This window comes from Battus philenor, unplaced genomic scaffold (assembly GCF_028537555.1).
Source record: "Battus philenor isolate CCGP_79_NKW_IND1 unplaced genomic scaffold, ilBatPhil1.0.hap1 SCAF_5, whole genome shotgun sequence".
Lineage (NCBI taxonomy): Eukaryota > Metazoa > Arthropoda > Insecta > Lepidoptera > Papilionidae > Battus > Battus philenor.
The window spans coordinates 1-72,089 of NW_027181715.1; the positions used below are offsets into that span (position 1 = coordinate 1).

Here is a 72,089-nt window from a genome sequence, read left to right on the forward strand (position 1 = left end):
CCTACCTACCTACCTACCTACCTACCTACCTACCTACCTACCTACCTACCTACCTACCTACCTACCTACCTACCTACCTACCTACCTACCTACCTACCTACCTACCTACCTACCTACCTACCTACCTACCTACCTACCTACCTACCTACCTACCTACCTACCTACCTACCTACCTACCTACCTACCTACCTACCTACCTACCTACCTACCTACCTACCTACCTACCTACCTACCTACCTACCTACCTACCTACCTACCTACCTACCTACCTACCTACCTACCTACCTACCTACCTACCTACCTACCTACCTACCTACCTACCTACCTACCTACCTACCTACCTACCTACCTACCTACCTACCTACCTACCTACCTACCTACCTACCTACCTACCTACCTACCTACCTACCTACCTACCTACCTACCTACCTACCTACCTACCTACCTACCTACCTACCTACCTACCTACCTACCTACCTACCTACCTACCTACCTACCTACCTACCTACCTACCTACCTACCTACCTACCTACCTACCTACCTACCTACCTACCTACCTACCTACCTACCTACCTACCTACCTACCTACCTACCTACCTACCTACCTACCTACCTACCTACCTACCTACCTACCTACCTACCTACCTACCTACCTACCTACCTACCTACCTACCTACCTACCTACCTACCTACCTACCTACCTACCTACCTACCTACCTACCTACCTACCTACCTACCTACCTACCTACCTACCTACCTACCTACCTACCTACCTACCTACCTACCTACCTACCTACCTACCTACCTACCTACCTACCTACCTACCTACCTACCTACCTACCTACCTACCTACCTACCTACCTACCTACCTACCTACCTACCTACCTACCTACCTACCTACCTACCTACCTACCTACCTACCTACCTACCTACCTACCTACCTACCTACCTACCTACCTACCTACCTACCTACCTACCTACCTACCTACCTACCTACCTACCTCAATTAAAAAGAGTAGGAAGAATAAAAAAGAATAAGAAGAATTGAAAGAGTAAAAACAATAAAAACAATAAGAAGAATGAAAAGAACAAGAAGAATAAGGGCAATAAGAAGAAATCAAAGAATAAGAAGAATAAAAACAATAAGAAGAATATAAGGAATAAAAAGAATAAGAACAATAAAAAGAATAAAATAATTATAAGAATAAAAATAAAATTACAATTGACCAAAACTAATTTTTAGTTATAAATAATTAAAATATAATGAAGACTGAGAAATGATGTTGATTTTTTAAAAATCAATTTAAATTGGATAATTCAAAACAAAGTATATTAACTACATCTATCGCATATTTCTTAGATCACATATATATGAACATCCAAAACAAACTCTTTTCTTTATTGGGCTTGATACGATATTTATAAGCGCAGATAAACAATGTCGATATTCTAAAATTTTTGGCTCGGGAGCGCCGTTGTTGCATAAATATCAAAAATATTAGGTGTAAAAAAACCTAATGGATATTTGGTACTCTTAATAATTCTATATTTAAGTGTTTACACGTTGCGGCGTTCTGGAATCGTGACAATAACAACCTTTGTGGTTTTTCTTATTATTAATTCATTTAAAAAATAAACAAAACAAATAAAAAATAACAGTCAACATTTGAGTTTTCAGTAGTGTGCGTTCCCCGTCGTGATGTTGTTTTGTTACCAAAACCGCGGTGGTGGCGCTGCGAGGTCTTAAATTGTGGTGTCAAAACATGCCGACACGATAGACAATATTCTTTGAGATGATATATATACTAATTATTGATAATGTTATTCTTAAAGTTTTAATAATATCGAGTCTCGCATGTTGAAATTAATAAAACCAAATGTCGTTTTAAATGATCGTACGTTTAATACTTATTTTAATTAAAATTTGAACGTTAAATAAACTCATCAAACTTATCTTTTAAATAAAAATAGCCTGAAGTAAAAATTCCCTGTAAGAGGAGTCTTATTCATTCAAATGCTAAAATGTATAGTACAGCTATTACAGCTCTATTTAGGTTTAAATTTTTACATCTGATAACATTTTATTTTAATTATTTTAAACAAATACTCCCGTGCGGCAACTAGCATTGCACTGCAACGAAGCTGTCACTGAATAACAGAAGTTTCAGTGTTTGATGAGAATTTTTATAGAATTGTTTTGTATATGTTTGTATAAGCGATCACATGGGGATAACGGTCAAGCGTTGGGATCTACCAATAAATAATGGGCGTTAAATAGAGGGCGCGAATTGACATATCCTAACCAAATTAGATTTAAAATCCTTTATCGGAAAATAAAAATGGCGTAATTATGTAGTTTAACACGTAAAAGCAAAAAGATTAATTTATCATGATACATAGCTTTAATAAGGTTTCAAATATTACATTACGTGCATCATATACGAACACATTTATGAGTTTAAATTAAAATTAAAATAAATTTTTAGTTTCGCTGCGCAATCTCTTAAACGGAATCCTCTTCTGGACAGAAGAACAGTTAGATGCGGTTAAGAATATTTAATAGAAGCTAGTAGAAGCAAAACTAAAGTTTCACACTTAACGGTTATAATGTTATACCGATATATGTATTTGATTACACGGTTGTAAGAGTTGAATAAATATGACGTCAAAATATGTTTTAACGACAGATTTTAAACACAAGCACGGCATTATTATCACTTGGCTACAGAACTTGGTTCTTATTTTTTGTTGCCGGGTCATCACCCTTAGATCTCGGTTATTGTAAGCGTCTTTCCACAATGGACTTTGAAATTTGTTAATGTCTGTGAGGTTAGGTCGTGCAGATACATAATGTTTTTCTTTTGATTGCTTTTTAACAGCTCGAGTGGATACTAAATATGACCGATAGAATAAAAGTAAAGATGAAATATGTAACACAGGGATATTTTTTGCACTATGTTGTACGTCGCTTGATTATTTTATTTTGTCTCAATCTGGCAAGTGTGTAGGCTTTTGGTAGATGAGTAGGTGCGCACAGGGCAACCTAGTTTACAATGTTAATTAAAAAGTAAAAGCAAAAGCGCGGACGCAAATGTCTGTAGCATATAGTTTCAACTTTAAAAATACTTACCAAAACTAGTTGATCAGGTTATAATTAAAAATATATTGAAACTAATTAATAGCAACCAACACTTTCAATATATAAAACTTTTAGTGCCCACTTACTCTATTAACTTGTCTGTACAAGTCGCCACTTTTACACGTGTTCATTAATATTTCGTACCTTTAACTCGTACACAGAATGAAACACTCTCGTCGCCGAGCTTTATTCACCGCACGTAAAAAAGTTCCGATCTTTACATTTTACAAAGTCATTGCAAAGAAATGTTTTCTTATAGAGATTACTTTTAATTATGAGTTAAGGAAAAGTCTTTAATTTTTAACGCACTAAATGCACACGCAATGTTCTAACAACCACATGACCGCTTGGTATGCTTACATTTTGTCAAAAACCCGCACATGGCACGGTGCGGGGAGTCCCCGCAGCAAACGCACGTTCGTTAATAAATATGCGGATCATAGACAAGCGACAGTGGCATTGTCTGTGACGTTCAATAGCTGCGTAATTTTTTTGTGTTATATATTATTTATTAAATAGTGTTTTTTTGTATGAACGAACCGAAATATTTTAGAATTGGTGTGTTGTCTACCGGTACCAAAAATTACATACATTGTATGGAAACGTGACTCACCAACGGCACGCCAACGACATCGTAGCCAGCGCAGGGACTTTGTAACTCAGCGCGATGTTAGCAGTTCTCGATTGAGTTTGGCTACGAGTGGATTAGTATGGGCGCAATTCATTAAACTATGTTAATCTAATTCTGAGGAATAGGTCAATCGACGAATCCGAATCCGGACTTCCGGGCCTCAGTGGCAAGGGAACACGAATGAAAGTAACCGATATGGTTCAGTAGATTAACAAGTTCGAGCGGCAGTGGGCAGCTCACATAGCCTGCAGGATGACGGCCGCTGGGGCCTTCAGCTTCTGGATCGGAGGCAACGAGGCGGCAAATGCAGAGCTGCATATCCACGTGCACGGTGGACGAATGTTCTTGTCAAGGTCGTCGCAAATACTTAGACGCGGGCCCCTTGCAACCGGTGTTATTAAAAATGTATAGGCATTGTCTATTTCTAGCAGTGAACGTCTTCCCGCTGAAACGATACTAATAACTGTAAATTGTAATAAGGCACATCAAATAGGTCTATACTAAATAATAATAATTATGAAAAAAAGTTAAGTCGTTTCTGCCAATTAACTGAGCATCTAATGTCTAAAATCATCTAATGTTTTGTGCTACATGCACAATAACGAAATTAAAATCAGCTTACGTGTTTATTAAATTAACAAATAAATTTTGGTGCAGATGGCTGAACATAAGGAAGATAAATATTCAACTGCAATATAATAAATTTTGCAATAATACAATAATGTAAGTAATGCTTGTCCAATAGTGTATAAGTCGGGGGAATTTTGGCATATTTACGGAATCATTATTACTAATATATAGGACAAAGGTGTGTACTTTTATAGATGTGAAATATATAATAATCCATTCATATATTTTGTGTTAAAAACATATAAATTCTCTGTGCAGCTATGAATTGTTCTTTGAGCGTGCGCGCGTCACGCGTCGTGTCAGCCGCGACAGTGACAGGCGGCGCTCGGACGCGACGTCGTTGTTACTGAGAGATGTGAGTGTAAGCATGTGCGCGCTGGCCGTGCTCACGCTGTGCGCGCTGGCGGCGGCTGCGGCGGCCGCCAACGCGACCACTTACTGCTTCGTGCGAGAGGGGGGCGGCGGCGGGGCGGGGGCCGCAGGCGCGAGGCGGGTGTTCGGCGGCGCGGCGGCGGCGCTGCGCGACTTCCCGGCGGCCTGCGCGCTACTGGACCGCTACCTGGCGGCGCGCTGCTCGGGCGCCGTGCTGGCGCCGCACTGGGCGCTCACGGCCGCGCATTGCATCGCGCCGCTGTTGGCCTACGTCAAGTACAACACGCGCCGCCCCGCGTCCGACCGGGGCGACGTGGCCGCCGTGCACTACCTCTACCGCCACCCCGAGTGAGCACCCGCTCCGTTCATCGCTTGCGAATAATGTGCACTTCCGCAACGAGTGACGACTGCGCATTTACGCAGGTATCGAGTCCTGCAGGAGGACGAGGGCCACGGCATGGACGTGACGCTGCTGCACCACGACGTGGGGCTGGTGCGCACGCGCGACCGCATGGCGCTGGCGGGCGCAGCCCTGCCGCGCGACCCGCTCGTCGCCATGCGCCGCTACGATCCCATGAACCTCATCGATCAAGAAGTTCAAGTAATGTAAACTTATAATCATTTATTACGGGATGAATTAAATTATAACAGGCGTAATATATATATATATATATATATATATATATATATATATATATATATATATATATAGGTTTGTCTGTATGTCCTTTATAGAATAATAAACTATGCATTTGATCATATGATGAAAGTTGTAGTGCATAAGCCCATGAAGTTTTCTAAGTTGGTATGAATAATTTTCCACAGATGGCGCTACTGCCATTCAAAATAATTACTTACTAGAAACGCTGTTCGAAGTATTATTAATGTTAGTTGACGAATCCTGTTCCATAATTTTACAATTCCAATCGATCAGGTCGTGGGCACTCGTCGGAAACACTAGAATTGGAATTAACTCGCGCGTTGAAGCGGCCAAGCGGGCAGAAGATCATCATGCTAAGTTGCTAAAGTGAAATTCGGAGAAATAAATAATGTTATGGATCGCACTTAAGCTCCGGGGTTGCCCCATGCTAAGTTCCTATCCGTTACATTAGGCCAGGCCAAAGAAGATGAGCGTCCCGGTATTAAAGCCGGTGACGCAGCAAGCGCTTCCGTGCAGGTGCTGGGGTTTGGGCGCACAGAGGCGCGCATGCAGGGCGAGGAGCTGTGCGGCGCGCGGCTGCGGCTAGTGCGGTGCGCGCGCGCTGCCTGGTACCACGTGGTGTGTGGGGCGGCGGGTGCTGCGGGTGGTGCGGGAGGTGAGGGGCGCGCGGGAGGCCCGGCGGATGGCGGCGTTTGCGCTGGCGACTCGGGCGGGCCTCTGGTGTTCGCGGGCGTGCAGCTGGCCGTCACGTCGATGGGGCCGCGACGCTGCGCGCGCGGTGCTGCCGCAGAGGCGGGAGCCGTGAGCGTGTTCACTGCGCTGCGGCCGTACGTGGACGTGCTGAACGCGACGATGGCGGACACAGATGCGGCACTGCGCATGCGTATCATCTCCGCCGCGGCGCGGTCTGGCCCGCTGGTCGCCGTCGCCGCGAGCGCGCACACACTCCTCGTTTTATTGAACTCGTTTTCTTAGCAATACCAGAGTAATGCAAAAGTCTATTTCAATCTAAATGTTCGTTTACTTCGTGTTTTTGAACACTCATATTCCACGAAATCAAAACTAATTCACGAACAACTAACGGCCGCGCACGCTTAGTTGTCGCTTGACAGCGAGAAGATAAGCATTAATCGGAAGATTGGGAAGCGTCAGACAAGGCTCCGGCGCGCTTGGCTCTGGTGGGTCTAGTCTGCGGGGGTGGGCGCAAGCTGATGCTACGCGATATCCACAAAATAGCAAACAGGAGCTGTAGGAAGAAGTTCTGAGGCGGCAACGGCGATTTTTCTAAGTTGTTTAAGCAAATTTTACGTTAGCGTAGTAGAAGCAGTAATATCTGTTGAAATTTTAGATGTATGCAACTGAACACGTTTGATACTGTAATGCCACTGGCCACTCTGTACTAACCGCAAGATCAGTGGAGTATAGGGCACACAAGTACCACTCAACTCCTCTCGTGATGCTGCAGAATTAGCGCTGGGATTATCACTCCTGATTACTTTCACTTTTTTAACTTTACTTACATTAAAGGCGATTTAGTTGTTATTTCTTTTATTTTATAAAAGAGACCACTACGATCCTGTTTTATCGTGAAATACGAAAACTTGGGCTTCTGTTATTGCTAAATAATGTAGTAAACGTTCAGAATGCCTTAATGGCAGCCTCCTTCATGAACGTTAAGCGATGCAGACTTCAAGGCAATTCATATCAAATCAATTTACGGAGAATTTTGTCGATGTGTAAAGCGTTGATTAAATACAGCACACGACAAACAAGCATTTAATTCTCTCAATAAATCGCAACTAACTCACCCTACGGATGTTTAAGACGGTGGCGAGCCAGCGTGTGCAAATAGAATTTTTATGCTCTGGAGTCTTTACATCTGGCGCTATAGTTACGCTAGTTACTTGTAGATGGCGCGTATAACAATTTAACTACTTGTTACTTGTTTACTTGTGCTACTTTGGTTTTAAACAAATTGAAAACCAAAGTAGCAGAACAAGTTTCTGCACTAGCCACATTATTTGCAATGATTTTTGAGCTATAATACAATGTCAATAATAACATTTCTATGTGTTAGGCAATTAGGATTGACTTTGGCGTTTATTGCGGTGACGAGCTGCAGGCACTAAACAACAGATGGCGAAACCGAGTCAGACGGTGTCAAGTCTGACACCTACACTGATAAATAGCTTCAAATTAATTGTTCGTGATTGTTTAATTGATGCTCTGTAAATCATAGACTATTAATTTAAAAACAGCAATGGCTATTAAAAGTATTTGACTTTATAAAAAGTAACCAAAAAATTATAAATTACATAGGGAAGGATCGTTCTATTGTTTTGATAAAAATTATTGAAAAAACATTGCCATTGGTTTACATTTCGATGTTGCGCAGCTGACACGACGCGACTTTAATAACGCAACCTAAAACTTTTGAATCCGAAGTAACAGTCGTGGCGCTGTCGTCGGTCGTAACCGATCATTGGAATATTTTTAATATCACACGTGTTTGCTGCTACACATACTTTCTAGAGTTCTAAATGAGAACAAATGGATACGAAACTACAAAAAAATAGCGCCTTAGGATCTGTTACGCTGTTGACCAAGGACGTAAAACATTTCCATTTTAAGTTTAATTCAGCTAGCCGTTGACAGATAGCGTAGTGGTTTATTATGTGCTGTTCGTTTGCGTCGTGTTTAAAGAATTGATAATAAAAAAACATTATGCCTTAAACAAGGTCGGCCAAACCGTGAATTTAAAGATTCGTCGTAGTAGCCCTTCCGAATACTGACCGACTACCGACCGCCATCGGAACCGAAAGGTTCTCGAATGATAACCACCGAATGAGGAGCCGATAGACGCGGCCTGAGCGGGCCCGCCACGCGCTGAACCGATCGCATAGTTATTGCCGCGGCAAGTCGCTGGAAGGTGCAGCGCAAGACCGGTCATCGTTTTGGTGAAGGTCAATGCCCTGCAGTGGGAGTATATCGAGTGATATGATCAATATAGCAGCGTGACAGAAATTTTAAGCAACAAAAACGTAAAAGATGTTCAAAAATGATAATAATGCTGCAAGATATCAAGAGCTCACGCCGCAATGATTAGACATTTTGAGAGATTTTTAACTTATCGGGCGCACGACTCGAAGCTGCAATAATTAAACAATAAAATCTTATAGATGTAATATATATATATCTTAATTTGACTCCGCTTCCGGCATTAATTTGAGTGCAATAGAAGTAGGTCCCCAAACCTACCGCAAAACAATAGAAATCGAAAATAGGCGGTGGCGTTCGACATTACCTCGAGGAAGAAAAGCGGACTGGCTGCCGTCGCGCAGCGGGTCAAGTAGCCTCAGCAATAAAGTGCGAGAAACCCGTCCGGTGTGGATTATTGCAGAACCCGCGCGGGGCCGCCGCGCTGCCAACGACGCGGTTTGTCTCCCGCGACGAAACGATACGTGGGCCCCAACGCACCGCGGCCAGGGACCCTGGTGCCGGTCTCCCGGTAGCACCGAGGTTCCACAAGCACTAGTTTGTTCTCGAAAACAATTATGACACCGAACATAGAAGCGACGCCACGCATCCCGTAGAATGTGCGAGTCAATGATTCACAGGATAATGTGCAAATTGTTTCACAAAGAACATTAGACAGGTATTTTTTTTGTGTCTGTATGTGAAAGGATGTACTCGTATAAAGATGAAAACATTATTAAGGAGACCAAGAATACGCTCCTAAGACTTAATCCCCCCTCCCACGAGCAGCTCAAAGGCATAACAGTATTCATCCGCTACAGATTAAGCTCTAACGCCTGTTTGTATATTTTAGTGTTGTATCTCGTAACATATCGCGGAAAGGGAAATCCCCTTAATGTTTCATTGTAGACACTGCTGTAAAAGCCGAATAAAACAGAATCACTGAATATGTATGAAAGTGCGTAATGTAGTAAATAGATACTAATGGCGGGCTCGATTCCCGGCATTAAATTTGGCGCGACAGGAAAATTTATCTTTTTTTTTAAACTATGACCTATTCTTTAGATGGAAGTACAAACTAATATTAAAACTGTGCCGGGGAGAGGAATTCGTACCGCGGTTATTGAAACAACGAACTACGTAAGAGGAGGAGGATGATAATGTTTTACATGAAGCAACCAACGCCCGGCGTCAGGTGCACGGGGGGCGTCTGTTTTTCTTACATCGGAAAACTGTACTAAGATTACAATTACCATTACTTAAGATTATTCGCAGTAGACATTTGCTTAGTCGCTTCAAGCGGAAAGTAACGACGACTGCGTGGAACAAACACAGCGGGTTAGGGGGTTACTAATAATTTTGTTTTTCAAACTATTGCGTCAATAACTGTACTGTCTGTGCCTGCGCTTTTCATATCTATTATTTATTACCCTTCTACAATGTTATATGCATGACATCTTTTTACTTATAATAAGTCATACTTAGTATGTTATACTTTTTCCTTATAAAATGTTACCACCCGTCTGTATACTTATAACTATATCTTAATTCAATTTATGAGGTAAGCAATAAGGAAGTGGTCGCAAGAAACGTATTTTAATTTGGACATTTGGACACAATTGTAAATTGAACATCGTCAGGGCGTCGTGGAAATAGATTAACAGAGGTACCTTTTCACTTAAACACTGTAACGTGCTCAAAATAAATCGGAATTATTAAACATAAATGTAGAACAAAGAACGAACAAGGCACGGAGGCTGTCTGTGGAATATAGACCCTAATAATAATAATAAAATAATAATAATTCTATTAATTATGTTATTTCAATTTGTTTACACGCGTCAGTTGGCCCGTTCACGGCAGCCTCCGTGCCGGCACAGGGAACGACGGGCTGCCGTTCCTAGCGAGTGCTGGTCGCGCTGGCGCCAGTTTGCTCGTCGTATACATTGTTGGTTAAAACTAAATTTTGATCTCGGCCTCGGCAACTTCTACGGAAACCCTTGTCTCCCTCAGGCCAGAGCTCGCACCCGGACAGTCTCCGCTCTTCGACTTCTATATCTCTGCCATTAACATCTTAGAATTGTTAGTATTTTCCCAATAAGTCTTGTTTCCGATTCGGTCAAAGACTGGCTTGTGGTCCGATGAGCCTGTTTGATAAAAAAACCACACCGGATCCTGCGACCGGAACTTTCAGACGTGGGCGGTCGTGGGCAGTCGTGGGCACGCGACAGGCATCTTCACCAAAGCGGAGGCTTGTGCGCCGACACTTCTAAAGTTAACAAATTAATATTAGCAACGAGCCGCGGGGCGTCGCGGATTATTTCCCACAAAAAAGCCTTCAGCTGCGCCCCTCGCTGCTCTCATATTTTCCGTCAGAAGTTTTAAGAGATCTTTCACAAATGAGTCCGCGTGAAAAGACGTCTGTCCGTAGACCGTAATCCGGCTTATCCGCGGACATCGACTCGAATCTACCCCACCCCCGCCCCCTCCTCACTGCCGCCGCACCACACGCGCCGCCTAATGATCTCAGCGAGAATTTGATTTGTAGCAAATACTTCAGCAGTCACCTCATAAAGCCGGCAGAGCGCCGCGCGTGACGGCATCATAAGCGCACAAACGCACGGCCGCACTGCCGGCCAACTCCGAACGAATCCGATGCCTCTTCTATCGGTAGAGGAGCTAGAAGGTTGTTTGCACCGTTCGCCTAAGCGACCGTATTTTGTTTTCATCCACGTCAGCCGGCGCCCATTGCAACGCAAAGTGTTACTTTACATGTTAGCGTTCCATATGTCCAAATTAAAATTTTAACAAAAAAATATTAACACGAGAAGTTTCACATGAATTGCAATACAGTAAAAAATATTTGAACACTTGGCGGGGCACGGTACGTCTAAGGGCGTGGCATCTTAGAAGCGTACTATCGGCTCAGCGGACCTTTGTTTTTATAATAAACATTCCAATGCGCCCGCGAGCCATCCGCAGGAGTTTATGTCCATTGTCCGGAGAAGGACCCTGGCCTCCTTCGCGTTCACCTTTACGTAGGCACTCTTGCAGAAATAAGAACAGGTTATGTTGGACCTGCACCGCCCAAGCCCCCACAAGACACTTCCCTCGTCGCTGCTCGCCGGGGCCACGGAATGCTCATGCTCGCACTCGTGGTCCCGCTGGCGCGCCGTCCACGCGGACGCAGCTCCGGGAAGAACGATTGCTTTCTTCGCCTCCAAAGGAAGAAAAAAGCTATTGCTTCTCGCAATATGTGTTAAAAAATGTATTGAATGTCCAAAAAGCAACTCTGATTTTCTCGAGGAATGTGGTAATCAATGTAAATACTATAAGCAAGACATTTTTTTGTACCTAAAACGACTTTATTAAGTTAGTAAATCTTGTAATTTCTATGGGCAAAGTACACTAGTTTTTGTAAAACGACGCCAGATATCTGCTTAATTAAAAAAATAATTTTTAAAAATTTCATTGAAGATAGCACACCCTGGGAATGCTCGCTTCCATGACCACAGCAATGTTCCTTAAATATGTAAATGTTTCGTCCCGAGAAGATGCTCTCGACTGGTTTCCTCAGGTATGAGGAGTTTATTACTCGAACAGGTGATAGATTCATCTTGACTTCAGTAAGCGGCGTAATCCATCTTATGTTCTAGAAAGAATTTTTTGTTTTTGATCAAGTAAAGGATTTCCCAAAGTCTGACAACCGGACTGAGATGTTCTAGGGCACTGCTGAGAAGGCCGCCGGCGTGAAGATTGATATATGTCAATAAATTGTCACTCGAAGGCATCAATAAAACAACTGACAACTTCCAAAGTTATTTAATAACGATAAGTCGGCGCGCACGCCTGGATCTGTATTCTCCTAATATATACAAACAATTGTTTACTAAGTACCACCAGCACGTAACTGCCACTTTACAAAGTCATGGCGGGGAGCAGCGACGCGGGGCCGGCTCAGCTGAAGCGGTGCCGGAAGGAGAGCAGCCAGCGCGCGCCGGCCGCCGGGGCAGCAGGTGCGGCGGCGGGCGGCGAGCCGGGCGCCTCCGTCAGCTCCGTGAGCAGCGTGGTGGGCGGCGGCGCGGGGTAGTACACGGCTGGAGCGGGCGCGGGCGAGGAGCGGCGCGCGCGCGAGCGGCGCAGCGTGCCGTTGCGCGCCAGGCGCAGCGACACGCGCTCGGGGCACGAGCCCAGCGAGTCGTCGCGCGTGTGCTCGGGCGAGTCGCGCGCGCTCCGCGCCGCCCGCGCCCGCCGCGCGCAGAACAGCTTCAGGAACACACGCTTGAACTTCTCCCCGAAGATCACGTAGATCACGAAGTTCACGCTGCTGTTGATGGTCACCAGGAGGTTACTCGTCTTTACCAGCGGATCGAGATTGTCGAACTCGTCGCCGAGAAACACTTCGAAAGCGTTGGTGACGAGAGGCAGAATGTTGCAGAGGAAGAAGACCAATACGACGACCAGCAGCATGGTGGCCAGGCCGAGCTCTCGTCGCTGCACGCGCGAGAGACGCGCGCGCTCGGCCTGTGCGCGCCGCACCTGCCGCACGATGCACGCGTTGAGCGCGGCCAGCGCCGAAAACGGCACCGCGTACATCACCAGCAGATACATCCAGTGGATGTACACTACCACGTAGCGCTCCGTGCGGAAGCTCAGGTCAGCCTGTACGCAGTAAATGAGCTCGCCGTCGGGGTCGCCCACAGCGACCACTTCCGCTTCGAAGAACTTGGGCGCGTTGTAGGCGAGCGCGAAGGCGGCCGTGCCGAGCACGTACCAGCGCGCTCGCGACGAGGTGCACAGCGCCTTGGCACGGAAGGGATGGCACACGGCCACCCAGCGCTCCAGCGTGACAACGAGCGTGAGGTAGACCGACATGGTCTGCGCAGCGTTGGCCAGTGGGTAGGCGTAGGGCGTGAGCAGCGGACACACGCGGTAGTAGTAGTGACGCATCGCGCCCGTGTACGGGAACACGGCCGACAGTCCGAACAGCAGCACCGAGGTGAGGATGAGCAGCGTATCGCACGCCGCCAGCCCCACCAGTAGGCAGTTGACAGACGAGCGCATCTGCGGCCGCGACAGCACCAGCACGGCCAGTGCGTTGCCCAGCAGCCCAGCCGCGCCGATGCCATTCAACAGCACACCGTGCACCACGAAGCGGAACAGCTTGTCGGAGGCGGGCACGCCCGCGTCCGTCTCGCACTGCAGCGCCGTGCCGTTCATGGCGCTGCAGTCAGCGCCCGCGCCTGCTCCGCGCCGCCCGCCGCATCTGCACACGGATAGAGCATCAGTTCCTCATTCTTACACGGAAGCAGAAAAAGAAGAATGGGATGCAAGGAAGCCTACGAAACAATAAAGAATAATTTTTCTGCACACTTCTGTCTCTTTACCATAGGAGACATTCTTGCCTTTCATTGGACCATTAATGACACCTAGACTCTCACCCGATAGAATTATGTAAAGGTTAATGGGATACGCTACGCGATCAGTGCCAAATGGCGAATATCGGTGTTTGATGGGCATGATCACCATCTGGCAGTGACTGAGCTGAAAGCGAATGTAGCGATTCTTTACCAAAATTGAATCACTGGTATGGTAGTACATAGGTTATACATCGGCAAGCCCTAAAGTACTAGTACAACCCAGAAAACGCTTCCAATGGAGCGATCAATATGCTGCGTTAGTTTTTTTCTCTCTCACCGTCAATGAAGGCTAGGAATGTATAGAAATGACTACACAGAGATTGTTAAGGTTCGGAAAACCGAACTTTTACCGGAAGACTCAAAGAGGTTACTCATCATTATACCTATGTAGGATAATTTTGTTCAGGGTGGTAACGAGAGAGAAATCACTGTGCTCCGTCCGCACCGAGACGTCAATATCAATTATGATTTCAATTACAACGCTAAAACGCGAGGCCTGCTGTCGTGTGTGCAATATAATTTTGAATTCATTCCTGCCCGATGCTACCGCACCTCCAACGTATCGCTGGAGCTAATGCAACCAAACTGTACGCCCGCATCTAAACAGCCTTGCCGAGGCCGGGCTGCGCAAAGCTCGGGGTCACCAGCGCGCCGCAATTAGCCGCCTGCTGCTTGTCGCCTGCTGCTTGCCGCCTGCTGGTGCAGCGCTGCTTTACTCTGTGGCTAAGTTATATGCACTCGGGCAGCAGCCGCAGTCCGAATCCTGTGAGTTGAGCCTTGGCGTCCGTGCTAAGAGCAACTGTGCCGGAAATCATTCCAGTAAAGCCACATCAGAATTCAGAAGATTTTTTTTTTAAATTTCACGCGGAGATTTTAGATTCCTTGTTAGCTTTTGCAACAAACGTAAAAGCTAACACAACCCACCTTCAATTAAAAAAAGCAAAGCGTGTTAGCTTCTAGAAATTATGGCTTTATTCTGTTCAATGTTACGAAAGCACGTCTCCTATGTAACTAAATCGCCACCCCCGCGCCACCATTTACTAACGTTTGATCGATCTGCTTCCATAAATTTGCTTCGAAATCCGAAACCACATATTCGCGGATTCCTTTGTGCAAATCCGAGGTCAAACAAGATTAAGCGCAACTGAAACGGACGATCGGTAACTAAATAAACACACCGAGCTGAGCGCACGCAAGGAGTCGCAGAAACTGGACCATTTTGGACAGCAGTTCCAATGTAGGCAATTTGTGCACTTTTCCAAAGAGAAAAACTTCATTATTACGACCCTAAACAAACACGGAAGAGATTTAGATTAAATTGTTTACCAAAAAAGTAGTACATTTTTTTTATTTTAGCCTAAAAAAATTAAAAGATAATATTGCCTGAGAATAAATTGTTCAACTGTTGCATACAGATTATTAGTTAAAGTGATCACAAAAACCATCGGATTGTAGAGACTATTATCAGATTAGGACACATTTGAATCTCTTCGTTTTAAAGCCGAGGGGTGTCGATATACGCACAGCTCAATTTATTCTAATCCGTCAAATGCTGCTCTCCCAGCATTCTTCTCTTGACGTTCACACGCGTGACTGTGTTTGACTAAAAATGGAAAATACTTTGAAAAAAAATGGAACATTCCAACATCGAAGTTAGGCTGAGAAAGCTGGGCTGGAAATTAGTATTGAACGGGCAGAGTTAGCTTCGGTTAAAAACAGTAGGTATGCTGAGAATGCCTATTACTTATTAATTGAAACTTAAAGACAGCAAGCGCATGGGGCGAAGCCGTCTGTCTCACAGGAGGTATCAGTTCGGCACAGCGGTGCTGCCAGCCGGCCCGGTAAGATGTCGGCCAGCGCGCGTCGATCCATTCGATTATTAGGAATCAATCACAGCCATTGAACAGAAATTGAATTCATCAAGGCGCGCGTCTGCCCGCAATCGTTTCGCATCAATCAGCGCAGCGCGATACATCTCCCTCCGCGCCGCCATCCATAGCGCTCCGCCGCTCAATAGGTGAGCGATGGACGCGGCAGTCGCGATATTGTCTGCTTCGGCCTCCATTACGGTATCTACGATGGTTTTAAATTAAGAAATGGCATCTATCTGCAACCCGCAAAGCCATCGTTTTTGTTGCAACCGTGCCGACGGATGTCTCGAATAGGGGGAATATTATGAATTTAAATGAAAATATACGTCGAAAAATCAGTTCATTATAGAAGTAAGTTTACTGCAGCGTGTAGAGTAAAACACAAAGTTCCGTTATGAACAACAAAGCAAATTGACGGAAGACATTTAGATGATATACTTTTAAAAAATTAAATCTGTTTATATTCCATTGTTCGATGCTTTCATTAAAACTACGTGTCAAATTACATTTCATCAATTACATTCTTTATTTAAGCTTGAAAACACAAATCCGCTACCAGACAGCCAGATCGCACCTGTGACGTCACGGCGAGCGGTCGCCGCGCTGGGAAGGCGGCGGTGTATTTGCGGACGCAACTGGGAACTCCGACGCGAGCGACGAAGATATTTTTCAGAAACGCTCAGACAGCGAGCAATATATTCTCTACTATCGCAGAGTTTCTTGAATACCGATGGCCATTTTAAAGGTGATTTAAAGACCTTGTTATAGACGTGCAAATTATTAGAAACCCCGCGTAGTTTTTACTGCTTATATTGGATAATTTTGTTAAAATGAAAAACTTCTATCACTTGCTGGCCAATCAGTTGCCGGCTCTCGAGCCGTGCGTCCAGGCAACGTGTGTTACTCAGAAACTCGCAGATTCCCAACCCGTCCTGTCGACGGCGGAAGAAGGAATAACTCATGGCGTCGACACGGATTCTGACCTGACCTCCCCACCGTGTACGACGCTGAAGGAATAATACCGGAAAGGTCGCCCTTCCGACAGTAATCCCCGCCAATCAGCGGCCGCAGCTGCCCAGCACGCACCACGAGGTACCACGAGGCACCACGAGGCGATGATCTTACGTTACTCTCCGCAGCTGACGCAAGCCTCACCGTCATCGCTGGTAAATTTCGACCATTGATTGTTCCTATCTGCTTTGTATGAAAGCTAATTAAACAAATCGCATACAAAAGGTCACATAAAAAGCCTTAAGGACACATAAATTCAAACCAATATCTACTTGATTTATTGTTCTTTAAAGTAGTCTCCCTGACAATCGATGCATCATTGAATCTTCTAAGGTCGTTCTGAAAAGTTGTGGGCCTCTTTTTTTAAGGCTCACCCACCACGGCGTTTCCGAACACAACCAGATGCCAGATCTAATTTCGTCAGCATCTCTGAACCATAATTCTGAAGAATTTCTTTTAATTTAGGGTATATGCCGAGTGCGTTGACGCGTTGTCTTGATGAAGGGCTCTACTGTGTGAACGTTGCTACCAAACTTTTTTTTAAAAATAACATAAATAAATGATAGTACCACAGTGCTATAACTGTATTATAGTTTTGTAATAGCCTGACCTACCAAAGAATGAGGCGATCATCTTTTTCTGACGCTTCTTTCTCTCTCAACCTTTCTAGACAACTCTTCTATAGGAAACACCCGAGATGAACATTGTACCTTGGTTTAAATAACAATAAATCCGTTTCGTTACCTGTTACAATGTCAGCATTTGAGGCACCACCGTTGAATTTCAATACAACTTCACAACAGCAATCAATGCGATGGCGATTTTGAGTTTCGGTTTAAATTTGAGGTAACCTTCTAGTAAAGATCGTTCTTGTAACTTTGTTGCTGAATGAGATTGCAACAAAAAAAACAAGAAATTTGTGCAAGTAAATGAAAAAATGTCGTAGTGTAGGTGAAAACATTGGTAAAGAGTTCCATTTTTATTTATATTTGAAGTGGCCAGTTCAATGAACGAAACGTAGCGCGCGCCGGAGGCGGACAGCAGCCTCCATAACGTTTACCGAAGAGTTCGGTTATATTCAGAAGTGTATCGGAGTGTTGTCCGGCGACAGAGCTCGCAACTCCCAACCCCGGTGAGCCCACACATGACCGGCGGGCGGTCTCGCGGGACGCTGCCGAGCTATGCGCCCGATAACGCACACACCCGCCCGGCGCACGTGACCTGTCCGCTCAGCGCCGCGCGCGCGCTATCTGTACAAACAAACGGAGATAAATACTCGAAAGCTTATTTATCGTCGGGAAGTGGATCGTTCGAGTGGGGAAATAAAATTGGGCGCACCTGAAAAAGTTTGCACGCGCTTGTCCTTCGGCCCAAACTCACGAACACGAGATGCTCTCGACCGGCGCGCTTGCGAGTTGCGTCGAGCGGGCAACGCATTTTAATGAAAGTGCACACGCATTTATTTAGAGTGCTGCTAGCAAGTCGATTCGCTGCACTTGAAATTTCACGCCTTTATTGAATGTACGCGGGCGAAAGTTTTCTGCGCTCATTCAATTTTATCGGTAATCTGTCGCATCTACAAAACTTATTGATGGTGAGAGTAATAGTCGTCTATCCACCAGATCTAAAGCATCATCGTCTGTTGCCGGCCGTGGAAATATAAAGCACCTCCCGGCATCCACAACGGGTTCCTCAGGGCGTTGGCTTTGGACCCGATTTATTATGTTCCCGCCATGCATTGCAAAAGTTAAGTAATAAAGTTCACCGCTCTTACCATCCTTTGTGTATTTGTTACTCTGATCGTTGCGACGCAGTATCAACTGTTGTCAAATAAGGTAAGAATGGGGACGGCGGTACGGAACGGTAACGCCGGAATTTCAAAGTCCAAAAAACCGGAGGCATTTTCATTTGGACCTTAGCTTCCACTCACAGGCGATAATCCGCGCGTGCCCCGGTAGGATCAGTTCTCTGATCTGCACATTCATTACTTTGGAGAATCGCAAGCAGCCGGCGTTGCATGTGTCTGCTGTGCAATTCCTTCTACACGCACTAAAGCCTCATGCATAAGTGCATTTAGTTTTGGAACAAAATTAGTAGAAAATGGAAGCTGTGTTTCGGGCTTGTTCGACATCGCCGTTGGCTTGCGATCGTGCGGGCACTCGTTCTAACCAAACAGTTTCCAAACTCCGCGCCTCGCGATGTTTTGCGCGGTACACAGAGTCCGTCGGAGTGGTCGGGCGCAGACGAACGTCGACATTATTAATACTTTGGCTGTCTATTGTCGTCTATTGTCTCATGTGAAGTTTTTGCCGTCAGCCTTGCGGCTTTTACAGCTTCATCGGAAACGAGTTCACGGAACGGAGGCGTCCGTGCAATGCTATCGACGGGTCTTGGTCGTCGCGCCGGAGGTCTGGTCTGGATGATGTTACCTTAATAAAGAAGAAAATAACGACCAAAGACATCAATAACGCCTAATTTTGGACTTAAACGTTTTAAACACTCTCCCGACACTGCGCTGCGGTGCGGTGCGGCTGCCGTACAATACATGTTCGTGTGAGGTAGCCCGCAGGTAGCCGCGCTCGGAAAACGACTAAAAAACAGGACTCGGGAAGAGATCGGTCAATAATTCTTCAATAGAATTCCTTTTCTCTTTAATGCTGAGATTACGTATTTTCGCAGTCGAATAGAAAAATCTGCAGCGCGAGTGTGCGAGTACTCGGCACGCGTCGTTACGCGTTTTATGATCGCGATGTGAATGGCTCCGTATGCGCTCGCAAGACCTCGACACCTACTTATATGTAGACCTTGCCACAACGACAATACGGACCGCTTTTTTCACCAGGGTGGAGAGAATAACTCAAAATTAGAAGTCACCTAGTTTTATGATGGATGGATTGAGTGAGAACCCACAAGTAAATGTCTCTAAATGTGCGTGCAAAATGCCTGGGGAGTATTTATGAGAAAGGCCATGCAACGCGCTCCATGACCACGGCTGCTCTAGCAACAGCAAACGACTACAGACAAAAAATGAAATAGTATAATGTCAGAGTCTTAGCGGGCGCGTGTGTAAATGAAGAAGTAAAAGGATGGTCGTTACTTCAAGGAAACTCGGCTATACTCGGATGATATTTTCGTAACGATGACAGCTTCATCGATCATTATCATATACATTTAAATACTTAATGTTACATCACAAGGCAGCAAAGGCTCCGTAAGCGACGTACAGTAAGTACTACAAACAATTCCAGATAAACACCAATTTGTAGTTCAGTAGTGCACTTGTACGTGTCTTCCTCCTTCACCGGGTATGGAAGCGCTCTCTGCTTTAGGCGCCGGCCGTGATCTCCGGCTGAACATCGACAACGAAAATATTTGGTGCCCGGAAGGACGGCGAGTAAATTGGGCGCCCTGCCCCCGCACTCCTCGCGGATCCCGAACGGGTTCGATGATTTATCACACGCGACAGTAATAGCGCCGCGCCGCCATCGATCACGCGCTAATGTACGCACGAGGCCCCCGCGCCGCGCGTCCCGTGCCGGCACCCGGGGCACGGCAGCCGGCGACGACGGCTGCCGTGAGGCACTTGCGAAGTGCATGGGTGCGCTCCTCCGTAATAATGTATGCTCCCTAACCAGCGTCTTGTACCATTCATGCGATTTTGTATTGACAAGCAACGAGAAACGACCAAAATCTTCATCAAGGACATATCCACACGGCCGGGCGACAGATTATTTACGCTTCATATCGCTACGCAAGATTTACATTGTTTCCACAGCGAGCGTGGCCACGTCACGCTGCAGCTGCTGCCGGCAGAGGCGACATGCTCCGCGGCCGGCGCGGTCCGTGCGGTGACTCGCGCGGCGCGATAATAACGCGCGCCGCGCTGCACGGCGACACGTCGCGTCGCGTGTATTTTAGTCTTTATGAAACACAATTCGGAGAACAGCCGCGCTGAGATCACAAAAGACATTCGCTAAAATGATTTGATAGAAATAGAAAAGTAGGAGGCGCGCGCGCGCGGGTCGCGGGACGGACAGCTCGTCGCGGCCGAATGAATATAACAAGCGAGCAAACAAATATCGCGGATCCGCGCGCGTGACGCGTGCCCTATCGAAGTGAGTTCATTATCGCAGTGCGCACTCGACGGCTCATTTGATAGACGATGGCTCTATCTGCATATTCGTACACGCCAGATAGCGCAAATGATGAGGTCGTTTGAAATAAAACTAGAAGGGGGATATAAGTCAGTATGGTAACCTAAACGGTTCTACAGAACGGGCGCTCGTTGATGGTCGCCCAGCCGTTGGCACAGTTTCAGAACCTTCTATAATTCTCTGAGACACCGAGCAAGCGTACTAAGAACTGCACGCACAGAGCGAGCTGCGGCCCGTTGCCGAGCCCTGGCGAGCTGTGAGAGTGATGGCCCCGCTCTCCTGCCGGCCTGCCTGTGGGAGTTACAAACAAACTCTCGTGGGAAACAAATTTATTTTTGTGACGTCCCAACAAAGGAAAAGTTCCTTCGTGTTTCCTCGTATCCGCTTAATTCAAGAAGTCAACATTCATCACGCCCGCCCTGCCGTGGTGCCGCACGGCTACTATTTTTGCCACAAGAGCTTGATAGTGTCAGGTTGTAGTGAGAGTAGATCCGGCCGTGATATTACTCGAGCGGTCTAACACTTGCTGTTGACTGCAGACTATGCTCTTATATACAAAGATGTTCGTCCCAGAGCGGCCTCCCGCTACCTAGTGGAATGCACTCGGCTAGCGTGACGTTCTTCAGTCGCGTGTAGACGTTGCGACACTGCCGACACTGTTCACGGACACTCGTGTCGACTTCAACGTTTGTTTTGATTCGCAGTGTTAATGACGTCGACGACATTTTTACAGTTACACACGTCGAGCGACGTAAACAATGCACCCGTTAGCGACTTCATTAATTCTGCAATCCAAATTAAATGACCCTGATTTCGGCGGTCTCTGCTTTGTACTGCGTTCTGTGAACTGTGCCGAGGCGGCTCGACGAGACCGCGCGGCGCCGGCCCCACGCGGACACGTCGTTTTCCACGTCGGTGCACGACCGGCGCCAGACGAACACGCGCGCAGTCCGAATGAAAAATTCCCTCTACTAGAGTCACTAACAAGTAACCACGCGGGGCAACGAAGCTGCGAAACGATATGCGGTCAAATCAATTTGCCGCCGCGCGTCTCCGCTCCGGCGAACGAGACATTTAAAATAAATGCATTTCTCAAGCACCTGGAAAATATCGTTAAAAGGGCTGAAATAAAATGTTCTATGCTAGCTGTGCGTCGAGCTGCCTGGGGGTTTGGACCGGGAGAAGGGGCGCGTAAGGAGGAAGTGTCAGGCAGGATGGTGGGTGCTCCTGACCGGGATGTGGTCGTGCTTGCATCCGCCGGGCGAGGAGAGAAACCAAACGTGCATCGCACAGGTTGGAGCGGCGCCAAGCAGCGGGTTGCGCAACGCGGCGCGACAATGCGCGCGGACACTACGGAAATAGACCAGCGGCGGCCGCCAATCATTAACGCACGCTCGTAATCCGATTGTAGCACTCGGATGGAGCTCGTTCTTATCGGGTTCACTCAACCCAGAATGGTCAACGCGTATCGCAGAACAGCCCATTTTGAGACTGAGATAGTCCTCATGCCTGCAAAGAAGTTTCGGCTAAGCACCTCCAGCGTGCCTCCATCTTAAATCCGGTGAAGCTTCTTACTATTAATGGGCAAATCCCATTTGTATCTCTCCAGAATGCTTTCCTTCTATAACTATTGTCATAATTTACCGGGTACAGGATCATATGCTATTTTTGTGACATAGAACTATTTTTGTGAATAAGAACGAAGTAAAGTGGTTTCGGCTCCGTGTCTATGAATGATTGCTTGCAAAAAACACCCAGTTGCAGGCGGATATACCGAAGATGCAAAGGATGTAAGATAAAAAGTTTTTGTGGTCCGTGCGTCCAACAGTGATCTGTTGAATCCAGCCAAGCTGACCAACGGTCCCACCAATCTAGGTGATCACTCGCCGGAAGCCAAAGTAGCGAACGGGTGTGATGGACTCGCCGCCGCGTAATCGGAAATTGATGTTTTCAGTAATTCATTATCAAAGTATAAACTTCGCATTAGCAAAATTATCAGAACGTAAATACTGCGGCGCAGCGTTGTCCAAGTGTTTGGTTCTCATTTTGTTTTGTTTTGTGCCAAAAAACCATTTCCAATCATTTTCAAAAAAATTTCCGTTAATAACTTATAGTATTGTGACGACCCATCATATATCCGACACAAAGGAGACAGCCGGCAACGAGAGACGGATTTTAGGAACGAGCTGGTCGGAGCCGACGGGTCTACGGACAGGTCTCGAGAAAGGCCGGGAGTTTTTCTTCTGACGAAGAACGAAGTGCTAGTTGGCACGTTATCGGGTGTCGAAGTGTAGCGCAGTTGGTGGCGTGGACCCTCCCAGCGTGTCCGCAGAGGAGCGGTCTAGTGGTCGCGCACTTACGCACTGAGCATTGCTGTTTGTAAAGCCAGCGTTCTGATGAACACGTACTTCGAATACAAGTGATATTCTATTTGAAGCCGTAAGCTGACACGTAACCGTATATTTTTTTACTCTCTCGTTATGTTCTGCATAATGCATGCTTGTCTCCCTAAACTTAAAATACAAATTGTACACACTCTAAAATGCAGACCACAGAACATTTTAACTTCATGTACTCTTCCGCTCCGGGAACTAAGTCCCGAGGAAGCTGTATAAGTCCCCGGGCTAACAGCATCAACTTCAACAGAAACCAAGCCAAGGGAACATCGATTAACTGAAAACGTTCTGCCGCCGCTGTTAGCTCTGAAGCTTAGCTCTCACCAAAGTAATAATCATATATGTATATATCTATAATCCTTTCTATGAACTGTAAAAATAAAAATAAAGTTACTTTTCTATTAACTAACTATTTTTTGCTAAAGTACTATCATGTTCACAGGTTTGAATGGGCCCGAAACCACGCGCCTGTGCCGCGAACATTATCCGAAACAGGAACTCTTTCGCACGGACAAAGTTCGTCGGTGATGCTTCCTTGTTAAATTTTAAAGTTCATCGGATGGACCCCGGGGCACTATTTTATTGGAAAATTTTGTTTCGGTGCGAAAGTGTCACAAATGTCTCGCCTCTCTGTTCTCACCTGACTGCTTTCAAGCTGCAAACGCATGGAAACGTCACATTCAAGTTGCAAATCAGAATCGTCTCTTGAACGCGTTAGTCCCCTGCGCCGGGGCCGGGCGGCTAGGGGTCGGTCGCGTTTCACCCCTCGTCCAATTTATTGCTGTAGCCATATAATATGAATTTTATGACGCAATATCCAATGTTCCCAAAGGCGCTATAATATTTTTATGTCAGAAATTAATGTCTGTCACTCGCGGTGTCTAGGCGCGTGTCTGGCCGCGTCTGGAACCGTCAGGGACGAAGCCAACAGGCCGCATTTGCGACACCGCGTGAAGAAGAGTTTAGCCAAGAGTTCACAGAGACACCAAGCGAGACCTCCACGAGCGACGTGTTTGCGAATCCATTTTAGAATTTCACCTGTACCACATACGCTACGCGACTACGGGCGCGAATTACTTCCCGAGCAACAAAGAGCGCTGCGCTCCTCACCGCGTAGCGCACGGCGGACAGGCTGATAGATTAACTTGTGCTCTCGACGGGAAAAGTGTTCTCGAAACAAAGACTCGCGCTTGACACGCGTCGACACGCCGCCGCCTAGCGGGCGGAGCCTCGCGCGCCGTGCGATCGTCACAATACATGAATGTTTCATTTCACGGCGCGCAGTACGGACCGGTTGTAAAGAACCCGGGGCACTTCATACGTCCGACTTGAAATTTGTACTGAGTCGAAAGTTTGTATATTGTTACGAGATATGAGAGAAAGATCGTCGGGCACATACGAAAATGTATGTCTTTGACGACGTTTCATTCTACAAGAGCGCGGCGCCGCTGGAGCGGTGCCGGTGACGAGGGCCGTGAACTTTGAACGTGCTTCATAAAAACCTCGCGCCGCTCGTAAACATTTTTATCTCCGACAACAATGCGCGCGGTGGCGACCCTGCCCCGGGGAAAATTCCGAAGCTTGTGCGTGTGTAGCCGCGGGGGAGACCTATTCCTGCCATGGACCACAACAACATGTCTTCCAGGCCTTCGTCCTGGTACTCGTCGCGTTGAACACTGATGAATGAACAGACACTACCTATTCACTGCAACTCACTCAAAGTGGTCTAGCATGTAAACGTCAGAAGTCGCGAAGTTCGTCCGTTTCAGGAATTACGAGCTTGTGTCGTCTAGGATCGCTTTATGAGCGCTTAAAGCGAAGTCACGAGCGCGCGAGCTTTGTGCGATCCGCGCTGAGGTACGGCTCATTAGCAACAGCTCTCCTTCCGCGTAAAATAAAAAAGTAATGATTCGAACTTTTTTCGCGGCGATCAAAATGCTAACGGACAGATGTCGTCATCAAGAAGTTGAATTTAATTTTAGTTTCCCGCACATTGGGCTCTCCTACGGCAGTAGAGACTTTACGTACAATTGATCATTATAGATGATCCAAACGGAAAATAAAGTGAATGTACGAATAAATAATGCATTATTTCAAGTCAGTAAGGGAGCATAATACATCCGAGTGCCTCGTTACCTTTGTGAAGCTTGGGCGAGCACAGCTCGTTAAGTGTATCGAATAATCAATTACATTCCCCGGGTCGTGGCGTAGCGGTAAATTCAAGCAAACGAAGCAGCCGAAGCTCCCGGCTCCGAGTGTAGCATAGAAAAAGAGACAGCGGCCGGCGTTGACTAACAGTAGATAACGCACTACTGGCGACTTCATTTAATTAAAGGCAGGGGTGGATGGTACTCTCCCTCAACAAAGTGTTGCTCCCGCCAGGTACGCATAGTGCGATATGTATTTGAGCCGGCGGGTGAAGCAAATGGCAGCGCACTACGAGGAGACGAGCTCCGACGACGCGGCGATTAGCAAGCTCGTCCTGATGACACCATCTCCGCGATTAATGAGCAGGTGGGGACGGAGGGGGCGTCACTTTGCGTAATCGGTTTGTTCCTCCCGCGCGAGTAGTTTACAATCACATTAGGCCCGCGACGCACGGGCGACTAAAGCTCGCGGCCCGAGCGCGCTGCAGCGAGGACTCCGTATATACGTTTGTTTAGAAGGCGCAGTAAGAGGTGGCGCCGCCGGTACCCGCGAGTGTCGGCTCTGTGTGCCTACGTGTCGTTGCGGTGATCGCACAACAAACTTATTCGAGTCGCTACAACAAAGTCCAAAGGTTACTCTCGTGTACATCCGGTACACCCAACGTTGCAGCACCTCTACGTATTTTGAAAAAGAATAGAATCACACATTTATTTATTTAAAAACTTTTTGCCTGCATCACAAAACGGGAATGTTTAATAGTTGTTAATAAGGGTTAAAAAGGTAGCCAACATTTTGAATTTTATTGAGAGAATTTGAATAAAAATGACCGTATCTATATAAATATAAGAAATAATTTTAAGTAATTTAAACAAAACTCAGATAACTCGGTCACCGCGATAGTTTTAAAATTTTGTTTTGAGGCAAACGCGACGCCTGGAGGCTAGGCGTTACAATAATTGAGTTTCTTGGAGGATAAATGCTCATGGACTACTTTTCAATATATTTTCATGTTTTTATAACTAAGCGTATAGTATTGCTTCAGGCGCGCCCCGTTCGTGTGCAACTGATTCTCGCTGTTCGTCTATGGAAGACTCCGTAACAAGTTGTTAGTCGATTCAATGTTCTTCTTGTCTAAAACCTCATGAAAGCTCACAACTGTAGCAAACAAACCGTTCTGACACGTTACCGACATTATTGCGGCGTCATATACTTTTAGTTTTGTGAAAGCGTGTGCCACATATCGTCATTTGCAAAAAACGCATTAAAAGTTAAAAGTTTACGAAATCGCTGCTCTAAGTGAAACAACGTGCCGCGGTCGTTTCGGCATCGATGATGGGAGATGAATAATAGATTCACTATGACAGCCCAAAGAAAAATGTGATGGCGCTGCCCGGACATGCTTTGATTTCTCGGCTCGGCCTTTTACACATTACGCGAAGCCTGTTGCCTGTTCATTTGTTTGTCTATGTATACATTTGATGCTCGTTGCTATTACACGATAACGCTCGGCCCCATGTTGCCAGACCCATTCAAATATACGCGTGTCTCAAACAGGAAGTCCTAGCCAGATATTGCATAGTCAGATTATTCGTTGCCCCGTTCGATGGCACATGGCCTGCTGATCAGCAGTTCCGTTCATATGGAGACATCGCAAAATGCCTCCATTTGTGGAAATCCTCAAGAGTCGAATACTTTTACTGTAACCGTATTCAAGCTCTGCCGTAAAGATAGAAAATATGTAGGGCACAAATTTTAGATATACGTACATTTCTGCAAAATTAAATTGCATTTTTATAACGTAAACAACGACAACATAATTGTGCAGCTAATACATGAAAAAATCAAGCAGTGTAGTATCCAACTTTTGTCAAAGATGAATAATATGAACTCGTTTATTTCGCATTCCACTGTCACTGAACAGCTTTAACGTAACAAACGCGCGATGTAAAGTGCTTTCTCACGGAGCCGCTTAGCCGGAGTGAGCTCGGTGTCGTTTTGTTGACGCTGCAACAGCCGCTGTCCGCGCAACGCCGGCGGACAGAGCCTGTGTCGGACGTTGTTTACTGCGCGCCTAAACTTACATTAATCACATCATTTATTGTTATCTCAACGCTGCGGTGCGACTGTCTCCTCGCGGTGTTTATCTCCAAGTCCGCGAGTAGTGACGTTATCTAATGAAGGCACGTGCCTACCGGGACCCGACGCCGCGACTTGTGATCGCTAGTACGTAATGGCAACCGCTGCACCCAGTTGGACAATAACATAGCTGCGTATTAGCAACGTTTCTAGTATAGAAATTCGCTATTGTGGCGATTATTAAAAAAAAACCATTACATGTGTCCAAGGAGACCCCGATAACAAAATGTAAATGTTCTCAGATCTGAATCGCACAGCTTGCGACACAGCGCACAACCGCAGAAGCACGATCATTGCACGTCTGACAGAAGCACATCAGTTCAGAGAACAGCTCCTTGTTCTATTCCGCAGAGTTGCCGGGAGGCGGCACTCTGCCGCTGCACGCACAGGACTTTTCAACAAGCGATTATCTTCGGGCGTTAGTAGTTAAACAGGCCGCAGGATAAACAATATTTTTTACTAGACACCAAACCAAATGATTGCCGTAAATTTAAAACTTTCGCCTAAAAAGTTGGCAGCGATTGTCGTTCCGGGCGGATAAACTCGTCGGAGGCCGAACATAAAGCAGTTCACCAAGTTTGAGCGCGAATGAGTTTTAACATTTGTAGACGCATTGATCTTGCCGATGGTGACATTTATGACTAAATATTAAAACCGTTTGTATAAAATTTAGAGGATAATATTATATGTTTGTAAATTATGTTTGTATATCAAAATGCTTAAAAAATCTATGAAGTACAGGCATCAAACCTTGGGCTTTGAGGAGAAGCGGCTGTGGCGCCGATATACGCGTCCGGCGCGTGCACAGCTCACTCGCGAGCGCTCAGACAGCGCGCCGCGTACACAGCAGCACAGCAGCACAGCAGCACACGGGAACACAGTGGCACAGTAGCACAGGGACACACACACAGTTGGCGCGCACGTCGCCGCACGAAAGTTTGTCGGCAGGGAGCGCGAGTCGGCGCGCGGCTCCCGCCCGGCGCTACGCTCTGCACTGGCGCGCGTGGGGCGGCCCGCGCGCGGCGCCGCCCGCCCTCCGCCCGCACTCACCTCCCTCCCGCAGCACCCGCAAGAGGTTCTCTTAAGCGACTGCTTGTTTTCCGCACAGCGACTGCAGCAGCAAGCCGCCGGAGACGCTTTCGGTACGAACGCAGCTGACATTGTTTTCACCGGTTCTTATTTTTAAATATGGCAACTCCCCTCTTCCCCGCCGTACCAATGGATGTGTCGCGCACACGTGTGACCGCGTAACCTTGACGCAAGGTCGAGAGTAAGCTATGATTGCCAAACCTCATCTCAGACGAGATATAAAACATCGCGTGCGGTTAAAATAAAAAAAAAACTTAAAATGTAAACTAAAAGTTCTAATATCGCGGGCCACTAGAAGCTGCAGCGCCAGGAGCAAGTGTTGCCGGCTTACTGCTACTTACAGTGGGCGCCAACGGTTCGGTTGCTCTCTGTGGCCTTTGAGACATCTCGCCGCTCGGCCTTCGCCCCCCGGGCGGCGCGTCGCCGGCTGGCGCTGGTCCAGGAGGCCCGTGTGCTACGTAGGCGCGCCCGTGCAGCACGCACCTGCCGGCCTGCCGACGAACGGTAACGTCGCGTCGTTGGCAATGTCTCCAATATCAATGAGCTCTCAAAATACTTACGTTGCTTGCATCAAATAGATGATATCTAAATTTAGTTTAAGATTTTTTAGCAACGAAAAACAGAATTTTTTTGTACAGACGGTTCTTTTGATTCCTCTATTTCACAAAAATATTTGAATACATTTTGAAAATTACATTACGAGTGGGGTTTAAAAGTAATTTATCATTAATAAATGTTGATTGCCTTTAGCGTTTCCGAATTCACCTGATTTAAAACGACAGACCGCTAAAAGTCGTTCCGCGCACCTCGCGGCGCTTTGGCCTGTGCTCTCTGCGTCGGCACGTGTCGCCGGGCACTTAGGTGGTGCGCAGTTGTGGAACACACTTAGATGGACTCTCATGAAAACGCCGACTAATTTGTAAACTCAATAAAAAATTCACTTGAAAATGTGCGCGCGGGCCGAAAGTTTACCTTCCATGCAAAATTTAACTTTAGAACTAACTTTATCCTTCCAACCCGGGCGCCCACACTTAAGTTTTATCTTTATAATCCAGAGCTGATTTAATGTGACTCTTGCTCTTTTTATGAAGACAACTTTACTGAGACGCCGTGTTGTTGCTCTCTATTGATCTCTTGCAGTAACGGAGAAGAGTGATGTAAAAAGCCCGTCGGCTCGCCGCTTGTATGAGATGCGACCGAGCGAAGTCGACTGCGACAGCGGGTGCGAAAAACTGACCACTGAGGGTTATCACTAAAAACAAAATCGCAAAACTCAATAAATATTTGTAAGTTTTAGTAAAATGTGATGCAAACGGTACGGAGCGAGTAGCACAGGCTCGCAGCGACAGGGGTCACCGACAACAGGTGGCACGAAGTTTAAACACGACGACATGCCAAGTTCAAACGTGGCATGTCGACGTGTTTGAACTTTTCACAACATTTTGTTAGTGAACACTTCAACCGCTGAACGCTAATTTACTTATCGTCTAACATTGTTTGTCTCCTAGAGAAGTCTTGACAAGAACTACGGGAGTCGATCAGCAGAAGCGGTTCGTCCGCAACGGTCTCTGACCGCACATGATGGGCCCGAGTGCCCGTACAGTATTTGCCACTCTGTACTGCGCAAAGTAGCAGGCTAGACTTGTTTCGCGGCAACAAGAGACCAATTAGTAGTTGACCTCCGCGTGTGCAGTTAAAGGGATCAAGTAAACTCTGCACCGACGGCAGCCGTCGCCGTCGCCGCGCTCAGCTCGCATGTCGGCGTGAGCGTCCGGAGGGACTGCGGTACCACAAACATACAGCAAGCATAACTACAAGATAAAACTTAGAGTTGTCATAAAGATTGTTAGAAAGAAAATAAATACATGTAAAAAACTTTTAAGTTAAACGGTTTTTTGATACCCATATTGTGGTGGTTGTGGAAAAATATGTACCTAGTCCGCCATATTGGAACGGCGTCCATCTTGAATTTTAAATTTTGACATAATCATCGTGTTTTACTAGTGTAGCCCTTTCATTTGATGCAAATAATGAGAGGGTTAAGGAAAAATATGTAATCCGCCATTTTGTATCGGCGACCATCTTAGATTTATAATGTTATTGATTTTATTACATTATATTGTCATCTAAATGAAACGTGTGTACCAAATTTCAAATCAATCTGACAACGGGAAGGTGTTTAAATTTCAATTTATAATTTTGACTCAAACAAATAAATTCCGTACGGCTCGAACTAAATAAAACCGTTTAAAAATTAAATTTATTGTACGTAACATTTATTACCATTACAGTAAGTTAGTTTAATACATTAAAATAAAACCATTACAAGTTTATTGGAAGTGATCGCCATTGGTTGTACTCAGTCCTTTAAACGTCAACGCTACGGATTGTTCAAGGGACTTTAAATTATGTTGGCGTCGGTCGGCAACTAGAGCAAGCCTTACTCTATAAAACAAGCGAGAAATCATAATTCAGTGGATTATGATCAGGGCTACCTCTGATGAAGCCTGGAGCGTTCACTTCTAACCAAGATTGTGCGGATCGAGATCCAGCGAGAGACCCAGCGCTGTCTTGCTGAAAGGATTACTCTTGGTTATTGAACATTCTGTTGTTAAGGGACTTAATGTCATTCCTTCATAGCTAACACCCCACCAAACAATCACTAAAGTCTGAATGCTCACGTGATACCCTGTTGACTTATTGGGAAACTTTTTTAGAGATTTTAGCATAAATACAGTATATTTAAAAAAAAACATATTGTGTAAATCTAGAAATTTTCGCAATAGTATACAAAACTTTTCTGTGACCTCTCTTTGCGTACCGCTTAAGCAGTTGTTTATATTTTACCACCATATTCTTTTTTTAATTGTCAGTTAAAAATGACCAGTGCTTTTCTTATAGGCTAGAATTCCTAAGTTATGTTTTAAAATACGCAACATGGTTCTGGGTACTGCTTTCAAGTCCCAAGATAAAATCTTTTGCTTTGGCACAGGATATTTACGAATTCTTACCCTTACTGCTTTGATCGCCTTTTTCGTACGAACACTGCGTGGTCGGCCAGATCTTTTTCTATCACAAACAAGAGGTTTCATTGTACGTATACATAAATATAGACCAGTACACAAACACTTGAGGAATGCCAAGAGTACAAAGAATTTTAAAAATTATTTTTGATACCACACCTGCTTTGTGTAATGCAATAGCAGCGTTCCAGTTCTCTTTATCGCCCCACTCCATTTCAATATCAAATAAGAGTTAACAATATACTGGCGCGGAAGTAAGAAAATACGATGAACAATCAAATAAAGTGACAGACAACAAATTCAAAAGTAATATTTTGTTTATTTTTATATTTAATAGTATTTATGGCGAGACGAAGTATACGTCCGAACCCTGATCTTGCTGACTTCTGCCGAAAATGCGGGCCTGCAATGTCTTTCGGATTTATTTCCCACGAAACGCGTACGCAGGGCTGTCAACAAGCAGTAAAGTTTTACGGGACCTTTATTGTTCTGCAATTCGCGCTTAATGCGAATAACATTTCGTCATCAAACCCGCACGCGGCTGGGCGAGTGTTCGTCACCGCGGCGCAGAATGTTCTCCTCGCCGTGACGTCACACGTTAATGCTAGTTATATGTACGATACCATTTACGGTATAAGCGGAGCGCCGCGCGGGGGCGATGCAAGGATTTAATCGCTTAAAACAAAAATAAATTGACGCCGGTCATTAGACAGACTCTATCGAGTTTTACAACCTCCGTCTAGACTACGTTTTACGTGTCTTAAGATACGAAGGGGGGGGAGGCGCCGTTTTAATTAAAAAACGCCCGGCGGAGGTGAGCCGCGGCGACGCGCGGTCGCTTCGAATGCTCGAGGTTCCCCGGCGCCCAGCGCACCGCCGCAGCGGCCCGGACGGACGGACCGGCTGAGCCGGCTCGTAAGCCGCACTTCCCACAGCTAACGCGCGCTAATTAGGTTTACATCTCATCGTATAAATCTAAAGCAAGTTTCATTAAAAATTTCTCTTTGAAACGAAAACTTCCAAAGTTCAAATCTTCGGTGCGGAGTTATGTCGAGTCAGAATATCAATTAACGCCGCACATCCATCTTACTGCCTCCCTCCCTTTCAGTTGAGGGAAAGAGGACGGAGGAATATTCTACTTTTCTATTAGGGACAGGATTATCCCTGAAAGTAAACAGTATATCCAGACGAGTGTTCGCTAATGCCGGTGACGTATAGACGCCGTAGCGGCCGCGGGGCGTCTGATCGAGTTTACCTTCCGAGTAAACGGATTTACATTCGAAACGAAGGATTGTAAGTACAGCGCGCGTAACATACACCAAAAAAGCAAAATATGTAAATAACTCTTTATATCTGCGCAACATGAAAAAATACGATTTATTTTATGATACTACGTCTTAATACAATTTGTTTGAAAGACTTCTCCGCCCCGACGCAATGCGAGGGCGGAACACTCGAGAGGATAAATAATGTGGCACTCGTCCGCGACCCTCGGCCTCCGCAGGCTCGGCTCCACTGCTCGCCGAGTCTCCACTGCCCGCTGGTGTCGCGCGCTGCGTGCTCGCCCCGCGCGACGAGACGGATCGTCAAGCCGCGCTGACGGAGCTCGAGAAAGTGCTGCGTCTCTTTCTATCATCAAGCTCCCCGGCAGTTCATCATCGGCTTCAGATATTTGTCGTAAATAATCCTGTGTGAAACCAACGTATCTTTTGAAACCGTCATTTGATGGATATCCTTGCAGCTCGGTCATACAAACACTTTAATAGGGAACGTTTAGCTCGCGGCCAGTCACTGCACGCAAGGACGTCGTCGCGACACAAAATTGTTGGACTTCGACTGCGCAGAGCACAACATGTTACCGCGGATGTAATATTGAGAGGGATCATGACACACGCGAGCCGCGCATCAGTCGTGGAATTAAAAAAGCGCGCTGCGTCCGAGCGTCACGTTGATTTACTTATAAAAGTCCCTTTTCCTAATTCCTCTTTTTAAAATATTGATATCAACAGACAAGAAAGTAACAGATCTATTTGTAAGAAAACCATAATTTGTGACTCTGAACAAACTACCAACGTACAATGCACTTGCAAACTACCAAAAGACCATACACTGGCCGTAAAGCCCGCGCCGGACTTCGGTCGGGCCGTTTCATACTCATCGAACGAACGCCGCGTCTGCGGCCCACTGAGCTGCTGCACCGCACGCGAGGTTCGCCGTGCGGGTGGGGAGGTAGGAGCAGCAGATGATAGCTGTCGCGGGCGGTGACGTCACGCGACAGCGAGGCGGATGAGCGTCATCGATGTCGGCGGCGATAAAGGCCCAGCAATCGTCTGTCAACCGCCGACGCCCGCCGGCGAGTGATGGATGACGGCGAGCGGCGGGCGGCGGGCGGCGGGCGGCGGGGAGTGTCCTTGCATCGCTCGGATAATAGTAACGGCCGAAGCCCGATCCCGGCGAGTGGGGACGAGTGCCCCGTCTAAGCCCAATAAGGCCGCGTGCACGGTCAGCACAGAGTTATAGGCAGTTCACATGTTATATTATTCGATGACGTCATTCACATGGTGTGATCGTGCAGGTACATTGGCTCAAGTGTAAGCGGCAGGCGCAAGCAAGCACCCGCCCATTAACATTTTGATTCCCAATATTTTTTATCGCTGAAACGAAACTAGAAAACCATTCCGAACGACAAGTGTTTAACCATCCGTACGGAAATATTTTATAGGGCAGCTGTTAAAGACGTTGTAATGTGAGGATCTAAAAAGACGCCGTTTAGTATACGTTGCTTCGCCAAAGCTGCGGATTACTTTTTGTGTTTCGTGCGAATGTTACAACGTGTCGACGGGTTTCCGGGGCCGTAGGGATATTCCGTAGCCGCGTCAAACGTAGCATAAGAAACGCAGCTTAATTAATTTTTATTAATTTTTTGTTACATCTTTGACAACGTGAAGCATTATACGTGGTCGTGCAATTATTTAACTAAAACCCACCATCACTATTGCAAAAAAAGGCAGCAGCGTGTGGAACGCGCGGCAGAAATGCCAGAGTAAAATGTTCCCGCGGAGGTTGAATCTCCTTAAGGTCGCGTTTAATTTCTCGCCAAAGTCCAGCCACATTTGGAAATTAGGAGTAAAATCCGCCCTGCAATGAAAGAGATCTGTCCGCGTAGGTAATGATTGGCACTTCCTTCCAGCAAGAACCTCTCGAGTGGTCATCGCCGCCGCTGATTACGAGACTGAAAATTTTGGAGAGAGAAATTTTGAGAATTTTACCTTCTGCGGCACTGTTGTATAAAAATGTCCAGGCGGGGCATGTCGGCCCTGCAGCAGAGGCTACTCGGTCGCTGCCCAGAAAACCCGCAGCAGTGACGATGATGTGTTCGCTGCAGTGTCTTCCGAATCATGACCCCGGCGATGAACACTGCACGTGCCGCATGTACCTTAGTTAACAAACGTTCAAATTGGGTAAATTAAAGGTAAACACATATTGTTATGCTATACGTATGCATGTGTGAGTAACTGAATGTAATTCTAGTGATTTGTCGCGGGCGCTCGGCGGGCGCTCGGCGAGTGTGAACTGCGCTTTCTTTTAATATTGTACACTGTGGCAATTTTTCTATGAGCCTATTGTAATTCGCCTGAAGTCTCCGAGCGGCGGGGGCGCGGGGTGCGGGGCGGCGGTCGGCAATTAGCCCGGCCGCGCGCGGCGACGCCGCCGGAATTAATGGAGGCAGATCAACTGAAGTAGCGGCTCCGTGCCCGCGGACGCAGTAATTAGATAATGCGATGACTTGTCGTCTCTGCGCTGTGCCATCACTCCGAAGGGACTATTTGTGTGTTTATATGTGTAGCAATGTTACAAATAATATATGAACGCTTGTCCAGATACGTAGAGAACTGAACACAATATTTCTGAATACAAATTCGAGTCGTAAACGATCACTTTCCTGCGAGCGGAGCGCCGACATGGCAGCGCTGCACCGCACCCCCCCCCGCACCCCCCTCGCCCCGCCGCAATAAGGAGCCGCTTGACGGCACAATCGTTTGATTTATTGTTCCGCTTGCGCCGCGACGCCGCCGCCGGCTGCCCCCGCGGACTCTCGTCGCTCTCCGTTCTAAGATTTTGATCACATGTCGGAATCAGTTTTTCACATACGTGACCATTTAAAACTATTTATCATTTCAATCATCTGTTTACTGAGTCAATTTACAACAAAGTTGGTAACTCAGACGGTGACCGGGGCGGCGTTCGGAACACTCGCAGTGTCCTACACGTCACGCAAACGAATATTAAAATGATAACTCGGTTTCCTCCATTGCTCTTATATATTTAGGATGTTTGTCGAAGAGATCGCGACACAACAGAACATATGACCAAGTTTATTGAAGGCCCCTCTTAGATCAGGGCGTGGCTTTATTTTAGATTGAAAGGGAAATTAGGTCGAAATCAAGGTCAATGTCAAATTGGGCTCTTTTGAGAAATTACAATATTAATTCACACAGACACAAACAAATGTATATATACATAATAAGCAAGAAACATTTCATAGAGCTTCTATTTTCGACATGAGCTGATATCTCAAGTTGAGTCTTATTCGGAGACCGGGTGCTCGACAACACGTCTGCGACGACGTCTGTCACGACAAAGGTCTGCGCCCGCGTCACCGGTGCGTGCATGTGCTCGCTGCACTAATTCGGCACACTAAGTTCGCCCGTCGGCTACGCTCGCCCACAAAATCTTACACCTATTATTCATTCAGACATCACATCAGTATATATACGACTCCCACACGAATGAAGTTTAATTATCCTCTTAACGCACACAAGTAATAACTGAATATAGCGCTGCCTCGGCGTCGCCGTCATTCCGCCGGACTTGACGGTGTTTCCCGGCATCAAATCATCTCCATCAAGCCGAGGCGAGGCGGGCGGGGCGGGCGAGGCAGGTGCGTCGCAACTGAATCACTCGTCGAATATCCGTGGAACATGCAAATCGCGGCGTTGCAATTTGCATGTCAATTGTGTATCGACGACCATTTGTGTAGAGGTCGTCGGCCCGGGGCGCCGCTTGACCGTCGCTGCTCGTCCGTAGACCGACGCTGACGCAGCTCTTGGTCTTCGAGATGCAGTACTTAACTAAAAGTAAATAAATGGACTCCGCGCGTGAGAAGTGGAGGCGAGCGACAACGGTTTACTCTCACTGACAAATGCCCTCCCCCCCCCCCGCGCCGCCGCCGCCGCCGCCGCCGCTCACCCTCGGGCAATGAGATGGATTAAGTCCCGTTGAGGACGGAACCCCGCGCGCCCCGCCCGGCGCGGTCGCTGTGTGGCTCCCAAACAAAATATTTTACCGACAAAAAAACATCCGTCCGCAAAATTAATATTTCATTTGAGCGTAATAACGATAATTATGACACTTCCAGTTGGAAGTTTCCGGCGTCAAGCGTCTTTAGACGTCAGGCGTCACGCTGCGCGACGCGGCGACCCCTTTCATGATTGAATTACTCATTAACTGTTAATACCAAAATTAGGTTTTTTAGTCGTTATCGACTCGAAGCGCGTCTATAGAGTTTTTGTACGAGTTTTTTGTACCGAGCAGAGGGTTTTGCTGTGTCTTGACTTTGCCCTCAGTGGGGAATCTTGCTCTGCTTGATGATCGTCAAAGGCCGCTCGGACAGCTGACGGAATTCATGTCGGGGGATGTTAAAAATTGGAGCCTCGCATAGACAAACTTGACGTACGCGCGGCACAGTGCCGCAGTCGTATCATCCACTTAATGATAATATTCACGTCGCACGACTCACGACGTTGCGTTCTTTGCAACAGTCGCTATTAAAGTGTTTGACCTCAGCTCATAGGCCTGTGATTTTCGCGTTTTCGGGACGGGGTGTTCAGCCCGTCCGGCGCGTCGCTGTTCGTTCTGTCAGAGCCTGCGCGCTTACGAATTACTTTCCTTTGATGCAATGTCTACCTACATGCAGTAGGGTTTATAGGTCGCGTGCGAGCACACGGGGCTTGATCGGTTAATTTCGCACAAAATCACAATTTAAACGTAAGCACTCCGGAAATTAATTCGACAGGAAACACATGCGAAGTTGATTTCGCTTCGCGGCTCTGCAGCCGGCGCGTTCACAAATAATTGTTTGTATCCGTCATTAAGTTGTACTCGTCCGCGCCGGTCGCCGCGGGGCACCCATTTAAAGTTACACTGTATAATGTAAACAGCCTTGAACGACATAATACCTAGAAAATGAACAGACTGCAAACTCCTCTGAAAGTAACGAGCGTCTAGCTCGGTTCACTCGGAAGTTGTGATGGCTTCATCCAATCTCGTACCAAGGCCGCGGTGCCATTAGCAGGCGCAACAAGTACCGACTTTCTGTTGTAATAATTACTTATATCGCGCTACGGATGCTTCAGTAACTGACGGTACGGACCTTCGGCACGCAGTAGCACGAGCGCAAGTCGGCCGGATTATATTTGCGTTGCTGAAATAGAGTTCCGGCACTTCCGTGTACGTACTCAGTTCCTGTTGTGTGGCTTCTAGCAAAACACGTTGGCAGACGGAACGTTAGCCGCCGGGCAGTATAAACGCGGAGTGTACACAGGCGGCACGCGCGTGCAGGGCGTGCGGCGAGGCTTCCTCTGTGCGTGGATCTGTTTGCGCTGTAAATTCCCCATAGCGATCACTTTACTTCTACGTAAAGAGAACATAAAAGTTAAGTCTGTGCAATCACTTAAAAGTTTTATACAACACAGTATTATATTATCGAGTTTTTTTTTTTAATTTTAAAATTTATTGTATGAGAATTCTGAAGCATTCCTAAAGAACTTCATGGAAATAAGGAAAAGAAGAAAAGGTCTAGAGTTTTGCTTCGCTCTCTCCGCCGACGCCCGACGCCGTCCGGTAAAGCCGTTATGGACGTACAGCAGATGATGGGTGGACTCTCTACACGGATGCCTGGCCACATTGCACACCGGTGCTTGTCCATATCGAAAATGTGATATAAGTAGATTAAATTGTAGAATAATTTGTGATTTCACGCAGTAATGGTGCTCAGTGAATGATTACATTTGATGTGTTTGAAGTTATGCCGCTTGCTAATTTAGGCTTTTGCAGCTTCATCGAAATTAAATTCGCAGAAACGAGAGGTCTGCAGTCTAAAAATTTACACTGCGTGAGCGAAGCGCAGTTACGAGAGACAGAGATACAGAGGTATAATGTAAGTTATATGAGACGAGGGTCTCCCCAGACCGCCCTCGCTTGAACGCGGGTTAGTCGGGCGCGGCAGCCGCGTCGTAAGTATAAGTGTGATGGCTGTACGGTGCACCATGCCCGACGGGGGCTTGATGTGAGGCGCATGTCCTGACGTCGAAACGGGCGGCGCTATACAAAGAAAGCGTTCAGAAGGACCGGAAGCTTTGCGGAGTTTCGCGGCACATACCATACAGAACTCGTCATTATACGGGAAAACATATAAGTAGACAGATTGTAACAGGTTACGGTAGTGTTCAGTACAGCAGTATTCACATATCAACTTGTAAAAGAACAACTGTTAGAAATAATTTACGGAATCAAAGCTCAATGAAGCCGGGCGACGGTGACATGCGACGTGAAGGCGAGCGGCCGACATACTTTCAAGCCGCTATAGAAATCCTTCGACTCCGATTGAACTAAACTTGCATAGAGATCCCCTCTGTCCCGCTGCGGCGCGCAGATTCCCGCGCGGAGTGGACTGAATGCGTGGCATTTGCGGCGGGGACCGATTTAATGAGAGTGTGTCGGGAACGCGCGGCGCTGCCAATACTCGCGCAACTATTCCGAGCAGCCCCACCGCACTGCCGACTACCGAGAGAACGTCCGAACCCGGAACGAGAATTGTTTGAGCCCGCCAGGGACAGTCAGCCAGAGACAGTCGGCCAGGGACAGTCAGCCAGAGACAGTCGGCCAGGGACAGCCAGCCAGGGACAGCTGCCGTGAATGGCACCGATAGTAAACAGACGCTAGTTAGAAGGGTGCCGTGAATCGCGACAACTCTGTTTGTGTCACTCACAGCATACTTGCGCTTTCGAACTCCAGTTCCTCGCCATCATTTTTGGCTGGTATGGCTAAATTGGTGACGTACCGTAGAGATTAAAATTTTACACATAATGTTATAGCGAATATAGTTTTAAAATAGCCACTAGCTTGTCATTCATCAATACAAGTCTTATTTTTACGATATACACATTGACTAAAGGTAGTGATCCTTAGAGAGTTAGATATGATCTTATAGTTGTTTGGAGGTTGTGCAGCGGGTCAACACTCCTCCCATGAAAAACCGAAATGAGATAGAACCTGATCTAACCCCAACGATGAAAAATAATTAACATTGGAATTGCCTTAAATATGCTGTGAGAACGGGGACTCTTAATGGTACCGTAGTAGTATCACTGTAGCCCTTGTACTGATGCAGGTTCAGTCAGTACCGCTGGTCATCACTCTTTTGATTTGTAGTGCAGAAGAATTCACTGAAAAGCGTGCTCCATTTTAGCGGCAGGTTGGATAGAATTAGAATGTCGCGAATGACATGCTCGAGTGCCAGATTTTTTTTTTTGTTTCGGTGGGGGAAATCTTCCGGTATTCAAGATGCCCTGCCTCTGGGGGGAGGACGGGGGTATGTGGGATTCCTACCCACTAAAACCCCCTCGGTGGTCGCCCTCTGCGCTAAATGGGGGACCGCGATATCTCCCGGTCAGGGATCGCCACGCGGTCTTCCCTCGCGCCGTGCTATTTTTCGATAGCCCGTCCCGGGGTATGCGTGGATACGCTACCCCCGAAACCCCCGTGGTGCTATCACGATGGTTCGAGACCACGTCGAACCGAAGCTAGTAGGAGTTTAGGGCCCCCACCCTAAACTCCCGCGACTCCGAAGGCCCCGTTTATGGTAGGGGAACACCATTCATCGGAGGGCCGTCACGAGGCACGTCTCTGCGCTGACGGCGTCATCTCCGAGCGGGATCTGTCCTCTGCCGATCCCGTTCTTCTGCCTCCTTCTGATGACGATCTCACAAAAAGAGGCCACGGCTCTCCACGCCGATGACCCCCTCAGCATCGCCGACACGACTGCTGGCAACGAAAGGTCCTGTCCGATCTCGTCCGCCAGAATCCGCCGCTCCGACTGCCTCGCCGGGCAGACCGCAAACGTGTGCGAGGCGGAATCCTGGGCGACCCCTCCGCAGTGGAAGCAGTTCGCCGTCGCTTCGCGTCCAATTCTACACAGTTAATCACCGAAGCAACCGTGCCCGGTGATCATCTGCGTAAGCCTGTAGGTGAGCCTTCCGTCTCGTCGCTGCATCCAGGCCTCGAAGACGGGCAGGATCGCTCCAACGACGCGTCTGCGCGCATAGCGCTCTTCCGAGAGCTTAGCGCGCCACGTCGCGAGCGCCCTGCGCCGTTCCTGCCGTCTGACCGCCTCGAGCACACGGTCCGGCTCGCCACCGTCGTCTCGGCGGAGGGTGCGGACTCGGTCGTAGACTCTCGCATCCGACTCCGCCAGAATGTCCAGGGGCGGAAAGCGCGCCAGGACTGTCGCCGCCTCGTAGAGTGCTAAGCTGTTCTAACTGGCACTGAACTTGACCAATTAAAAACGTCCTATTCTATGTGTGGAATGTTAACGAGCCTGGTACTCAATAATAAAATGGCTTGATAATGACCACGCTCGAAGTGCTATGTCGCTCGCAACAGAAGCAAACTCTCCTACATTAGATAAACGAGGTGTATGCATAAGTTTTTTTCGGTTTAAGTCTCTCACTTAAACGGCGCCAACGAAAAGTATGCAGCGTATTAATTTGACATTTTTTTTTTCATTTAAAACATTTTAGGAATAAATAATTTATTTTTCAAGGCGTTAGCGAATGTAAACTTCGATATTTTTGGTCTTAGCAAACTGGGTAAATTTTACAATGATATCACGGACGCACGCCTTTAGCCAACAAAAACATCATTGTCCTGAGTGACTTTACGCCAAGATAGGCCATCATAAAAAAATAATAATATTTCATCAGGGGCAACCACGGCTTAACCAACGAAACTAAAAATTGTCACCAGTTCTGCTGGCCATTTAACACTGTTATTTAACATGCGAAAACCTTATTTTCCTTAATGTTTAAAAAATTATCAAATGCGCTCGACAACTGCCAACCAGAAGAGCCAGCAGGCTTCAGATCCGGTCACAGCCCGAGTGACTACATTCATATGATGAAACTAAACACCGAAAAATATACCAAGTTTAACCGAAATCCTAAAGCGTTCATAGACTACAATACGTCAGTCGACATTATTAGCCATATTGCCATGCACGCAATACATATGCCCAAAATTATGTAATTATAATGTTGACAGAATATTTATAAGAGCCAAGAGGAGATGTCATAAAAATGAAGAGGAGAGTTCGACATCTCGCGTCACCAAAGATTTTCGTGGCTATCCTTGAAAAAAATAATTAAAACACTAAATCGGGGAACAACAGTCAAAAGACAGAAGGCTGTTGTCTCAACCACTTATGATTTTCGGACGACATGATTGTTATGGCCGCACCCGCCTCCGATTTAAAAGAAGTGATAACTGAATTAAAATAAAAAGGCTCCATGGGTGGGGTAGCCGATTAATAAGACTAAAACTAAAATAATAACAAATAGCAATCACATCCCTTTTATCATTAAAGATAAAAACGTGGAATATATGTATTGTGGGACGTAAACAATACATGTAGTTGGAAAAACAAACATCTTTATTAAAAACAAGTAATGAAGAGGAGGTGAAAAAACGTTCTAACTTAACCTGGAGAAAGTTCTGGATAGTGATAGCAATCCTCAGAGGAGCAGAAACCTGAAATGAAAACCTGATAAAGTTCAATCCATTAAAAGGACCACCCAAAGTTCATATGCAGACGATAGATATAACATGAATTACCAGCGTTCTCGATGCTCTCACTCAGGCTCTATGAAACAAACATGCATGCAATACTCTAGAACAGAGTTCCACAAACTTTTTTGTGTCGTAGACCCCTTGCCATGTTTTTCCGTGTTGGGTAGACCGAGAAATTTCTAACTGTAGTGAAGTTTAGTGTAAAAAACTTAAAGTAAAAACACATGTTAATTTATACATTTATTAATTGAATTTAAATTTAAACTACTCAAAATAAAATTTTATATCTACTATACTAACTAATAAACCAATCTATTATACCAACATTCTACGACTTACACAATTTTATAAACATATATAATATTTTTTTTACTTTATAGGTACTTTTATAAATAATGTAAATGTTTTGATATTATAAGATAGTATGATGTAAGTAAATAGGTACTATCAGTGTATGTGTTGAGATCCACTATCGTGGACCCCCATTTGCATATCATGGACCTCCAAATTTTAATTCTCTGATGTAGACCCATTGCAGGTTGTCATAGACTCCTAGGGGTCGATGTAGATCACTTTGGAAATCACTGCCCTAGAGAATACCTCAAAATAAACAACTTGGTTCGTCCATTCATTTAGTTACCATTAGTTAACAAATCAAGGCTTCACGAAGAGTCCTTGAACTCCTTGAATCAATATGTGACCAACTACCGAGCTAATATAACATTTCTGAGACCACAAAAGAATGGAAAAGAGGCCCCAAGTCACTGTGGGCGGCGAGTCAGAATCGGCCACGGACAGCGACTAGCGCAAGGGTGGGGGCGGGGGGTCTGCGTTAAGGATTTACGCTGACACCGTCGTATCTTAATTGCACTTTATATTACGATTACATCTTTACGCTTGATGAAGAAGAGACGATTTAAGGTTCGGTACTTCCGCGCGAAACGTTTTGAGCCGCCGCTTTACGTGCCAGATACGACGCAGTTATACAATTACGATCGGAAACATCAAATAAATACACGCAATCCTGTATGGTAGTGTGGTACATGAAACTTTTAAAATTAATTACTCTCTCGACTCCTGAAGAATGAGATCCACCCATAACTCCTGAAGATGCCTCGTGGAGGGGTGAAACAGGTGTTTAATTTGGTGGTGGCGGTTGTGTGATTCACATTGTTTGCCGCATACGCATTTATCAGCGGGCTAGCGGGCGGTACATTTCATTGCACGACTACCACTGCATGTGCAGAAGTGGTTAAATATTGGTCCTTTTCTTACTTAGGATCGACATCCGCGAGGTAACGCCTGATTCCATTAAATATTTTTAAAATTAATTGTTAACAAACAATTTAACTTTGTTAACAAACCTAATGAATTCTAAAGAAATTTCGTACATCGCGCAACAGCAGTACAGCGCCGTTAGGTTCAATTCAAAGAGATAAAAATCTTCCGACTGCGAGCGGGCGTAAGGCAGAATTTTCTGATTTTGAGCACAGGGAAGGCGTTTTAGTTTTGGTTTTACACTTTAACTATTATGCTAATGCGCTGCAAATGAGTTGATGGGGAGATACTTCGCATGCACGCTTCTAGTTGAAGCCGCGGCGCCATCGCAACCGTTTGTTGAATTCGTTTGATTCGTTTTGAATTCGTGATATTTATTTTTCACAGGAGGAAAAAATTTATATATTTAAACATTTTTTTGAAATCATTTGTCGGCCGGGCGGCGCGGCGCGTGACGTCGGCTTTAGGCAATTACGTAATAATCGCAAAGCGGCTCATTGCCGCGCGAGAGGAACCTTTGTTCCTCCTTTGTGCGCGAACTGAAAGGGAAAGTGAGAGAGGGAAGGAATCCCACAAAAGCCCGCGCTCTTCTGTTTTGTATGTGGGGCTGTACCGGGCTTCGTGTCCACGGCGCCATGTTCCATTCGCACCGCTTAAATTAAATGACGGGAAGCGTGCAACGCAGGCGTCGTGCGCTTCATTCGAACGATGTTCGTTCGCTTGCTCGTTCAACTGTAGTTTGGAAGCGTTGCGATCATCGCCACAGTACCGGACGTAGTTTTACCAGCGATGACATCGACTTCACTTCACTCTAATTAAAATGAAACGAAATCGCAGTGCAGCGCTGGTTTATCAGAATAATAAACAAAAATTGTATAAAAACTGACCGCATTCCAATTCTTCTACAAGTCAAGTCGTGCCAAGGTCGAGCCTGCGCCGACACATTTGCAAATTTCATTTATTTAATACTAGGACTTTGCTATATGCCCGGTGCGGTTACGTGTAACTGTATATCATTATATTAATATTGTGGTCACTGTCTATGTCGCGTTTACGAGTGCCCACCTTTCTGGCCCGCACCTCTCCGTTCAGCCGCCCTCGTCAGATTGATGTGTATTAATAAAATATAAAGAGAGTTCCGCAGCGCCCCGACTCGGATGAGCGCCTCTCTGTCCAACCGACTGCTGCGCCCGCGCCCGCGCGTTAGAGAAAGCGATCCACGTAGTGCACGCCGGACACGGACAGCTTAGCACAGCAGAATTCCTAGGTTCGTTTTGTGTACACAGTTACACCGCGCTGCGCACGCAGCTCGGGTCGCCCGGACGTGTAATTGATATTACTTTAACTAGCTAACTTTACACGAGCACAGAACTCGCTCAAGTCCCTAATTCAGACGCCTAGAAGACAAAGACGACGTGTGCTTCGTACATATGGGCTCACTGTGCCCACGCGGAGCCGGTGAATTTAGGGAATAGGCGCGACGCTGCGCTGGAACTTATTCATAAAAACCCAAGTAACGACTTAGCGACGGAGATGTATCATTTATATTCGGGCGACCGTCCTGCTTTGATCGCTGTTTACCTAAAATCATGTATCAAGTGCGCCAATTAGAAACGTCACGAGAGCAGAGAGCTAATAAAGCTGATTGTGTTGTCACCGCGTGACGTCACAGCGCGACGTGAGTGTAATTGGAGCTTCATTATCATGTAATCAGTCGACGAGCCGTCATCCCCGTCATCCCCGATACGAACTGACACGAGCGCGTCTTCGTTAATAAGGACGGGGGAAAATAAATTGTATCGTGGTAAGCCAACAGCGGGGCGGCGCCGCCGCGGTAGACCGCTGTTGCTCAAGCAAGAAGAATTCTCAGTATTTCTCTCGATTTTAATTTGGCTATAAGCGAGCTGCCGCGAACTCTCAATTATGAGATCCAAAATTAGTTAACACGGAGCCGCGCAAATGAATAAAGTCATTAACGACTACCGCCGAGCCGGCACAGATCGTTGTCCTCGTGCGACGTGGCCGGCTGGCAAGAATTAGATAAATCACGGTATAAATTTTGTGCGTGCCATGTTGGCAGACTGAAAAAGGCCGTGCAGCGACCACCGGCAGCGCGTCTGTACTGCCAAGAGCACACTACGCCGCTGATTGCCGTCGTTATATTTGAGTGGACCTCCGCCAAACACCTACGTAAATTCATGTCCTGTCTCCGCCACGGACATGCGCTCTATTCGGAATACATGGGCACTTTGGGGATTCGAGATTGTATATTATAACGGTTACAGGTGCGAGGTTAAGAAATCTATCTCGCTTTGTTTTTGTATATACGGTACAGTATTTTCAGCGGGCGTCGCCATCTCTGTCGAGATTGTATTGTGGGTTATAAAGGTCGAGCCGGCTGTGTCGCCGGGCACCGCGCACAGCATCTTGAATGTCCCGGCAAGTGCGCGACCTCTGTATTTGTTTCGTATTGCGACATCATGAAAGACGACCGACACGCGCGCCGCCTTAAGCCTATAAGGAGCTCGGAATTCAAGAGGATCTCTTCACAGCGGCGAAATACATTTTCCTTTAGGAGCAAATGGCGCGTACGTAAGCGCCGGGAAATAAACGTAACGACGCTCTCTCCTCCCCCCGCGCCCCGCCACCACCCGGTCGCGCCCCAGCGTGTGCTCGCGCGGCAACACGCGACTACACGCGACCACACGCTTGGACTGAATGAACTGACACCGTAAGGATTGTTGACGCTCCTCATTATACATATGACGAACGTCGTGCCAGTGTACGAGCACGTGTCACGCGGCGGACACGTGCTCGTAGCCGGGGCGGTCAGCTTCTACGTCATGTTGATAGTGGCGACTTCCGGTTCTGTGGTAGAGTTCGACGACAGCCGGCGGCACAGCGCGTTGTTCACTTCTGCTGAACAAAGCCTTGGGGTGCGGCCTACTCTGCCCCCTGTCCCCCCGCCCCTTCACCGGGGCACGCCGCTTGCGCGCGTTTATTAACTAAGTTTAAAAGCTCGACTTATCTCAAGTGTCGACGTCGCGCGGAGCGGAGTGCAAATGATAAGTGACGTCATAACATTACATCAGTACCAAGCTGACGCGCGACTATTTTTTGTATCTGGCCGCTGTTTGCTACGCGTACTTTAAATTAAGTGAAATGCCGCCGCGCCCTGCGCGCTGTCAACGATATTTACGAAGACATTTTTAGTTTTCTTTGAATAGTTTTGTTCACCGATAAAAGCATGTATTACACAACCTGAACTGCATTCCGACATATATCGATTTCAATTGCAATTTCTCCGATAATGCCCTTGTCACCTCGCACGTAAAGCAGATCAGACCGTCTGCAGCGACAGTTCGTGGCGGCTGTCGACAGCGGGCCGCGGTGCCCCAGCGCCACCAGCATCAAGTCTGCAAACACTCATCGCCACTGACACGGAATAACATTATATACATTTTCGTGACGATGCTGACTAAACATTCTCTTTATTGCAAGAAAACGTTCTAAAGTGATTAAACAATTTTATATAAAAAATAGTAAAATTTGCCCAATCTTAATACCTTTACAAACATCATTAATATACAAGAGAAGGTACCGGCTGTTGCAATTCAACGCCTGAGGAAATAAATTGCGGGAAAATCTATAGAAGGTTGGAGCGCGGTGAGCCCGCCGCGTGCGGTTGTACAATTCATTTTATTGTTTACATTGTATCTCGTTCGCGCTTCCTCCGCACTCGTGTAGTACAACTGCGGCACTCACGTACGACATCTTACTGTCTCACCTCTCCGAGCGCCAGAGCGGACCTGATGTCGCATTCGAGAGCGCGCGCTGGACGCATTACTGTCGCTGGAACGCGTCGCGCCAATTATTGGTATTAAAAAACCCAGTCAGCGGGCGTCACTTGACGGCGCGGAGTAATTAAATATGATATCGGAGCCGCCGCCCCCGCCCGGCGCCGCGTCCTTTGTCAAGGGATGAGAAGGGTCGACGTAAAAGCTCGTGTCGCGCAATCATTGGCGCCAAAATTAATCCGTTAATTAAGTCCTTCCAAGGGCGCCGCGGATTGTCACTCCACGGCCGCGCAAAATACACGCTCTGACGTCGAGCCGCGGATGTCCAGCGAATATTATTCCCCGTTAAACCATTGCATAGATACATGCGATAGGATGCCGAGCGCATGAATCGCGATTACTGGTTAATATTATATTTCATTATTTAGACTTTTCACCTGAGCTTGTTGAAAGGCTTTAAAATAACGGACGATTCCGTGTCAGTCACTCAAATCCTCCACTGCGCCCGCAGTGTCTATGGTTTTTCCTCTATGTTTTCATTTTACTTCATCAAAGAACGAATATTACCGCATCACTATGAAGTAAGAACAAGTCAATACCAGAGATAGATATAGGGCGATTTAAATTAACAATATGCACATTACAAAGGAAGATGGCCGTGTGCTTCCACTCACTTGAGGACCTTATGATACCATGAGGACATCCTTCGTAGGCTGTATCAACAAGTACAATTAACAAGTTAGTCGGAGTAAGTGTAACAACACATTTATCGCGATAATTGTAAACAACAAACAACTTTTGTGCAGGAATATTGGTTGAGGGTACATAAATGTCCCGTGCAGATCGATGCTGCCATTGCTCATAGCTTCTAACCATAACAGAAGGCCTATTGGCTATCAGTTATTTAATTTAAGTTGAACAGAACTCGCAGCCTGCCGTCGCGTGCGGCGCGGGCTTGTCGCGCGGCGGGGCCGGGCGCTCGCGCGACGCCGGCCGATCGTCGACCGCTTTCAAAATGTTTTCTGCAGCAAAATTTTTAGGACAATTTTTTACGAGAAAAACCTTCGTTTTTGACAAATAGACTACACCCATACTGTTGTCAAAAGAAGTGAACAGCCAATGTCGGCGCGCGGTGGGTCCGCGGGGCGTGCGGGGAGGGCGGGGAGCCGGCTCACAATGGGCACTTGGCTCGGTTGCCGCAGCAACGCGGGCCCATCAATCGCGATACTCAGAAACACTCGGTTTGAGATAAGAATTTTAATTACCCTCCCGAAATCAATTAACGAGTGGAGCTCGTTCCTTATTGAAATTGCCTGGCGCGCGAATATTAACAACCTTTAACATTTACTGCGCAGCGCTTTCTGTAGCTCCTCGCTGTGAACTAGAGAGAAACCACAACGCGCCCCGCGCTTATTTACCAGCGATATCTTGTTTTTGTACTTCAAGGAATTCCAAGAAGTTTTAAAAGCCTTTAAACAAGCTAAAAGCGCGCGTTACATCCTAAAATTCGAAAGGAATGATAACTCAAGGATCCGAAAAAGTTTTCATTATGCTCTGGTCCTTCTTCTCCTCCTCTCCTCTCTCCTCGCCTTCGCATCATTGTAAAGTCTAATATACACTTACACTCGTCAGTGAAAGCCAATGTCAACGAAAATCCAACAATTGACGTGCGTTAGTTTAAAAGTGCAATCTGTCGAATCTTTTACAGGTTTACCATTTCGTCACAGGTTAAGGTTGTTTCAGCTCGATTTAGCACTCACCTGTTCTGTGTGGGCAGGCGTTGTTTGTCTGTAGGCGCTTACAGATTGATGCATTAGCAAGCGGCAACAACGCAGGAGGCTCTACACGTTCCAAGGATTTGAATTTACTACGTGTCCATGTGAAAGTGTTCGCACTACCACAAGAATTGGCATCTCTCGTTGCTGAGTTTGTAGATCTGCCGGTCGCGAGAAGGCTCAGCGCTTTAAATAAGAACCGACAGAACCATCACAAACGTAATCCTTGCAGAATTAATAATGTTTGAATAATTAAAAGTGAAAATTAAGAAGAAAATGTACTTAGTAAACAGGACCGCTAAAATCCTACATACATAATTCGTTTCTTTAAGTTCTTGTTACAAATTTTTCTACCTCACACATCAATTTGCCTTATAGAACTAGCGTTTTTTTTTCGCCACAAAAGCTCAATACTTGAGAGTCTTACGATTTATAACATAAAAGACTGAGAAACGAATATCAAATTTTATCTTCAAAGCGCTCGACGCCCGGCAGCGCGACCGACGGGAAAATCAATCCCGGCGTCGGCGAACGTCGAGTGTCACTCGTTCAGACGTGACAAACTTTTTAAAGTCAATCATTTAATAAAAATATTTTCGTGTTAAACAATTTGATAGTTGCAAATGAAGAGCGATAGTTTTGTCCGTGTATTGTTATTTAGCTGCGTTCACGTTCACGTGTTTTGGCACATCGACACGCATTGTACCCTCGTCCACAGCGCTCTTACATTGTCTCTTTAGCCGACGTTACAAAAACAATTCTCGCTATTAGACGAACGTGCGAGTGCAGTCGGACGCCGCCGCGGGAGGCGCGTGCAAGCGACGGCGTGCAAACGACGATCGCGCAGCGAGCGGCCACCAGCGCTCGCGGACGGTGGATAAACTGATTTGAAAATTTTAACATATATTACCAATATGCCATGTTAGGTCATCCAAAAAAATGTACAATTATTGTAATTTATTAAATGAGTTCACATTTACAGGTGTAACTGCGTATACATTTTTTATAACATAACATTTAATTTAAATTGGCACGTATACTTTTAAATTTTCTCTATGCATATTATTCTTAAACTTTTATTACTTTCGAAGCTAGGCGACATGCCTACATGTTATTACATGTAATATGCTTATTAAAATGTTGCGCTGTGATTGTATTGTTAGGTTAAACTCAAAGTAATTCGTTACAAATGAGGTCTGAAGGCAGCGCTCATTGAAAATTAGAACGAGCTTGGGTCTCGCGAGCCGCGCGCCTCGCTCGTGTCAACACGCGTGACGACATAATCAAGTCGCCCATTGTGCGGCCGCGCCGCTGCCCCGCGGGGAATACCCGAACGCGGAAAAAAACATACGACCGCCTCGCGTCAAATCGAAAATCCATTTTGATAAAAGTTCACACGTAAATAGGATCGCACGTTTGTTCGGACTACAGCCGCGCGGCCGGGGACGAGCACGAGGTGTTCACGGACCGATTGACACCAGCTATCGAGAGCTCTTGCGAACACCGCATATTGTAATTTCGGTAGCCGTTTCAACTTACCGTTTCCGTCGTAGCCGACGCTCTCAAGTACAGACATACGATAATTGCCTGAAACAATTAATTTGTTTAAAATGATATCGACTCGTCCGCCGTGGCAGACGTAAGACATAATTTCGTTTCTCAAAAGCACTTTCGGAGCTTATCCGCGACACATTAAGACGACGCTACGGAGTTCTCGTAGCGCTCCGGGCCCCGCCCCGCTCGTAGCAACTTCTCCGCCGAGTTTATGCGATTCAGTTTTAAATTTTATTTCTTTTGTCTTTTACTCTGCTTTTATGTTATGCTTCAGATTGTGTATGTAAATAAAATTAAATTGAATAAAGTGATGTGAATGGCAATTTCAGTTCGCATTAAAGCTCCGCCGCGCCTACGAGCTGCCGGAAGCGCGCGCTGCGCTCAGTTTAAATCAATTGCGTCGGCTCGCGGAACTTTGTCCGCGTCGCGTTCGGCAAATTGAACGCGAAGTGTCGCTCCAGCTTTATTATTTCCACCCTTGAAATAGAAACACGAGTCGTGAACCGTTTTATACTAAACGCTTAAAGTTTGAACGCGGTGATACTTAGATGGTATTAATCATGATCACTAACTTATTGTAAAATAGAAGGGAACATGCGAGGAGAGATATGTCAGATGACGGTGGCTTATAATCGTTTTCCGTTAAATATATTACTACAGTCATTAGTTCTAAAAGACTATAAAGGTTTTAGAACAAGAGCTGCACGTCGGCTTCGCTGGAGAAGTCAGAAAGATGGCACTACACGCGGCACGTGCCAATGTATTAAAAGCAACTAAAAATCGTCCGCCGGCGATTGTAGTCCAGAAAGTTTTATCCGCGATCGCGGCAGCGAGAGGGCTGTACGCGGTATTAGCAGAAGCGCCCTCCTCTCCCTCCCGCTGCCGCCCGCCCCCGGCGCCGCTGATCCCTGTCGGCGCGGGGCCGAAGCAGCGCCGGCCTTAATCCCCGCGCGCTGCCCCGGCTCTTCATTGTACTACAGGCTGTGCTTGTTGCGCTATAGTGTGACGTCGCAGTGACGTTGTCTGAACATGTTCAGATAAAATAATTTCAAAACTATTCATGAATTTGATAAATAGGTTATGCCATATTAAAATACAGTTTTGAAAATAATACAAAAGAATTCAAGTTGTGTTTTGATGAATATACAGTTTCATTAAACAAAAGCAGGAATGTCATTTATATTTTAAAAATTATTTCGTCAAAGTGTTGTCTAGATCTTCGTAATTATTTATCCTAAAGACACTTAAGCTTATCAAAACACGGCTGCGAGTTAAAGCTATTGGAACTGGCCACACTTTTCCTGGAAAGTTTTTTATGGTAACAGGACGCTCTGCTCTTAAGATATCGCCGTACTAGAACCAAGTCACGTAGTTGTACACAATGGGCACTTGAAGCTTTGGACTAGAAGTTATTTTAAATTGTGACTCCGTATAGAGAATGAGCTCACCCTTAATGCAATTTCAGTGAGTACCACTGCAGTACCGCGTCAAGCAAAATGGCTTCGGTTTCTCCAGATGCCGTAGTCTTTGCAGTTGTTGAGGCAATGCGACAAATGCACTGGCGTTGGCACACGCAGCCAAAACGCGCAAACACGAGGTAAGAAAACAAGCGAACTTGCGACGGTCGCGCCTAATAAAAACTTATTTCCCACAACAAACGTTGTCTCCCACACGAATGCACGTCTGCGTTAACGATATTCACAAAAAGGTAATGCTTTATTGTTCACTCATGCGTTTTATTTGCATTGAGATCACCGATATGAATCTTTAAAAACCTGGCAGCATCTTAGTTTTCGATATTGTTGATATACATTTTGACACAAAGTATAGACGACCACATGATGCCTGTAACAATAATGCATGATACTGACTTCTTTGAATATTATATCACACAGACAATACGTGCCGCTAGTAGTGAGTGCTGGTGTGTTGCAGACATATCTTTCGCCCGACACGTCGAGCTAGTTATACTGCAATAAATGAAAGTTGCAGAACAAAAGAAGAAGATTAGAACCCGACCAACCGTCCCTTTCGATCCCTAGACGCCGAACGAAAAAATTCATACGCGGCAATTACTCATTGAATCAACTTTTAGCAGAGTACGGCAGTTTAGTTTATCGACTCACGTCCCGCGCGCGACCATGGGCTTGCAAACAAAAATAATTATCTGTTTTGTTTTTAAAATAAATGTAACGCATTTGATTTAGAGGTCCGTACACGACGCCCGCACGCGGCGCCTGCCTGCCCGTAATTAGCACGGAATTATTTTTAAGTACACTTTAATTAAATTCCTCGGGCGCCCGATATCTCGCCGAAGGAATTATTTCATCGGATTTGAAAACTTCCGAACGACTTCCTTCGTCGGTCCGCCGGGACATGCTCCGGGGGACGGGGGCGAGGTGGGGGGGGGGACACATTGTTACCAATAAAAGGGAAACGGGCGGCGCGCGAATATATTTATTTTTATGAAGCTCCACAACAAGTTGCAGCGCGTGCCGCGCAGTGTTACGCGTTGAGTTATTAAGGACAGAGAAAACCAGTGATTTAGACCATTTTAATATACATTTTTGCACAATCAAAACAGACATGCACGCGCATCACTTTTTTACGAAAGAATTTTAATCAAAAAGATTGGCGTGGGACGCGGGCATGGCGCCGCGCTGCGACGTCATTTTACAAAGAGCTGCGCGGAGACAGGCGTGAGCTGTGGGCTCGTCGCGCCGCGGGGAGTAACCGCTTTTTGAATTAACTAAAATCAATAGATGGGATTTACACAAGTTTTCATTTCCCTTTCAATCTCATTGCAATTCGTTGCATAGGAATGTATAATATATTTACATAAAAAGGTAGTCAAGAATCATGCAACAGGCCATCGGGCTCTGGCTGCGCGCCGTGCGGCGTCACGTGGCGCACGAGCTTTGCCGCTTAGCCTCTTCGCTAAACGTGAGCGTGGAGCGTTGCTCGTGACCATTGCGTCGCAACTCCCCGTAACGTTGAATTTGTTGGACGAAATCAGAAGAAACTTTAAGGGATTTGTATTATTATACGGGGGCTACAGAATATTACTTCAATTATAAAATATACATTTGATTTTATTCTGTTAATAACAATGTCCTGTAAGACAGTACGGTTCGAGAAACGATTGATTTTATATAGTCAGCGATGTATTTACCCATGAGAAGAATCTAAAACTATGCGTTGAACCGTCACAATGAATTATTTGTTTTTTTTTATGACTCCCGCTACTGGGGGCCTCTCGTACCCCTATTTATGGTGGGACAGGGACTTTATTTGCAATTTAATTTTTCACGTGATTTTTTAATTTTTCTCTCTTCTTTCATATTTTACTTTCTCTTTCGGTCTATTATCTATCTTTCATGCTACATTTCTACTTTCTTACCCTTTTGCTCTGTTCATCTATCATTCTTTCCTCTTTTCTTTTTACATTTTTTCATTTTACATTTTTACTTATTTTCTATAATACATTATATGTCACATTTGAGTTTTATTTTATCACATTTCTTATTGTATATTTGGATTTTTATTTTTTTATATAACGTTTTTAACTATTTTCTTGCAACAAGCGAGGAATTCTTTCCTAGTTTCTTTTTCGCCTATCAGGGAGACTTGTCTCCTCCCTGATTTTAACACCAGACCGGCACTCGAATTCGATACAAGCCAACGTTGCGCGCGTCATGTCATTCAGGTCTGCGCCTGTTCGAGTGTGCGACGCATGCAGCGGTCACGCGGGCGCGCCGGTCGCGTCGCTCCGAACAGCCTCGTGCAAGTGCACGGGACTTCATAAAGTGGCTTCATTAGGAGGCTCGCGCCGATGCCCCCGCCTAAGCTCCTCGTTAGCGGCGGCCGCGCGCGGGCCCAATCAGGCGCGCCGCCGCCGGCCGGCTAGTTAAAAAGTTTCCCGAGGAAAGCAAAGCTCCTTGAGTAAACTACAGGGAAAACTTGTACCGAGAAAATAGAAAAACCGAAAGACGAACGACACGCTAATTAAATTTAATTTGATTTTGTTTCTCGTGTAACGAGGCGGCATCTCTCTGGAGGACGCCGCCGAGCCGGCAGGACTGCGAAGTGTAAGTAGGTCCAGCGGGACCTCGACGGAATCCCGTTTGCCGGAGATATTTTGGGACTTTATCTTAAAACTGGAACAAGTAGCATTTACAGTCCTCTTTTAATGCTAACCATCAACTGTACTGGATCCTAAGGAGAACAGAACCGACAAAAACCTAAGCAGGAGGACTGCATCGCGTATGAATTGGCACATGGCCCACAGAGTCTTAAATATATATCATCAGCTAATGGCAAAGCAGATCCGAATCCAAGACGTTTCTCTTAAGTTCTGGTCATAAGTGATGTGATGAAAAGTGAATTCTAAATGGCTGCCTCGCATGAGTCTTCTGTCGATCAATATTTGGTATCCAGAGCAGTGGACAGTGTTGTATCAAAAACAGTGTGTATTACAATTTTCAAAAACTGTTGTTGGTTTTTAGTGTATTTGTTTGTCTTCGTCTTCACGGAGTACAAAAGAGCATTTGACCGCGCGGGTCACAATATTCTGTCGAAAAGTACACAGCACAGTGTTAGACAATAATGCCTGGTCATATGCATGTTATTATATCTCACGATACAATCACAGGCTGTTGTAATTGATGGATGCCGATTAAACTTTACAAGAATTCTCATTTATATAATTCCTATATACCTAAATGAATGACGATAGAAAAATGTTTGTGTAATAAATTTATTATTAGATTCAATTGGCTTACGAAAAAGGTTCGTAATCTACCAATGTAAGATGAAAACAATTTTTTTTATATAAATCACGTGACATCAAAGTACACCACGTACACATTCTATTCTACCGATTACATACACCGACGAATGAGCGGCGGGCTCTCGTCGACGTCATGTTATAATTCTAGAGCTCAGATGTAAAACTGGCCGTTGTTTGACACAGGCTTCCGCCACAGATTAACTATAGTTAATATTTATACTATAATCCTTATAAACATATATCCTTAATCGTCTTCATCGTCAACGTGACGTGCCAACATCCGGACAAGCGGACGTCGCGGCACGCTTTGTAAATTTCCATCTCCGGCTTTTAAGTTGTTAAAGCAACCCGCTAACCCTCGCTTCCGGAATACGATAAGTGAGCGAAACCATTTAGTGCAGGTTTTTTAAGCTTAAGGCTTTAGTGTCCTCTGACTGTCGTGGATGGCGAATAAAAGAAATGTCTGGCTGGCTAGCGTTATCGAAGAAATCCGAAAAGAAAAGACCCGAGAACCTCGCAGAGGTCTGGTTTTGGAATAGGCAAGGATGCCGGACAGAGCTGACCCTGAGCTTATTTATGTTTCCTGGCGATCCGACAAAGTACCAAGACCGACTATCAAGAGATTCGTTCCCCCAAACTGGCGTGGCATCACAGACCCAGAAGATTTCCTCGTTTGCATGTTCTAATTTGCGTTTTATTCGTTAAAAATAGTTCATTGAATTACTATTCAGAAAGATCAATTTTGTTTGCTTCGGCCCAATTATTACCACCGATTCAACTTATTTTACACTTTTGTTAAGACAAGGAGAAAGAAATGATGTAACAGTGCTACGTATAGCGCTTGTCTCATACAAAACGAAGTAAATTAAATCACCTGCCTCAAGCTGTCAAATATTTGACGTAATCGCAATCAAGAAAAGGCGCTTTTTTTGATGACAAAATATCGCTTATCATAAAGCATGACAATATAAATGAAAACACATTATTTGTGTAATCTCGCGGTGTGCGAAATTGGAATTTTAACATAAGTTACATACTGTTTTTGTATTAAACTCTTATGTACAAAGACTGTTGCCCGAGCAGAATCCGCGGCCGGATGTTTCGAAAAGTATTTGTAGTGGAGGAACATCTGCGTTGCCAACATTGTTGTATCGACTGTAACCTTTGGGTTAAGATCCTGACAACGTACAAACTTCTTACGTTCAAAAAGGTCAAGATTAGCAGCGTACGCTCCGTGTGCACAATCGCCTCGCAAGCGGAAATTTAAAAATAAATTCCGCACGAAATTTGGTTTGCTAATGAAAGATTAAGTCGGGCGCCTTATCGGGCGTAATGAGCGCTAAGCCCAAGGGAAGTCACGCGAACGCCGCGCTCACGGATACTGAATTTTAATTTCGTAACGCGGGCGCTTCGCTGACGTCACGCGTGGAGTTTCATACACCAGGGGCATGTTTTGATATTTCTACGTGTTTCGCGTATTGCTTTGCCACGTGAGGGATTAAAACTGTCCTAGTAGCGCAATAACTTGTCGCAGGTTGTGTCCGGACGCAAAGCGGAACAGCGCCGCGTCAGCGGATCCCAAAGGACAAACAAATCGATCGATTTGGGATGCCGCTACAGATTCTATTCGGTACACCTGCGCTACAAATTTATTGCCGGCGTGCGAGCTTTACCTGTCCGTAAGGCGCGCGGTGGTTTCCAACCGGATGCTCGGAATGGCTAATATAGTCAAATTCATCGAACTATTAGCCCACCTTTCCCGCGGACCCTTTAAAGAGGTCCGGGCGATTCGTTTGTTATGCATCTAGCAGGGCACTGAAAATCTGGGTTACCTATATGTCGACCCAATCTAAATATTGTACTCGATACGCCGCAGCGCTACTCTGCCGATACATAGCTAAACAAATTGTTTACGCGCGGTCTGCAGATTTGTTTATCTAACAGTTTAACAACTCGCGCTGCTGAGTGTAAACAGGGTTCTGACGATATACAACTCTTTGATTTAATTTACGTAACATCACAACACGATGTATTCCACACAGCCACTGGTGCCAAGATGTCCTCTCGGGTCTCAAACTCTTAATTTTTTTATAGACCTATTACCTAGTAACGGAGTCGCTCCTCCGTCTCCCTTAGTACTCCGTATCGTTTGCATCTTCCGGCAAATCTCGTTCCGTGAGGTATGCTTGTCTTTTTTTTCAGTTGGAAGCCTTGTGCGCGCCGTCAACACGCGGCGTCAAGCACAGTGCACGACACATTCTAGCGAAGCCTTATATGATATCCACGTAGTGCGTGCCCACAACAATGACTTTTCATTTACACTTCACTCGTAGCCAGTTGGTATACCGTCAGTAAATTGATCCCGATAATTATTTTTCGGAACAGCAGAACATGCTACACAGTACATTTTTTCTTTCTTGTACTAACTATAACTGTATGTACATAGTCTATCGCTTTTGACCATCGGCTCGCGGCCAGTCTGCGGACCCGCATCCATCGACAGGGTCTGAAAGGTTGTTCTTTCGATATTGGCTGCCAGAGATAACTGCAGCGATAGATTGCTACAGGGTGGGAACGTTGGAGACAGTCGGTCAATAAAGCTGCCCGGCTGATCAGGCCCGCCACTCACTGAAGCTCACGGAAGTTTTGTTCCTACGAGCCAAATTCATAAACAATATTAAATGAGAGATGCACGACCGACTCCGTTGTCGTGCGACTCAAAGAGCTTGTACGCGTGCGGTCTGTGACACTAACGAGCGGTTGCGGCTGTCGTCACGCGGAAGCTTTGTGAGCTCCGTGTGACGGTGCGCGGGGGTGCGCGGGGGTGCGCGGGGGTGCGCGGGGGTGCGCGGCACTCGGCGGGAGGATAAGGGAGCGAATTATTCTTGAAGTGAATTCGCAACTGAAAGTCAACGGGTCTCTTCGTTGACGTAGAAATTGTCGGCTCCGTTACACGGAATACTCTCGTTAACTGTTTGTGTTGAGTTTGCGGAGTGGTGTCGCCCGCGAGGCGGCGCCCTCAAATATTCATCAAATAACTATCGTCGCCGGTGGATCAGCGTCGGCAGTAAGCTCGGCAGCGCTCAGGGACGCGAAGCCGCGATCATTATATACTATCAGTTCAAAACACTACCTTACTTAAATTGGGCCGAAGGACTCACGCGCGTGTATATGACACAGAATCTCGTGTCCCGCGTCTTATGGACTTCAGTCTATCGCGAGACTCAAAGCGTCGGTGGAAAAAAACTTAAAACCGTCTTTTTTGTGACTGCGCCCTGAATCCGTTACTACTTACTTTTCTACAATAGAAAGTTATCGATCGCGGCCCCCGCTGCCCGTTGGTACTTTTCAATCGATCTACCCGATTACTTCTCATTTGACATTACGAGAAACGACAATACATTTACACAAGAGTGGATTTGAATTCGCTTTTCGCAGCTTCCCCGGTTGTATATCAGGGAGCCCCGCGTACACAGACAGGCTCACAATTTTCAATGTTCTTGTGAGTACTTGATATCCCGTCCGATCAGTTGTCATAACTTTTGTTTTCCTTTTATTATATAAAGTTCCGTCACCTTTCTTTCGCATTCGAAGATGCAAACGTCGCGATGTCGTCTGCGTGTCGGAGATTACTGATCTTCATTTTGCACACTTATTAGACTTTCCACATTAACAACAACAACTCCCCGAAAAATTACAAAAGAAGGGAACGGATTGCATCCGCCTCCACATTAGGCCTCACCATCACCCTAATTATTCATCATTATTTTCCCCGACAGAGTTGGTGCTGCTAAAATTTACTTTCCTCCATAAGCAGTCCAATTGCAAAAATAAACGCATTTCCTGATGATGATTTTGCCCATTTACTTACTATGTCAATACGTAACAACGATTACTAACAAAAATGTTTTCTATGAAATCATGTCTCTGTTATTAATACTGTGATAATGTTTCAATGCAGTGTGATATGGAGCTCGATATATTACATAGTTTTGATCACATCATTTTTTGGTTTTCATTAACGAAGACTTGAGTTTTAAACTGCTCAGACGTAAAGGCAGTATATTTTCATTATTTCCTTTTCATGAAAACCCAAAAATCAAAGTAAATTCGCTGGCAAATCCGTGGACGCGTCTGGAGCTAGCCACACACGTGGCGATTCATTTTTATTTATTTAGATTTGTTTTGAACAAAACAAGAAAAATGAAGTGTGAAACCGCAGCTTGACAATATGAGCGTACTGCGCTGTTTATTCCAAGTTTAGTTTCATTTGGCGATAAGGCCACGCGCAACCGAAAAATATTTTACGCAACAAACGAGATAAGCCAGCTCCAACTCGTCGAAAGCTGATCTTACAATGAAAGCCGAGCTGGGAGTGACAACCCCACATTATAATATGAGGAGGCAGCGTGTTGCTATCACTTGCGATTGTTCGCGTTTCCTCACTTAAAATGAAACCGCGCTATCATCTTTCAAGGCACGAGCTGTTGTTTCTAATACGTAACGAATGTATGTTCTTTCAATAATGAATATCGCAACAATAGTTTCGGGATAGTATATTTATATACTTTTATAACAAAGTCAAGTAAATTCATTAATTGCTAGCTCTCTGTTAGCAGAGGACGCATTCTAGAGGACATGAGAAGGCAACGAGCATCTTGACTTTGGGAGTCGACACTTCTGCCGAGTTGGGACTTGGGCGCGTATTCAGGGGCGCCTCGAAGCGTCTGCAGACACGCGCGGTCCCTAACGATCACTGACTGAGAGGGATAATGTGTCCACTACATCTCAAGTCGCCGTGACGACACGCGAGCGGGCGCTCCGGTTTCTCTCTTACAGCAGGCACACAATCATTTTCTATTTGTATTCAATTATGCAAACTTTACACCAGTGTATAATTATACAACAATAGTGTTTAGATTAAAAACGTTCCGGAATGTACGTATAATATTTACTTCTCATTTTCCTGTACAGATTCAGAGTTCTGTGTCGATTTTGTTACAGAAATAATACAACAGCGGTGCAGGCTCATCTCCCGACACTCCACTCCTCCACTCCCCCCTCTCCACAGCCTACACACACGCCTCTCCCCCGCTGCCGTTGCCGCTGCCCGGAGACCAACCCGCGCGTTCGTCGGCGGGTTCAGCGCGCCGTGCCCGGTGTGTACACGCAGCCAGCTTTACAATATACATTCACATAATGATATAATCCAATTCCTTAATCAAGCATCCCCACACCACAAAACAAATCCACTTGATAAGGCACGTCCAACATTTCCCGAATGGCAAGCTAAAACTAACCAGCTTCGCATTTTCCCCCGACGGGGTCATCACATTCACGCATTACCAGCGTTTTGCAATATTAATGGCAGAAAAGTTGTGATTACTTCAAATTGTGATTACTTCGCTCAGCTCCATTCATATTTTTGAAGTAGCAACAATGTTAGGTTTAAAAATTCCTGTGGTTCGAAACTGACTGTCGATTAATTCAAGACCCGACCAAACAACCTCGACTCTGCACATCAGGATGATTGTCAGCGCAGGCTGAGTCCCAACTTGCAGCTAAGAGTCTGTGCTTCTAATCATGAAGTATAGTCAGAGGAAATAACCAACATCTCGCGCTAAAAATGTTTGAAAATTGTTCCTCGTAGCATGCAGTGGCTGACATCCGCGATCAAGGTGCACCAGGCGCGCGGCCGGGCAGCGCCACGCCGCTCACCGGCTGCCGGCCGGGGAACTTTTCATTAAATTTGCGTGATGAGGTTCAGCGGCATAAGGCAAAAAAAAAATTGCGTGATAAGGCAAAGCCCGCTTTCCGCGGCCCGTCGCCCGCCGCCCGCCGTCCGCCGCATTCTATTTTGGCTTGTAATTAAGAAGTTTTGCGACAAATCAACGCAATTTGTTGTCAAAGGGTTGTTTGCGGCGAGCGCTAAACAAATTTGTGTCGGGCGCGGCGTCCGCTCGCCGAAAGGCCATCATTTTTCGTAGTTATGAGTTTGTGACCGCGGCGGGAGTGGATTTCCGGTCTTGACGACCCCGCTACGCCGTTATTTTTATAATAGACTTTTTCTCTATTAACTTTTAAACAGCTAAAAGCTAACAGGCGTTGTGGCGCCGGCGACGTGAAGTGTGACATTCTTCAATCAGAAATATGTAAAAATATATTTTGTAAATTACACTCATAGCATATTAGTAAGGTTTATCTTTACTGAAATATAGATGAGCACTCCCAGAGCTGAGCTTAGCTCACAACGCACAACGCAAGCAGGGAGGGCTGCGTGAGTGCGGCGCTTCTGTATGATCAACATGACAGTCAATTGATCGCAGACACAACGGTCGGAATCAGCGCCCTGGCCTGAATAATTGGTCAAATAGGACATAACCTAAAAGAAAAGATGAAATTGCTTTGAATTTAGATAGTATTAATATAGGAATTGGAAACACAAACTATCGTTTACGGAACAATGGCATTGCTTAATTTGTAATAAGCCCAATGTACTCGTATGTGTTTGCATTGTGGTGGAAATTGTCAATTAGTGAATATAATTGCTGCAAACAATTTGCAAAGGATGTCGATGTATTGTACTTGAACCGTAGAGTTGGCGACGGGGGGCACCGGGGAGCGCCGGGGAGCGCCGGGGAGCGACAGGTAGCGGCTAACCACTCGTCAGGCGCGCTCTGTGACGTCGGGCGGGCGACGACGCGCTGCGGTCGTCGACTGCGCGCACACCTTTGCGAGCTGCACTTAGCTCTGCCGCTGGAACTCAATCAACCTGCACTCGAGCCGCGCAGACAATCGATACAGTAATTTTGCACAAGTCGAGCTCAAAGGACACTTCGAGGGGCACTCGCAGTCCACTCGGCGGCGCGGAAGATTCAATTCCGATAATGGTTAAAGTAAACGGGCGCACCACCCCCCGCCCCGACCCGCGGCCCCGCCGGCGCTCCGTTGTTGTCTTTAGATTAACCCGCGCCGCTCTGCCACAGTGCTCTCCACTGCCACTCCGGCACAGTCCGCGGCCCTCGACACCGGTGTCACTTCGCAAACGCAGCCTACTCCAAAAGGATTTTTTTTTTAAATGAAACGCGTGTTGGAACATATCTTGAGTCTACCACTCTTGAACGAATAATCCTTTTTGAATAAAAACAAGGCCGTGGCTCGCACGCGGGTATTCACAACAACGGCCACTTTGTTCGAAATAACTTTTTATCAAATAGATATTTGCCGCCACCATCGACGGCACATACGCCTGACCTCTCCAGTTCATTACATTAACATTTTGCGAACTAAGGCTTCCTTTTAATAATAAATTCGTAGGCACTTGGCTGCGCGGTCACGGTCTCCCAGTTTCCGATCGGTTCGTTTGTTCTTTTTTTACAACAGACCCGACACTGCTTACTCGTTCTGATAATGTTGACGAAAGAAACATTTTCGTACCAAAGCGATTTTTAATTACGACGCTTAAAGTCTAACATTAAAGCTGGCCATTAGGCACCTCAGAAATGTTTAAGTGCATAAAGTAAAACTCACTATGATTAAATGATTTTGGTAAATATGTTGTTCCAACTTTATTTACGCGCTCACTGCCGGCACTGCTGCGGCTGTGAAAACCTTTGTGTGTTGTGGTTGCTCCAGAGCAGATGTTAATCATAATTTTTCAAACACGCGCCGCTTAATTGATAGGAGAGTGGGAAGATACATAGATACGCACAAGACATTAACAAAGGGAGGGCGATGCCGTCCAGCGGCCGCCGGTCTCCCTGCCACCCCCCGCATCCCACTGCCGTTCAATATTAGCCACAAGCGCCACCAAATTAGATGTAAAAGAAAATTCTTTTCCGCACTAAAAGCTTTCGGCGGCAACCAATCCCATCTAATAGAGCCTATACTTGTGACGAATCTCATTCTATTGAGGGATATCGCTTTGAAACACGGCCGAACGGCCTACAGTAGACATATCTGTGCGGGGCTTGGGGAAGGGGGGGGGGGTGTAACCGGTCCCCGAGATTTACGCAGTCTACGAGAACGTGATTCAAAATCAATTCGCTTATTGAATTGTCATCCTCGCGACTCGTCTGGCCGATTCGTGGGCGTGCTACAGCGTAAGCGAGCTACGGCGTAGGCGACCTACAGCGTTTTGCAATACGCGATGCTTTTATTCACGCGCCGGCGAGCGCAGCACCGCAGGTAACGCGCTCCGCATTCAGAATTTCAGAGTCCGCCGAAAAGGTGTAATTTCTCTCGAAGAAGCTCTGAATTTAAAATTTCCGCCTTCGCTTTATTACGGATTATCTTTGGAATGTGTATCTTAATATATAATTAAGTCTAATTCCATTAATTTCGCCCACGCGCCGGGAGGACGGAATTAATTGGCCCCGAGGAGAGCCGCGCGGGCCTCCGCTAACCTTTACTCGTAACGTCTATCCATTCAGAACAACCGGCAGGTCGGTCTCCCGTCTCCAAGAGCTTTATTATCGCTTACCGACAAGTTATAAAATAATTTCTCGACCGGCCTGGACATCGACCGCACAGTTCAATTACATTTTATAAAATTCAAAGCGAGCGCTCTCTACCGTGTTACAGACGTATTGAAACTATTGCAGACATTTTCATTACCCGCTCTATTGTCGCCGTGTCTAACGGCGGACACGCGCGCGTAACGTCCCGGCCGCGCGCCGCGACAAAGGCGAGCGCTCGCGAAATAGACTTCTCCAAAGGAGACGCGACGCGCCCGGACGTCGCCCGTCACACGCGACGCTGCCCGGCTTGACCTCCGTACCACTTATAGACAAAAATATATACGAACAACTAGCTCCGCTATATTTTATAGCAAAACTTAAAAAGCCTTGAACGGTGAGACACGACAGCGACGCAGACCGGAAATTAAAGTCACTGGCAGTGACCCGATAAAAGCACACGTACACAATGCACGTCGCAGCCGAGTTGACCCCGCTCGTGTTACGAGTAGATTGGGGGCGGTTACACGCGTGCTGATCGAGCCATTGTTCCGCGATGAGGCTGCTATCATAACACGGTAGCGGCTCAATGATCGGCCGCGACGGCGGGCGGCGGCGGGCCGCGGCGGGCGGCGTGGGGCGGCGCTAATGACGCAGCCTCGCGCGCCGCCGGCGCCTCCGCTCGACTGACAATTATTTCAAACGCAGATAGCGTTGTTTGAGCGCGGGCTTCAATAGCGTCGAACAAAGAGCAACTAGCGTTCCGCTGCGCCGAGCACACGGAACCTGAACACTGCACTTGTAACGTTCCAGCGGCGCGATGCGGACATATCAACAACTTTACATAACTACAAACTTTTCGATTAATGAGCGGAGAGATGTGAAAATTTATTTCCTATTTTTAATTTTTTTTTTTGTTTTACTCAACGATTATCGAAAGCCTCGAAAATCACAAGGGTGACAAAAAAGCAGTGCTACGAAGGGATTTCAGACACAAAATCCCACTCAGGTCCGCATCAACGTTTCTTACCTATAGAAACTCTCACCAATAGCTGCGAGGAATCCGTACGCGCGATTTGAGAAGAGCCAACAAATTTAATCAGGTTTGTTTTACGAACACTTTCACAAATATCTTTCATAGAGTAATTAGAGCAATTTATGTTAGGCTGCATTATCACTTAAAATTCCTTAAAAGCGATAATACAGTTCACTCGACTATTTATAGTTTTGTAATTACGTCTGTCTATCCTTTATGTCTATCCTCACCCACACACATGCGTGCCGAAACTCTTTGTAGGTTTCATTTTGTCTGCAGTCGTCAGTCCTATTACTGGTGTTTATAAAATAAATTCTAAAATCGAAATAACACGTAGTCATCCAAAATCAATTTTACGAACGGAGACCATAAAAGCCGCACTAACAATAGCTTTTGTTAGGTTCATGTGGAGGTAATTTTAGGAGGGAGCGCGTGACCCAAATGCAAAGTGGGGGCCTCACGTCGCGCACAATAGCGCGAAAACGAGCTGCACCGCGACGCACCCGCCGCCCCGCGCACTGCGCCCCCGCACTGCACGATCAGCCGTCGCGCTGCGCCTACTACAACGTGTTGTTGCAATGCGAAAGAATTGCCCAGAGTTCCCCAAACTTTTTTGTGTCGTAGACCCCTTGCCATGTTTTTCCGTGTTGGGTAGACCCCCTACTTACCTAATATTGATTTCCTGTAAATTTACGAACGAAACGAATAAACGTATTTGTCCCACATTCGTATTTATAGAGTGACGAATTGAACAAGTCAGTGCAAGGTAGCGAAGCTCTGAGACTGCGACTCTCAGATTTTTACAAGTTTAAAATGTATTGCGACCACAAAGCGAATACCAACATCCTACAACTACTACTTATACAATTTTATAAACATATATAATAATTTTTTACTTCATAGGTACTTTTATAAATAATATACATGTTTTGATTTTATAAGATAGTATGATGTAAGTAAATAGGTACTATCAGTGTATGTATTGAGATCCACTATCGTGGACCCCCATTTTCATTTCATGGACCCCCAATTTTTTTTCGATGACGTAGATCCCTTGCAGGTTGTCATAGACCCCTAGGGGTCGATATAGACCACTTTGAGGATCACTGGAATAGCCTTATCCTTGGAGTTAGATGAACACTTTTTATCTTAAATTAGCAAGGTGCTTCGGCGGCAGTTTCACAATGCGTCAGAACACTATATTTTGATTAAAAAACTACGGAATAGAGCAAAGTAGGCAAAGCCTTCATAAATCAGGTGCTGAGTAAGTGTGAATTTGATAAGAGATAGCTGAAAGTATGAAAGTAAAAGCACGCGGGTAACTTTATTTGCGCATATGCCGCCGATGTTTTTCAACCAATATTGAGATAGCACAGAAGCTCAGACGCGCAGCAGAACGGAACGAAGACGATTGTTCAACTTTTCCGCAGGAGCGAGGCCGGTTGGGAAGCTAATAAAATGAACTTTCAAACTCGGCCACAAAGCGAGCTGCAGCTGGAAACTTTCGCGGCCCGCGCGGTGCAATCGTCTCACGGCGTGCGAGTCACAAGGGTCACAGCGCCGACTGCACGTTTTACGTTCCTTAGTAAAACTACATAGATAACTGCACTTTCCCATAGAAATATAATCAAGAAAAACAATGAAAATAAATTCTGAATACCTAATAGAAGTATTGATTTATGTTTATGCAAAATATGTGAAAGACAAATAATATATATATATATATATATATATATATATATATATATATATATATATATATATATATATATATTCAAATATTAAAAAAGTTATTGATAATAATTATTTTCTTAAACACCATTAATACTATTATTGTGAAATCGCGATCGCTCGGCTCTCTTACCTCGCGCGGGCGCTACTTAATTACGCTTACAAAAAAAAAATCAGCCGTATAGTTTTCGCAGATGCAAATCTTTTTCTGCAATCAAATTGTTTTCTTTGTGATTAATCTACTTTGATATTCAAGAGCAATAGATTGTTTAACCATTACCTCCTATTTAATAATTTAACTTTTTCACGTTAATATTTTCTTCTTTGTTTAATTCTTAGGCACTTTGTTATACACATTACACGGATTTTGATGCATCTTATTAGACATTGTAAGCGCTGGAAAACATGTTCAAATGTAAACTTGTACATTTGGATGGGATACTATACATACACGCCACCACGAGTATATTCTGTGTTTATTTCGGCAAAGTCCGTGCAAACCCCTGGACTCTACTCGATTATACAACACCGACATAAAAAGGATCCCTCCATGTTTATTTATCAAGAACATTTAGAGCCGCCCATAGGCTCAGTCGCGCAAGGAAGTCTAAAATAACAACAAAGGGAGCGCGGTGGGCTGTGCGGCACCATAAACATTACGTTCTCTACAATTGAAAAATTACCAAACGTATGGAGCGATCGCAACGTTACGAATGCAACAAAGACTAGCCTTGTAACATTCGCAGCGTTTCCAGGGCGGCTTTGCGAATGCCTTGAACACGTGGTACTGGAGAAGAATGTTATCGGCTCAGCGACGTACTTACATCTTAATTTTCTAGGAGCTCAAATAAAGCAAAAAGTCTACGCAATCATCACCCCTATATTGTACAATATATTGGCAGCATCATGCTCATGTAAGACTTTAAATATAGGGTAGGAAGATCCTTCGCGGCCCTCGCAATACAAAACATGTGTCTGTATATTCCGGCTGCTGGCCTCCCGTACGAGATCCTTTTACCCGACGTTTACTTCGCTAAACTTTATCCATTGGTTAAAAGGCTCGGCTCTACCGCCGAGTTAAACTTGTTTAGCAGCGGCAGGGCGGCGGCAGGGCGGCGGCAGGGCGGCGGAACTAGGCGCTAACTTCTAAGTGATGTATGGGAATGACAAGTGCAAAGTTCGGGCGCAGCTTTGACTCGCGGACTAACAAACAGCTTTATAATGAAATTATATTTGTCACACAGCTGCCCGCGCGATACGCGATACGACACGTAGTGTACGACACATTCGGCGTTCTTTGTCCTCAACTGTTTGTATGAACGTATTATTTGCCTCATGACGTCTTCACTGCTGGAACACACGGAGGGAGCGGCGGCCGTGCTAACTAGAGGGTATACATCTAAACAATTTGTGCAGCAGGATACACCGTTACCGTCACATAGCTCTCCTTCCCCGTTTGTGAGAAGTGTCAGTCATTTCTACTTACACAGTCAGAACTGCCTATATAACATCAATATTAAGATTTTCTCGACACATACATACACGAAGTTACGTGCGACAGCGGCGCAGAAGGTGCTGAACGAAAACTTTGCGCCGGTAAACGAATTATTGTTTTATATGATAGCAACGGACTGTGTCCGCGCCTTTTTCGCGTCACACCGGGCTAAAGGCAACGTCGCGTGTCGGCCAGTCGGTATCTCTCTCTTCCTGAGATCCAGCGAACAGAATCAAAAAACGTCTCCCTAATAGAGGAAAGAGTAGAGTTTGCAAGCAGTCGTGCGGGAGACAGATCAAAATGGTTCCTAAAATGTATAGAGATGGCAATCCACGCGTGACGGCCGCGGGGGGGTCGTGCTCCCGTCGGCCAGGCGTCGGAGAGGCGCTCGGTCGAGTGAAACATTCGTGTAATTAAATTGTAGCTGATACGCGATCATCGCGTCTTGATTTGCCTCCGCGACGTCGCGACCATCGCGTCGCATCGCATCGCATCGCATCGCATCGCATCGCATCGCATCGCATCGCATCGCATCGCATCGCATCGAATACATAGACGTCGCCTCCTGTAATGTCAGAATGCAATAAGTTAGGCTTAACCAGTCGCACTCTTCCAGGTCTGGTCAGTTGTAAGTAAAAATTTAATTGAATATATAGAAAAAGGTGCAAACGTGTTATAACTCGCAGAGCATTGTATCGTTCTTCAGCTTGTTCGGTCAGATATTGAATACCGGCAGATGCCTCGTGATTGAGGAATGTTTCCTGCGGCCCGCGGCCCCGCGTTGGCAGCTTGTCGGGGTGAACTTAAGAACAGGTGGCGGATGCTTTTCTCGGCAGCGGGCGGCCATGCTCCTTAGAACCGCGGAACCTTACATTAGCTTGGCAGCCAATAAAATTATCTTGTGGGATAGGTAAATCTTTACACTGCCAACGTGAACGCTTACATATTCAATTGTTAAGTACGAAAATTTCTTTGAACCATTCTTTGTATAAAAATGGTTGACACATCAATTACAAAACAAAAAAAAACTATAACTATGCAATACTTGAGCCCCAGACGTCTGCGTGGAGTACCAAATCAGAATCGACGCGGGGGCCACCTCGGTGATGAATACTTACTTACTGATTTGAATCCATCGTTGTTTTTTTACAAAGCGTTTTGAGCCCCTGACGGATATATTTCGCTTTGTAATAAACCTCTTGTCATTCAAACGGAGCTGTTCAAATAGTCGTGCCGTCCTGAGCGGCGCGTGACAGATTGCCTATGCCAGTGCTTCGACAAGACGAAATTAATCGGTAACTACAGGGCGCCACCTGATATAGTCGCAAGCAAGCGCTATGAATCCTATGAAGCCTTTAAAAAATTCACGGCGTTCTCGTGCTCCGTATACACGTTTACGATAAACTGATAACAAATTGCGCCGGTATGACGCTAATGCGCTGCGGCGTCGACGGGGAGCGCGCGGGGCGGCGGGGAGGGGCGGAGGTGCCGGCAAACGAATAAATTCCCGATACGCCGATAAAAGGATAAGAATACGTCGTTCATACGCTACGCTACGCCTCGTCGCCCCGCCGCCCCGCGGCCCCGGCGTCCCGCTGCCCCGCCGCCGTCAAGCGTCCAACTTCTATCTGCGGTATCTCTCCCGCATCAATCTGGATTAATAATGTTCGGTAAGAAACATGGCTAAGAAATAAAATACCTTACCCTCCTGACATGATTCCTTTCCACTAAATGCGAAGCACTTGCGTGTGCCGGGCGAAGCATTGCTGTCTCGACGCTGCACGGGACATACTCACCGGTCGTACTTTATTTACGCATTTTGTAGTCAAAAATATATAAAATTCCTTTTGACATCAATAATTATTAAAAATGTTAAAAATAAAATTATTATTATTTCTTACGAAAATTCATTTTAATTTTATATTGCCCGAGCTAATCTTTTGTATCGGAGACTCAAATTCTGACACTTTCCAGCTGAACGTGCTCCGCCAGCTGACCCGCAGCCAAAACAAGCGACTCTCGCTGCGGACGAGAGACCCTTATCCTTGGATAAATTTGGGGCTCATTTGTTACCCTTTATCGTTACAAATGGGCATCGATCCCGGGCCCGAGGGCGTGATTAGGCGCGGGCTAGTACAATACATAAAACTAAACGCTTTCGGCGGCCGGCGCTGCCCCCGAAGTTACGGGTCGCAACGCGCGGGGCGGCCGTAAACAAGCCGCCGCAAGGAAGTGGCTCCCCGGGGCGTAAAAATCCTTTTCAGCCTTTACGGAAACGGCCAACCATACTTTACACCCTTTACACATTTAAAACGTATCTTCAAGTTTTAACTGAATAAAATCTGCGAGTAAGGTTAAAGCGTGACGACGGCACGAAATCATGCAACAGTTGAGGGGGAAAAGACAACGAGAACGTCGGAGGTGACACGACAGACCTGGGTGCGAAGGGGAAACATAGAACAGGCGCTAGGAGCGGACAAGCGGCGCGAGGGGCCGCAATCATTTCTTAAGTTCATTACCAGTACGTGGTTCCATTTATTTATCATTAATTACCGGGTGTTACATATCATTACGCAGTGAGTTGTTACCAACATTATTACAAATGCTATAACAAAACACGTGTCCCTTTGGCCGTTGTCTCATGTGATTACCAAAAAAAATATGAGAACATAAAAATATCTTCCTCTCTCCTTGATCATTTGCCTTTATTGCTGAAGGTCGCACTTTCTGCAAAGCTTTTATTGAATATTCGAGGAGTTGTCTCCACTGGTCTCTACGACCTGCTTTTCTAAGAGCTTTCGTTATTGCGAGTCTCGTCACCAGCCGCGCGGAGTCGCCCTATCAGATAGGTCTTCACCCTCTTGGTGCCTTTTTCTCTACTTTACCTAAAGCAACCAGATTATCGGGACTCTCTGATTGCCGCTGAGACATAAGGCCGAAATAACTCGAATCTGCTTATAGCAGATGTTAAAGAACTTGGTCATTTTATATGAAGTTGATCGAAAGCATGTTTGTTAGTTCTCGTGGCGATAGGAATCTTTACCAGCACTACATTTAAAAAGCATCGATTTCCCTTTTTGCGTATAAGAAGATTGGGGATATCAGAGTTCTTACCAGTTTCATTTTTAGTTGTTGGAAACACTTCTATTCTGGTCAACTTACTCAACGTATAGTTTTTCATTTGAGTTAGTCTTCGAATCTCCTTGTCGTACTTTCTGTAATTGCTGACTTGAGATGTACGAACTCCCTTACGCACTCTGTGAGGCTCAGCAACAGTTGTATTTTTGGTCGGGTAGCACGCACAACGTAGTGAGATCTTTCCGGACGAGCTATGTGCGTTGCGTGAGCTTTAATTATAATTGGAAAACAGTTGCAGCGCGCGGCGCGCTCGTCGTATCGATTCAAACGGCCCCGACAGATGTAACATGATGACTGCCGGCAGCAGCACAATTATAGGATTGTATTGCGTCTTGTTCTTTATATTTATATCTTTATATGTTATTATATTATATTTAAGTATATACATTACACTTCATAAGTATAATCTTTTCAGGTTTTTAAAATAGATTTTACTATTTCTTTCTTCTATATCACATTTATTTAATTTATTTTATTC

The 72,089-nt window shown here is 46.0% G+C and overlaps 2 protein-coding genes across 2 annotated transcripts; one reads left to right on the forward strand and one right to left on the reverse strand.

Moving 5' to 3' along the window:
- Positions 1 to 4,022: 4,022 nt before the first annotated feature.
- Positions 4,023 to 8,968, forward strand: LOC137929785 (trypsin-7-like). The gene is made up of 5 exons (XM_068772889.1): positions 4,023 to 4,123; positions 4,659 to 5,120; positions 5,196 to 5,373; positions 5,950 to 6,384; positions 8,834 to 8,968. Exons 1-5 carry the CDS (start codon positions 4,023 to 4,025, stop codon positions 8,966 to 8,968), a joined length of 1,311 nt encoding a protein of 436 aa, XP_068628990.1.
- A 3,309-nt stretch (positions 8,969 to 12,277) lies between these two features.
- LOC137929624 (FMRFamide receptor-like) lies at positions 12,278 to 28,620 on the reverse strand. The gene is made up of 2 exons (XM_068772663.1): positions 28,296 to 28,620; positions 12,278 to 13,675 (listed from the first exon to the last, which is right to left on the reverse strand). The coding sequence occupies exon 2, from the start codon at positions 13,627 to 13,629 to the stop codon at positions 12,367 to 12,369; it is 1,263 nt and encodes a 420-aa protein (XP_068628764.1). The 5' UTR covers positions 13,630 to 13,675; positions 28,296 to 28,620; the 3' UTR covers positions 12,278 to 12,366.
- Between the last annotated feature and the right edge of the window lie 43,469 nt (positions 28,621 to 72,089).

Excerpts from the sequence above, each read along its gene's own strand:
- LOC137929785 (XM_068772889.1), top strand. The coding sequence starts at position 4,023 with ATGACGGCCGCTGGGGCCTTCAGCTTCTGGATCGGAGGCAACGAGGCG. Across the intron at positions 5,121-5,195 it reads TACCTCTACCGCCACCCCGA|GTATCGAGTCCTGCAGGAGG; the intron begins GTGAGCACCCGC and ends GCATTTACGCAG. Across the intron at positions 6,385-8,833 it reads CGAGCGCGCACACACTCCTC|AACCCGCGCGGGGCCGCCGC; the intron begins GTTTTATTGAAC and ends GGATTATTGCAG.
- LOC137929624 (XM_068772663.1), bottom strand. The coding sequence starts at position 13,629 with ATGAACGGCACGGCGCTGCAGTGCGAGACGGACGCGGGCGTGCCCGCC.